Source organism: Mustela nivalis (genome assembly GCF_964662115.1).
Source record: "Mustela nivalis genome assembly, chromosome: 11".
Lineage (NCBI taxonomy): Eukaryota > Metazoa > Chordata > Mammalia > Carnivora > Mustelidae > Mustela > Mustela nivalis.
In genome coordinates this window covers 53,457,470-53,529,558 of record NC_139030.1, presented here as the reverse complement: position 1 = coordinate 53,529,558, position 72,089 = coordinate 53,457,470, and the positions used below count along the sequence as shown (strand labels likewise).

At 36.6% G+C, this 72,089-nt stretch overlaps 1 protein-coding gene across 4 annotated transcripts; it reads right to left on the bottom strand.

Moving 5' to 3' along the window:
• Window positions 1-16,365: 16,365 nt before the first annotated feature.
• Window positions 16,366-67,421, bottom strand: SLC38A11 (solute carrier family 38 member 11). 4 transcript variants are annotated; one of them, XM_082691204.1, is made up of 12 exons: window positions 67,267-67,412; window positions 66,660-66,777; window positions 64,356-64,430; window positions 59,524-59,658; window positions 58,338-58,403; window positions 54,238-54,344; window positions 52,203-52,282; window positions 32,149-32,219; window positions 30,917-31,078; window positions 27,752-27,864; window positions 25,162-25,293; window positions 16,366-17,024 (listed from the first exon to the last, which is right to left on the bottom strand). In XM_082691204.1, the coding sequence occupies exons 1-12, from the start codon at window positions 67,303-67,305 to the stop codon at window positions 16,731-16,733; spliced, it is 1,392 nt and encodes a 463-aa protein (XP_082547330.1). In that variant the 5' UTR covers window positions 67,306-67,412; the 3' UTR covers window positions 16,366-16,730. The 4 variants fall into 4 exon arrangements, with proteins under 4 accessions (XP_082547330.1, XP_082547332.1, XP_082547331.1 ...); XM_082691206.1 differs by lacking the exon at window positions 30,917-31,078 and having other exon boundaries at window positions 67,267-67,421; XM_082691205.1 differs by lacking the exon at window positions 25,162-25,293.
• Window positions 67,422-72,089: the final 4,668 nt, after the last annotated feature.

The window sequence follows — 72,089 nt, the reverse complement described above, 5'->3', positions numbered from 1 at the left end:
GATAAGTTCTTTATATATTTTGGATACTACCCCTTTATCAGATGTCATTCACAAACATCTTCTCCCATTCCATAGGTTGTCTTTTAGTTTTGTTGACTGTTTCTTTCACTGTGTAGAAGCTTTTTTATTTTGATATAGACTCAATAGTTTATTTTTGCTTTTGTTTCCCTTGCCTTGAGAGACATATCTTAAAAGATGTTGCTATGGCTGATGTCAAAGAAGTTACTCCCTATGTTCTCCTCTAGGATAATTATGGTTTCTGGTCTCACCTTTAGGTCTTTAATCTGTTTGAATTTTTTTTTCGTGTATGATGTAAGAAAGTGATCCAGTTTCACTCTTGTACGTGTTGCTGTCCAGTTTTTCAACACTATTTGTGGAAGAGACTGTCTTTTTCCTGTTGGATGTTCGTTCCTCTTATGTTGAAGACTAATTGACTATATAATTTTGGGTTTATTTCTGAATTTTCTATTCTGTTCCATCGATCTCTGTGTCTATTTTTGTGCCAGTACCATAGTGTTTTTTTTTTTTTTAAAGATTTTTATTTATTTGACAGACAGATCAGAAGTAGGCAGAGAGGCAGGCAGAGAGAGAGAGAAGGAGGAGGCAGGCTCCCTGCTGAGCAGAGAGCCCGATGTGAGGCTCGAGCCCAGGACCCTGGGATCATGACCTGAGCTGAAGGCAGCGGCTTAACCCACTGAGCCACCCAGGTGCCCCAACCATAGTGTTTTGATAATTACAGCTTTGTAATAAAATTTGAAGTCTGGAATTGTGATACTTCCAGCTTTGCTTTTCTTTTTTAATGTATCTTTGGCTATTTGGGGTCCTTTGTGGTTCCATATAAATTTTAGTATTGTTTGTTTTAGTTCTGTGAAAAATGATGTTGGTATATGATAGGGATTGTACTAAATATGTAGACTGCTTTAGGTAGTATAGACATTTTAACAATATTTGTTCTTCCAATCCATGAGCATGGAATGTCTCTCTGTTTCTTTGTGTCATCTTGAATTTCTTTTATTAGTGTTCTATTGCTTTTAGAGTATAGGTCTTTTGCTACTTTGGCTAGGTTTGTTCTTATATATCTTATTATTTTGGGTGAATTTTACATGAGATTGTTTTTGTAATTTTTCTTTCTGCTGTTTCATTATTAGTGTATACATATGCAGCAGATTTCTATACATTGATTTTATATCCTGTGGCTTTACTGAATTTGCTTATCAGTTCTAGCAAATGTTTGCTCATTTGTTTTTTGTTTTTGGCGGAGTCTTTAGGGTTTTCTATATACAGTATCATGTCACCTGCAAATAGTGAAAACTTCCTTCTTTCTTACCTATTTGGATTCCTTTTATTTCTTTTTGTTATCTGACTGCTGTGGCTAGGAGTTCTGGTACTATGTTGAATAAAAGTGGTGAGAGTGGACATCCTTGTCTTGTTCCTGACCTTACGGGAAAAGCTCTCAGTTTTTTCCCATTAAACATGATGTTAGCTGTGGGTTTTTCATAGATGGCCTTTATTATGTTGAGGTACGTTCCCTCTAATCTATTTTGTTGAGTGTTCTTATCATTAATGGATGTTGTATACTTTGTGAAATGCTTTTTCTGCATCTATTGAAAGGATCATATGGTGCTTATCCTTTCTCCTATTGATGTGATGTTATCATATTGATTGATTTGTGAATATTAAACCACATTTGCAACCCAGGAATAAATTCCACTTGATTGTGGTGAATGATTTTTTAAAATGTATTGTTGAATTTGGTTTCCTAGTATTTTGTTGAGATTTTTTTTGGCATCTGTGTTTATCAGGGATATTGGCCTATAGTTCTCCTTTTTTGTGGTGTCTTTATCTGGCTTTGGTATCTGGGCAATGTTGTCCTCATAGAATAAATTTGGAAGCTTTCCTTCCTTTTCTATTTTTTGGAGTAGTTTAAGAAGAATAAGTATTAACTCTTCTTTAAATGTTTGGTAGAATTTGCCTGTGAATCCCTCTGGTTCTGGACTTTTGTTGGTTGGAATTTACTGGCTCCATTTCTTTGCTGGTTATCAGTCTATTCAAATTTTCTATTTCTTCCTGTTTGTTTTGGTAGTTTACCTTTCTAGGAATTTACCCATTTCTTCTAGGTTGTCCAATTTGTTGGCCTATAGTTTTTCATAGTAGTCTCTTCCGACTGTTTGTATTCTGTGGTGTTGGTTGTCATTTCTCCTCTTATTTGTTATTTTATTTGAGTCTTTTCTCTTTTTTTCTTGATAAATCTGGCTAGAGGTTTATCAGTTTTATTGATTTTTTTCAAAGAACCAGTTTCTGGTTCCATTGATCTGTTCTGTTGTTTTCTTTGTTTATTTTTTTAGTTTCCATTTTTTTTTTAAGATTTTATTTCTTTATTTGACAGAGAGAGAGCAATAAGCAGGGGGAGCGACAGGCAGAGAGAGAGGGAGAAGCAGGCTCTCTGCTGAGCAAGAAACGCAGTGTAGGGCTCCATCCCAGGACCCTGGGATCATGACCTGAGCTGAAGGCAGACACTTAACTGACTGATCCAGCCAGGCACCCCAAGGTTTTTTAGTTTCTATATCATTTATTTCTGCTCTAATCTTTATTGTTTCCTTCCTTCTGCTAGTTTTAGGTTGTGGTCGTTGTTCTTTTCTAATTCCTTTAAGTGCAAGATTAGGTTGCTTATTTGAGATTTTTCTTGCTTTTTGAGATAGGCCTGTATTGCTATAGACTTCCCTTTTAGAATTGCTTTTACTGTGATGCCTCATTTTTGTTGCTAAGAATTAACCCATTCTTGCTTTGGTTTTACTCTTGGAAGACAGACGAGCTGGACCAAAAATATGCTATTACTGAGTGAAAATTCAAGGGGAGCTTCAGTGATATTTTGCTATTACAGATGTTTTAGTGCTTTTTTGAATGTTGATATAAAGATGTCACATATTTAATCTATTTGAAAAAAATGTAAGGGAAGAATAATTGTGAAACCTCTCCTGCAAATGACTGAGATTCTTACATCAACACTAACCCATTTTTTAATCTAGTGTTGATATGAGAACACAACTCTTTTCCAGTAAAAGTACTCAATTTCTTAAATTAGCTCCATAAGGCTCTACGTTGTTTCCAGTGGATTAAGGCAAGTTCACATTTGAAGTACGAGGATCCTGAAACTGAGGTCAAATGTGCTCAATAGTCAATAAAACATTTTCTAAACTAAAGGCTTTCTTTAGAACTGTGATATTAAAAGCAGTGACTGTGAAATGATAGCAAGATTATGACAATAAATGTAAACCTCAAATTATTTCCACATTAATGTTTGCATTTAGGGGATCAAATATGAAACTCTTATACTGTATTTCTGTTTCATATTCAATATGCTCATGTGAGTAGATGTTCCTTTTTTAATTAGGGGTTTTTACATGTGAATATGAATTTTGGATTTCAATACATAATGTAAGCCTGTTGTTACTCATTGTGAAATATCTTGCCTAATCAGTTGATGAACACAAGGTTGAATAAAAGTTACTTTTAACCATAAGGCATCATTTATTTATCAAATATGAACTGTGTTCCAGTATCAGGCCATCTACTAGGTGGAGGAAGCATCGCTTGTGATTTTTAATATAAACAACCATCCTCTAAAATTTTCTTTATGGGCTATAGTAGATGTTTTGGGAAATCAATAAAACGTATGTGAGCTTTCATATTTATATATAATATATAATATTTACATATATATAATATAAATAATATATAATATATATATTATATATTATATGTTATATTATATTATCTGCTTTATATTTAAAATTTATTTTAAGGACACCTGGGTGGCTCTGTTGATTAAGTGTCTGCCTACAGCTCAGGTCATGATTCCAAGGTCCTCGGATAAGTTTGGCATTAGGCTCCCTGCTCAGCAGGGAGTCTGCTTCTCCCTCTCGGCCCCTGCCTCTCCTCATGCATTCTCTTTCTCTTCCCCAAATAAAATAAATATATCTTTAAAACAATGTTTTTATGACATGTTTGAGTGATCTCTTAGGTTGAATTCTCCCAAAGGTGACCCTGAGATAAGAATTCATATATAAATGTTGGATTTATAATGGAAGTGCTCCCTGGAGAAGCAAGTAAGGGAGTAGAGGAAGCCGGTCTGAAAAGGGGGAAGGAAATGAGCAAGAGACAAATTTCAAGTTATTTCACAGCCTCAGACTGATTCTATGGGTACTCTGGAACATAAATTACATTTATTCATTCATTAGAGGTCATAAATGGTGAAATTTTAATTATATTCTCCTCTTTTTCATTTATTATTTGGAATACTTTAATAAAGAGAAATTTTCTCCCACGGATTCTTTGGTTACCCAGTGATATAGCTTGTAAAGGAAAGACTACCCAAATACTTGATTTCTTCCTTGCTTATTAGTTTCAGATAATACACTCATTCTTTCCAGTCCTCCAAAGATGATAAATGAGTTATTTGTTGCTGTAATTGTTGTTTTTATAAACACATACAGGATTTAGTTTAACCCACTGCTATTATCCTAGTTGGTGCTCATGCTGTCTCATCTTTGACCAATGGAAAAAGCCCTTCAAGTTGACTTCCAAGTTCTTTTGATGGCTTTGCTTGCTTGTTTTCTGTTGTCAAATGATGCTCTATTCTTACCTTGCACATTCCTGTTCCACTTATGCATTGAGGCATTTTTCAAGGAGCCCTTGTTCGTTTTAGTGGGAAAGGTTTTTGGAGACCACAGTTAGACATTGCTGTGCTAAATATGTTATGTATGGGTACTTACTTCTAGGCCTTTGCCATGGACAAAGCCAGGAAATAAGTTTTTAATTCTTTTAAGATAAAATACTTTCAAACTGAAGCATATATTAATATATACACCTCAACTTAATATATATAATACCCTCTTCAGATTATATAACTTACTAGAACAACTCACAGATCTCAAGAAATTTTGCTCGTTCTGACTGGCTTATAATGAAGGGTACAACTTAGGAACAGCTGAATGAAAGTGATGCATAGGCAAAGTATTGGGGGTGGTGGACGATATAGAGCTTCCATACCCTCTCCAGGCATACCAACTTCTCAGCACCTCCACGTGTTAACCAACCAGGAAGCACTTCAAATCCTGTTGTTTGGAGTTTTATGGAAGTTCTTTTTTTTTTTTTAATTTTATTTATTTGACAGAAATCACAAGTAGGCAGAGAGGCAGACAGAGAGAGAGAGGCAGAAGCAGGCTCCCCACGGAGCAGAGAGCCCGATGTAGGGCTCGATTCCAGGATCCTGGGATCATGACCTGAGCCGAAGGCAGAGGCCTTAACCCACTGAGCCACCAAGGTGCCCCTGGAAGTTCTATAACTTAGGAATAATTGATTAAATCATTAGCCATTGGTGATTAAGTTCACCCTGTTTCCCCTCCCCAGAGGTTGAAAGTAAGGATGATAGTTCAACCTTCTAGTCATGTCTTTTTGGTGAACAATCCCCAACGTGAAGCTATCTAGGAGCCCCTAGCCACCAGTCATCTCATTAGCATACAAGAAGACACTCTTATGACCCCAGAAATTCCAAGGGTCTAAAAACTCCTATGTCAGGAATCTGGGTCAAAGACCAAATATTAGAAGAGAAGATGCTCTTAGCATCTCTATCACTTAAAAAAATATTATGAGGGTTTTAGGAACTCTGTGTCAGAAATTGGAAACAGAGACCAAATATGTATTTCTCATTATCGCATAATAGTATTATCCTAATTTTGGACAAAATCTACATAGAAAAATGACTAAAAGGAAATAAATCAAAATATTAACCATAATATGGCAAAATATTAGCAAAACCAAAATATTTTATTTATAATGTGCAGTTTATAATTTTATAATAAAAGTACTTTAAAAGACATGAATAAATTATAATTAATTAAAATCTAGATTATTTGTGTAAAGTATTATCTTCCCTTAAGCTGAAGGATGACTTTTATGAATATAATTGAAAAATCTTAAAAATAATTTATTTGGCTGGGGTGCCTGGGTGGCTCAGTGGGTAAAGCCTCTGCCCTTGGCTTGGGTCATGATCTCAGGGTCCTGGGATCAAGCACCACATTGGGCTTTCTGCTTGGCCGGGAGCCTGCTTCCCTCTCTTTCTCTGCCTGCCTCTCTGTCTACTTGTGATCTCTCTCTCTGTCAAATAAATAAATAAAATCTTTTTTAAAAATAATACATTTGGCTATGTAAAATTAGAAACTTGTTAGGTAAAATAATGATTAACAAAATTAAAGGTAAATATTAAATTTTAAAAATTATTTCATGTGCTATTCATAAAGACATGATATCATTTCATCCAAAAAAAGCAAAAACCGGGCGCCTGGGTGGCTCAGTGGGTTAAGCCGCTGCCTTCGGCTCAGGTCATGATCTCAGGGTCCTGGGATCGAGTCCCGCATCGGGCTCCCTGCTCAGCAGAGAGCCTGCTTCCTCCTCTCTCTCTCTGCCTGCCTCTCTGCCTACTTGTGATCTCTCTCTGTCAAATAAATAAATAAGATCTTAAAAAAAATTAAAAAAAAAAAAAAGCAAAAACCACAATGAGAGAAAATAAATAAATGTAATATATATACAGTAATTCACGTTATCAATAAACATGAAAAAACTCTCATAGATACCTAGTATATAATAATTTCTTCATTTTATGGATGAAAGAAATAAAGATCAAAAAGGTTAAATCACTTGCTTACATGAATAAGGACAAAGTTGAGATTCACTCTTCCAACTTTGGACTCAGACCTCATGACCTCTCACACTGATGACTGAGGAAATCTGAGTGGCTATCATCTAGATAGGAATTTTTTGTGGCTCCCCCTCATAGTCATAGTTCTTGAAGTTAGAATGAGGAAAGTTCTCCATTTTCTGAATACCAGACCCTAACTAAATTTAAATTACATTATATTATTCAGTTATTTTTTGCTTCAAAATAAAGCATTTTTTCCATTAAACTTTTAATGTTAGCAAAATGATTACATGTTCATCTTTATTTTAAAAAAATGTATTTTAAGCTGTTCTTCAATTGGAGAACATATCTTATGATAGTATTTGCTTTAATCAACTGCTTAATCTAGAAACAACATAAAGAGTATTTTTGGTGACTTTCATACATTTACATATTAAGTTATCTTCTCCATGCATTATAGCAAATATAAATGATATGTTCAGGTTTTAAATATTTAATGCAGTAGTAATCCATGCCACTCTCCACTCCCCAGATATGATCATAAATTCAAAGCATATTTCCATGCTAAAAACTTTCTGACTTATTCAGTAGGGCTTTTTACATACAAACTAGAAGTCAATAGGATGTCTTAAAATTTTTCCTTTGTAGCATTGTTAAAAAGAAATTGCCATTTTGATCTAAAGAAAAGGTATGACTGGTTTGTTTCAATTTTAGACAATGTTGGGAAAAATACCTCATTTTTGATTGCATGATTATACTGGAAAAAAACACAATAAACAGAAATGGGCTTCAGTGTTATAGCCACAGGTCAATGATTTACAATCATTTCCCCCCTCAAATCCTCAGAAATATGTTATCACAATTCTTATCAGTAACAGAAGCACTAGTGTGGGCATACTAGACTCTCCAGGAGGTGCTTTTTCTTTAACCAATTTTCCTAGCTGATTCTGATAAGCTCCCTACCGAAAGGGAAGGCCCTGTACGCTAGTGCTTTTCCATCTTGAACAGGAACCACCTTGGGCTGTTACAGTGCAGATTCTGGTTCAGTCCGTTTGAAGTCGAGTCTGAAATTTTGTCAGTTCTAAAGAGCTCCCAGGCACTGCCAATGCTGGTGATCCACAAACCATTCTTTTCAGCACAAGACAGTATAATCACCTCCAAGCTTTCAATCACCAGTAGATGCTGCCCATCTGTGAACCTAACTAAGGACTTGATGCACTTGTCTTTATCTTGTCTGTGATTGGGTTCTAGTCTGCTTTTGTGGAATTTCCTCCAATCAAATGGGGACAATTAAAGAATTTATGGATATATTTGCCATAATTATTAAACACTTCGTTTAGTGTTTCTTGCGAGCATCTTTTGCATATGTAGAAAATCAGGAATGATGACAAGGAGGAAGAGAATGAGAACTGCTTTTGCATGCTGGTTAGGAGTGGCAGCAATAATTTCTGCATGGACCTAGCAGTAGAATAATTAAAGTTGTTGAAGGATTGCCCTGTGAGCTCGCATCCTTCAGTAGGGCCTGATCCCTAGAATGGTCATGTTGTGGTGCTGCCCCGTATCTGCTTTACGGTATCTAGGTTGTCCTCCCTTCCATTTCTTCACCTCCCTTCAAAACCAGTTCTTGTGATTCAATTCATAAATTTTTTTTGTACCAGGTGGTCGGAGTACTGAAAGGGAATGAAGAGATTGCTGGTTCTGAGCTGTTTCATATTTATTTAGAAAAAAATTAAAAGACATGCAAAAATAATGAAGCAGTTGCAGAACAGTGCTATATTTTATTTCATCAGAGGACACAAGGCAGCAACTAGAAACTCAGCATCAGGGGAGACCTTGAAGATCATCAAGTTCAGTTTTTATTCAGCAATAAACTGCTTCTGCCACATTGTGGACAACCGTCTTTCCGACTTCTAAGTTGTTTCAGACACAGAAGGCTCACTGATTCCCAGGGTAGCCCATGCCAGTATTAGGGAACTCTAATTGTTAGAAAGTTTTTATTTACACTGGGTTGTTCCTTCTATTAACCATCAGATTATACCCAGTCTTGCAGAAGAAGAAAAGCTACGGTCTGCTGGAAAAGGCTGGGAAGACGTTTCAGAGGAGGAGGAATTTGGGCAAAATTCGAAGTTCTGCTGGAATTTAGGGAGGTGGAGAGGAGCGGGGAGGGCAGCATTCTCATGAGCCACTGCTTGAGCTTAGAATTTAGAGCTACTCTTCCTAATTGTTAATCTGGATCCTCTGATTTATGTCCCAGTGTTAAGGGATGTCTGTGTTCTGAAAGGCAATCAACAATATGTCAGACACCTTGGTATCATTCCATAGAAGATACTTGAGAAAATGAGCAGAGAAACTTTTCAGATTTTCCTTACTTATTAAGCAGAGAATTATCCACCCACTACTGCTAGGCCTGCTCTAATGGAATTCTGAGAGGCCGGTTTTATCCAGAGTGCAAAGGAAGTGGGCAGACACACAGCTGTTGTTTGGAGAATAGTACTGGTGTTGAAGTGAAAAATTACAATGGCTGAAGACACAAAGTAGAGGCCTTCAGGGGGAACAGCTTTTTTTTTTTTTTTTTAAAGATTTATTTATTTGACAGACAGAGATCACAACTAGGCAGAGAGGCAGACAGAGAGAGAGGAGGAAGCAGGCTCCCTGCTGAGCAGAGAGCCCGATGCGGGGCTCGATCCCAGGACCCTGGGATCATGACCTGAGCCTAAAGCAGAGGCTTTAACCCACTGAGCCACCCAGGTGCCCCCAGGGGGAACAGCTTTAAGCAGTGTGGGTTGGCTGCACTGGGAAACCACAGTGGTCACCCTTCTGTCACCCATTCAGACGGAGCAGCTCCTAGTTAAAGCCAGGAGTCCACATTTTAATTTTATGAGAGCAGACATCTTCTGGGCTTCTCTTTTTGTGGAGAGCACAGTCACCAGAAATACAATTCAGAATATAAATCACAGGGTGCATATACATAAGGAAATGGAAAAATATGGGTATATTGACAGTTTCCATCTGGATTTTTCTTAGGAAGAGAATGCCAGTTGTATTAGGAAAATTCAATCACAAGGTACACGATAAAGTGGGAGAGAGGTCTTCTAGAGGCTGGAAGATGCTGTGACCCCAGTGAGGAAGTGTGAGTTCCCTCAGTTGCCTGTTCATCTGGAGAAGGAGATGAAAAATGAGAGGAGTGAAGGAGCCACTTAGACGGTAAAGCCCAAGGATTGTCGAAGGCCATGCTGCAGAATGTGACCACTCTCAATCTTCAAAAGATGCAACAGCAGTAAAAACTTTAAACAATGCATGATATGAGTGGGTTTTTATGGAAACAGATGAAGAGATTGGGTTTTCCATCTATAGTATCATCAGATTTTACAGATAAAGAGCAAAAGAACACTGGTTTATGGCGGCCTAGAGAAGCATGAGAAAGTAAGCTAGAAGGATTTGCTGAAATTATGAAGTAGGCCTCTGACTACAGAATGAGGTTTAAGATCAAGTTTAACCAGATCATTTGGAGGCAAGGAACACTCGGGAGCCATTTAGGTTACACATATAAAACCATTTACTCCAAGGAAATTTTCCACCTGAAGCTGTTGTTTTTAGTTTCTTATTCTTTCAATTAAAAGGTCTACTTTAAAAGGTCAGAGTGTCTTCTAGAATAGGGAACCCCTCCCACTGTGCTTATGCCGTCAAGCAGCCCCTTCTGTAAGCCCCTTCCTAAGCCCTGTTTTTCCAAATGTTTAAAGTTAATTTCCTTCCCTTGTCTATTCTTATAGCTTTTTAAATAAATCTAAGTTCATTTTGAAATGCTGTGAGACAGAGCACATAAAACCCAAGGTCATTTTACTCAACTTCCAGCTTATCTACATTCTGTACATGGAGGAACAATAGTTAAAAAAGTTTTAACTTAGAAATTCTTTTTAAGACTTTACAAGAATGCAAACTTATGCAAGAGAAGTCACCCAAATGGTGACTTTTTTGGTGGATGTTTTACTATTTTTCTCTCTCAGAACATAAAGATTAAAGAACAATGTTGTTTCGCAATGGGACCTGACTCTTAAGAAGGCTGGGCTGGATTTGTTTTTCTGGAACTGGCCTTGTCCTCTGGCAAAACAAAATTTAAAAATGATAAATACATAGCTGCCACTGTATTGTGGATATAAACATTTCCAAAGCCTTTCAAATTTAAAACTGCAAACTGATATGTTGCCTGAAGTGTTGTTCTTAAATTTTGCCTGTGCGTTCCTAAATCACCTCTTCTTTTCAGTGCTCTATGAAATTACTGAGCTGTCTGCTGAGATTAGGCAAGTAGATAATTGTACCTAAATCATAAACACATTTGGCTTTGGTGCTTCATTTTTTTAAGGGATCATCTTAAATAAAGTGTTTCATGTGAGTTTTCTTGGTGGGTTATAAATTTGAGTTAAATATATATAAATTACATAAAGTCAAGTCATTCAATGTTTACCAAGCATTATGAATAAGATATGAGCATACACTGGCAAAAAAGAAAGCTAAACATGACATGGTCTTAGGTCTCAGGGAGCTTATAATTGAGAAAGATACAAGCAACTGTTTATATAGCAGTCAAAACAAGTGAAAAAGATACCTGCTGATTGGTATTTACTCCAAGAGTCCTTTTACGAATACCCCAAATAATTTCTCTGAAGGTTCAGTGCAAAATAAAGCAAAATAAGAAACCCAACTTAATTATCTAAACCAGCTTGTTGGATGATTGACTACACCACATTAAAATGCTATTATACTTTATAATGACAATCATTATAGCTAAAAAAAAATCCAATAAAATAATGTGTATGGTACTGGTACTATTAACCATTTTCCCTTTTACACCATCAGTCTCCCTTCAAATACTTAAGTGTTTACTACAAGGCTGCTTGCCGTGAGATGTGAATAAAAAGCAGCAGCACACTGTTGGTCCTCAAGGAACTTTCAGTCTGGTTAGACAGGATTTCTTCATGTAACATAACTACAAGAATTAACAGAATTCCAAAGGGGGAAAAACTGACTTGCATGGAGTTTGTTGTCAGGTATGGGACAGGGAGAAGATTAAAGAACTGATAGAATTTTGATGGAAGGGAGGGGCTGGATATTCAAACAAGAGAATGCCAAGAATTTAGGGGCAAAGTCAAAAGCAGCACAGAGCGGGGTCAGTGTAAAGGAATGCTTTCATTATGTTAGACTTGAGAGTCCATTCCTGGAGTCACGGGAGATAAGGCCAGAATGCCATGTTGAGGCCATATTACGAAAGTTTCGAATACAGGCTACAGTTTGGAGTTTGAACTTTATTTTATAAGCATAAGAGTTTCATGGGAAGCTTTTGAACAAGGATGTGGTGTTATCAAACATCAGGTTAAAAATGTCAGTTTAATAAGGTGATTCTCAGAATGATGCACAAACAAATCCCTTGAAGGAAGAAGAGACTAGAGGCAGAGTACTTGGGTAAGAGGTTGTGACATTAGTCTAGGAGTGAGTTGGTAAGGGCCAGAAACAGGTGGAAGTTAGAGCTGGACAGACTCAATCTGCGTGTGTGTGTTTTATTTTTATTCTTTAAAAGATTTTATTTATTTGAAAGAGATCACAAGTAGGCAGGGAGGCAGGCAGAGAGAGAGAGGAAGAGAAGCAGGCCTGCTGCTGAGCAGAGAGCCCGATGCGGGGCTCAATCATAGGACTCTGGGATTGTGACCCGAGCTGAAGGCAGAGGCTTAACCCACTGAGCCACCCAGGTGCCCCTGCTTGTGTGTGTTTTAAAAGAGCACTTAGCATATTAATATAAATGAATAATATAATAAAAACTCCAAAGCTAAATTTATTGATACTCTTCATTGTGTTTAAGCAAACATTAGTGGAATACTTGTTCAGGTGTCCTATATGAGACTGCTACAGGAATTCCTTATCTGCATGATATTATTATGAATCCAGCCCAGTGATTCTCATGTTCCCCATGTAATTTTCCAAGGAAGACTTTCCATTGAGACTTTAGTCCTAGGAAAACTTGGTGTACTTTTGGAGAACTGGAATATTTCCTTTCTTCTTTTCTTCCTATGAAGCTCAGGCAATCTTCCCTGAATGCCCGTAGGCTCCAAACCAGGCTTTCCATTTAACCACGGCAGCTGTGTTGACTTTAGACTGTAATCTCTGTTTTCTTCTTTGTTGTTAACTCTCCTCCCCTCCCCCTCCTGTGTCAGTACTTTTCACTAATCTTACAATCTTGGTTTCACCTCTTCCCTCTGTAAGCTTCTCCAAATGATTTTTCAAAAGAGACAAAGGATAAGGACATTGAATTTGTGCCAACAGCTCTCCCTCTTCTGTCCCTAATCTCCATCTTCTTCCTGAGCTCCAGCATGGTGTTTCTACATCTTCCTGGTGTTTTGCCCAGCCTCTAAACCGGTGGCACCATCTAGCAACTCTCTTCTGTCCAACTTCCAGCCTTATTCATATGTGATCTTGGAACCAATGGCAGCCGTGCCGCCTAGGAACTTTTCAGAAATGCAAGTGTTCAGGCCTCACTCCAGAGTCCTGAACCAGAAACTGTGGAGAGGGCTGCCCAGCAATCTGTCCTTCCAGGGATTCAGACACATGCTGAAGTTTAAGTTTGAGAACCTCTGCTCCAGAGAATGTGCTCTTTCCTCTCTCTCCCAGTCTAGCTCATGGTATTTCTCATCCATTCTGTGTGTTTGCTCTGTTATTAGGGTAAATTCTTTATATAATTTTCAGAATTATTATACATTCTTAAAGGACCTTATCTGACTGCTGCAGCTTATTATTACCCCCACCGCAGTTATGACTGCCCTACCTCATGGTCACTGGCTGGCCCATGCTTGAGCCACTTTTGGAATACCTTGCAACACCAGATCCTGTCAGTAGCCAGGTCTCCCAAACAACAACACAACAACAGCAAAACAAAGACTAATACTGCTTTCCTGAGAAGATGGCAGAAGATAGATCAAAAAGAGGCCTACTCCTATCCAATATGTTTATCTTTAATTAAATTGATGTGTGTCATGTGCCTTCAGCAGAGGACTAGCGGGGATTTTCTTAGTTGGATAACCTGGACTTCAGAGTTCTTAGAGAAAAGACAAGAGGCAACCATTACTGCTTGACACCATTGGAAACAGGGAGAGGCAAGAAGATCCACGGGCTCTGATATTTGAAGATAGTTCAAGTTAGGGTTGAAATGAAAGATCCTATCTTAAATTGTTACACAGACAAGGATCCAATTCACAAGTTACACAGGTGTCATCCCATCTGTATGTTTAATGGAAATGTATTGCCAGATGTTTACATTCATGTGTAAAGATATTGTTCCCCTCCTTTCTTTTTTAAATTAAGAAGTGCTTTATAAATCCAAATGTAGTGGCAACCTCAGAAATTGGTTTTAAATCCTCAAGTTTCTATGTTAAGGGCAAGAAGTGTCAGGGAGGGAATGAGTTTCGTAGAAATCTCTTATTAAATTGAGGCAGAAAATAGATATGGGGTGGTTCTTGAAGTTTTGCATGGTGGCATAATAAAGAGAAGACAAATATTCTTGCAAAAAAGATGTAAGTTTCTAAGATTTATTCTATCATAATTTGAAAGATGTTGGTAATTCATGTAAGGCAGTTTTGCTCTACAGTGGATTAGGATTAAAAAAAAAACACCCAAATATTTATTAGGCAATAATATAATCCTCAGTTCCTACCAGGAGTTGTTTTGTTTTGTTTTTTTTTTAACCTACTTGAAGAGTCAAGGTTAATTTAACTTTTGGTAGCTGAAGCAATACCCAAACTACAAGATAATAGATGGTTATCCTTGATGTGCTTCTCTTTGTACATTCTTGGAACTCTCATCTCTTGTGATTTTATCTAATAACTATGTAGGTCAATGTTTCTCAGTTTTGAGTAATGTAGGGATAGACGGCTGCAAAAATTTCTTACATTCCCTCAGTATGGAATGAAAGTATTTTTATTATTATTTTACAAGAACATGTGCCAATCTAAAAATAGGCACAAACTACTTAACCTTACGATTCCTAAACTATAAAAAAACAAATCTACAAAGTAAATACAGAAAAGTTATACAGCCCATAGAATTTAAACTAATTGAGTCACGTGGATGTTTTATTGAAGCAAAAAAAAATCACACTCTGAGCCTGAGCATGGTTCTGCCTAACGTGCAGCTTTCTGTGCTTTCTACAGGTCTTTCTCACTATGACTCCCATGATGACTCACCTCTTACCACTTCTTTACTCAAACCACTGTGAAACTACCCTTTATACATTTCCTGTGGGTTTTCTTTTCTTTTGCTGTGATTTGTACAAACACATCATGTGTGTATTAACTCTGCTTGTGACATTTTCTGTTCGGCAATAATTAATACAGTGCAATCGGTTGTCAACTTGAACTACAAATGAAAAGGTGAGAAATTTGGGGTGATTTGGTATAAGGTAGCTGTCCACATGGTCCCAAATGTTCTTATTATTTTTGGAAGAGTGTCAGATGTGAAATCCTCACGAAAAGGTGTTTTAAAAATCCTCACTAAAAACGGAGGGCCACTGTGGTGGAGGCAGCTGTGCCTGCCAGTTGCCCTGTAAGGAAGCACGCGGTGCCCCAGCCACTAGAAGACGCATCCAGTTCTCAGTTCCTTTAGGGTTTGTTCAGCTGCAAAGAGCTGCCAGGGTTTGCCCTCCACAAGTACCCACATTCAAGGACAGATGGAGGCAGTGGTATTAAAACTTGGCTATTTCACCTGAACAGGGACAACTCTTGATGTGGGCCACATATGTTCCAGTTTCCCGTGGACCTGACTAATGCTTTGTTGGCCTGCCTTGCAGTTCCATCTTGCCCTCCCAGTCCTGGTTTCCGCCTCTCTCCCATTAGTGATGATCCTTAATAAACACCCTGCACGCCAGACTCCATCTCATTGTCTGCTTCTGGAGAATCCAGCCAACAAGCCCTCAAGAATCTCTCGGAGGATCCCAGAGGAGTGAGAATTCCTCTTCTGAGGTCCTGACTCTTCTTGCAAGCGTCTCGTCTCTAAGTTCAGCTTCCGGTTGTATACTCCCATCAGTACTTGAAATTCAGCAGGTCCAAAGTGGACACATAACCGATCTCTTGGGCTTGTGCCTGAGAACTTGTGGTTTTTCCCTCTGCTTTATAATTTATTTAATGGCAATGCTGTTGTATTCCCACAGGATCAAAACTCGAGAGGTAATTTTGATTTCTCACTTATCTTGCTCTGTATAGTCTATTATTCTTGCTTCTTACCATGGGAAGAACTTGACTCACTTCTCCAGGGATTCACTCCCCTCTAAATAAGGTATCTCCTAAAACTGTAATGGAGACTTTCACTTTGCTCTTGGGATATCTGTTCCCTTTAATAGTTTTCAGTTTCCCTTCTCTCCCGTTCCATAAACTTTAAAAGAAACAAATTTTTTTTTTCTCATAAAGGATAAATACATAAAATTCCAACCCACAATCACCTACTTATTTTGGAGTGCAATATGTTGGCTCACCTATTGAATAAAAGAGTAATGCTTTGAGAGGATGGCAGCAAGGGCCACGGGCTTCACTTTTCCTCCTGCAATTGAGATTAAGGCAGCATAGTCATTAAAACATGAACTTTGTTTAAAATAAAGCAATAAAACAAAAAAAATCTTCCATTTTCTTTCCCTCTTTATCTTTTAAACATATATATTTTTAAAGATTTTATTTATTTTATTTGACAGAGAGATCACAAGTAGGCAGAGAGGCAGGCAGAGAGAAAGGAGGAAGCAGGCTCTCTGCTGAGCAGAGAGCCTGATGCTGAGCTAGATCCCAGGACTTTGGGATCATCACCTGAGCTGAAGGCAGAGGCTGTAACCCACTGAGACACCCAGGTACCCCAATCCTCTTTATCTTTTATAATGGACTAAAGAGTAAAGAAAACCAAGTCTTGATAAATGCCAAAATAATAATTTTATAATATACAGACTAAAATGTGTGAATGTGATGAGGTTTAGAAGTCTTTGAAAACATATATACTTTTGAAAGCAGTCAACTCATTGAAAGATACTGCTGTTTAAAACTGAAAGTTGTGTTGTCAGTTGAAGATGAGAAACTGAGATGTTTGTGAGGGAGAGATTGTCAGGAAAGCAGTAGAACATTTCCTGCCCATGGGTGCAGTCTTGAGGATTTGTGACGGCCATGAGGAGTCCAGTAACCATCACCATAACACCGACAGGAAGCATGACACAGGACATAATCTTATCTGAGTGTGTCCTCGGTTCTTCAGACAGTTTCAGATAGCATGCTGATGGAATGATAAAAATTAGTGGAGCGGCACAGAGCACACCCTGCATATTGAAAACAAGAAATAACAACATGTTACCAAATGAGCATTGTTTGGACAGTTTTTGAAATACATTTATAAAATGTGTTTATCTTTGTACATGCTAAAAGTTTAATAGGTTGAATCAACCAAGGGAAAGAAGAATAACCCAAGACTTAGGAATAGGCTTTCCCCTTTCTGATGATATATTTACAAATGAGAATATCAGACCTAAGGAAAAAAATGATAAAAAAATAATAATTTAGAAAATAAAGCAGAAGGTAAGACCAACTTCTGGCAAACTCTTGAAATTTCCCATATTTTCAGCACACCACATTTTCCTATATTCTTATTTCAAATTGCTGAGTATCTACTATGCTATTCAAATATGAGTGGTCTATTTGTCATTTATGTACAAGAGGAGACTGACTACTGGGAGGTGTGTAGAGGATATCATCTTTCCTCTTTCTTGAGTTGGTGTAAAAGTAGGTTCCTCTCTGTATGAGAAAAGAAAACTATCACCCCTGGGACACTTAACATGAAATAGCTTTTCTAAATCCTCTTTCAAGTAAAACTAAACATGTTAATTACCTTAGAAAATTGACAGCAGAACTAAATGACTATGACTCATTCACCATCCCCCTACATTAGCTTATGGATAAGTCCAACCCAAGGGGGCATGTCAGATTGAAAATTATGGGGAGTAGTGTTGTCTATTATAAAAATTCCAGGAGGGGTGCCTGGTGGCTCAGTTAAGCCTCCACTCTTGATTTAAGCACAGGTTGTGATCTCATAGTCATAAGATGGTGCCCCATGGCAGTCTCTGCACTCAGAGGGAAGAGCGCCTGAGATTCTCCCTTTCCCTCTCTCTCTGCCCCTCCCCCACTCACACCGTGTTGTGTTTGTGCTCTCACTCTCTCTTGCAAACAAATAAATAAATATTTTTTAAAAAATATTGAGAGTTATTGACTTCAAGAAAAGATACTTTCCCTTTGAAGAGGCTAAATTTGAGTTACACATTTGGCAAATGAAATAATGTTAAAATTTAATGCATTTTAGGTGATATAGTTTTAAAAGTATATTAAATGTTAATTATACATTAAACAAAATATAACATACTATTAAATATATTAAATATAATTGTATAACAAATGACATTCTCTTAGGCCATAAAACAAGTTTTTAAAAACAGACAATAGCAAATGTGATATCGGTTTAACATTAAAAGCAAGCATTCCATAAAATACATGTTTTGCTATATTTGAAAAAGTTATTATGGAAATATGTAAATATACAGAAAAGTAGAAAGAATAGTATAATGAAACCCTATATACCTATCCCCTAAGATTTAAAAGCTTTCTGACACATGAGTTGGTAGATTTCCCCAAGGAAAAATCACAGAAAACTGATTTTGAAGCTGGAGGATGTAAAAAACAGATTATAACTTGAAATAGTTTTAAAATAAATATTTTCTCAATAGCATCATTTACTAAAATTACTGCGTTATACTCAGTACCATTCTCATACCAGAAATATTACAACTATGATTCCAAAAATACCACTTTTGTAGCTTTTTGTAGCTTTTACAAAAATAGCAGAAGTCCAGCTGTAAATCACAGCTGATTGGAATACATTAGGAAATGACTATTGAGGCACTATCTAAAAACTTGGGGAAGAATAAGAGGGACCACACTTCATGGAAAATATATGCCTACAGCTAGAGATAAGAATGGGAAAAGAGGTGCCTAACTGTATTCTAATTTAAAATATATGGAAAATGTAATTTTGCTATTTCTAATACCTGCATACAAATGAATAACTACAAAGGTGCACAGATATAAAGCATTAGTTTTCATATGGCAAGAACTGAATGAATTATGGACTCCTTCAGCTGTCCTGAAATACTCGAAACTGACAATGTTCTTTTAGGAAAAATACTGTAGAACTCCCTCTGTGTTTATAATAATTATTATCTTCTGGTTTCTTTGAAAAAATTTGAAAACAATGAAAAAATGGTTAAGATATAAATATACGTATGTGGGTGTGGTGGTGTGTATATGTATAGAGTCTCTTCTCTTCACAGGAACAAATATGTGAGACTAATGCATCTCAACTTCAGAGTGCTGAAAATGCTATCAGGATGAAAACCGCCACCAGCTGCTGTTAAGAAGCTGTCATCAGTCAGCATTTTGGGACACTTCCAAACCTAACTCGCTGGGCAGTCCAAAGCAATGGGTGTTCTGTTTATGCTATAATTCTTAAGAGTTGAGAAAGTAGTAATTAGTGGGAAAACTATATAGCTGATGTTTGTACTGGAAGAAGTCCAGCTGAGTATCTTGTCTAGATAGTGGTTACTTTCTTAATATTTGAAAGCCCAGTTCTGCTAGAGGCTGTTGTTGGGACCCAAGATCATCCGTAGAATGACACAGCAGCTCCATCTGCTCTTTTTCCTATAAATTCGTCCTGCTTATTTGATCTATTTAATATAGCCTTGTGTGAGACTACACCACTGGCTTTGGAATAATTTTTTGGAATTGCTAGGTAGTATGTAAACATCCCAACTTTCATTAAAGGGACAATAAGATATAGCCTTATTTTAAAGGCAAGCCAGCATAGTCTTTTGATAATAACACTACTGATGCCAGGGCATTCTGCAATTTGCTGTAAGCAGTAGGTGTTGAGAATTTTTACTGGCAATACAAATTGGGAACTTACCTTAATTCTCTTACCAGAATAGAAAACTCTCTAAGGGTACAAGGCAGCTGAAAACTAAACAAAAGAATGCTTATACCTCTTCTAGGTTTCTACTTGGTAATCAGTTTGGATTCTTATACCTTGAAGAGAAACTCGGGCTCACTCAGGAGGTCTTTGGCAGCTTGGACTATGCCTTGCTTACCCTGATGGCTGTATCTCTCTATGTGGGCTCACGCTGGATAATTGGCTTGCTTGCTTCCTCCTACTTTAAGCTGTACACAATGCTCATTGGGCTGGTTACTCTGGCCACAGGCCCCAGCTGCTTCGTCTTTTCTCTTTGTACTGCGAGTAAAAAACCCACCGGGCCCAATTACTGTAGATGCCTTTTTTCTCTAATAGCAACATCAGTGCCCAGATACTGGATTCTTAATACCAAGAATGGGACTTCTATTTATTTTATTTGCTTCTAAAATGAATCCTTTAAAATTGAGAGTGCATTTCCTTTGGAAAATATGTCATTGTTGTCTACTATTATAAAAACAATGAAATAATAAGGAAGCTACACTCTAAATGGGGTTTTGCTTTTTACTAAGTAACTAATGTAACTCCAAATATTTATCCTATACTATTCTAGTCACAGTAAGTAACAGCATTTCCCCAACTTTGCAAATTGAGAGTCTGATTCTACTACACATCTCGCAAGTGAAGATCATTATTCTACTTAGTGATGATTCAGACACCACAGTAGAAAAGAATTCTTAGAGTACAACAATTGTTAACTAAGATAAAACTATTAGCTAAAAACTAATTTAGATGAAAAACTTTCAGTTCCATGTTATTTCATCTCCTGGTATTGATTTTAACTCATTATTAAAGTCTAACCATATATATTATAGATTACTCTTAACCTCACTTATAGGTAAGTTTAATACATAGGCTTTTAACTTAAAAATTGGATAGAGAAATGAACCTACTTATTTTGCATAATTTAAAGCCTTCTCTTTAGGAAACTTTAGGCTACCACAATAATTAAAAATATGGTCTATAGGGGCTGAAAGCTTATGTTCAAATCTTGATTCTGCCACTTACAGGTAATGTGAATTATTTAGTCACTCTATTTAATCACTCCGTGCCTCAGTTTCTTCATCTGTAAAACCAATACAGATTAAGGAAGGTAACACATGCAAAACACTTGGCACAGAGTCATCAATACATGTTAGCTCACACTGTCATTCCGAAGTGGAACACAGCATGCTTTAGATCTGGCCAACATTCGTTATTGAGAGAAATGATGCCTCATCTGGCTCTATTAAATGTGACAAATGTCTACATGAAGGGAGCTGAGTAAAGACCTGAATATGTTGTTGTGCATGCCAAGAGACTTTTGTTGATTGGAAAAACATAAGCTCAGGTGATCTGTAAAAGAATGGAGATCCTATACCACATTCTCACAAAATGCCTTCAGTGATTCAGCATTTCCATGCAACAACTGGTGCTTATCACAAGTGCCTCCTTAATCCCCACCACCTGTATAACTCATCCCCCCATCCACCCCCCCTCTGGTAATCACCAGTTCTTTCTTCTTCTTTTTTTTTTTTTTTAGTTTGTTCTCTCAATCAAGAGTCTGTTTCTTGGCTTGCTTCCCTCTTTTTTTCCCCTTTGCTTGTTTATTTCCTGAACTCCACAAATGAATGAAATCATATGGTATTTGTCCTTCTCTGACTCATTTCACTTAGCATAATACTCTCTGGCTCCATCCACGTTGTTGCAAATGGCAGGATTTCATTCTTTTTTACAACTGAGTAATAGTCCATTGTATATGTATGCCACATCTTCTTATCCATTCATTACTCGATGGACATTTGGACTTTTCCCCTAGTTTAGTTATTATAGATAATTCTGCTATAAACATTAGGGTGCATGTATCCCTTTGAATTAGGGTTTTTGTATTCTTTGGGTAAACACCTAGTAGTGCAATTGCTGGGTTGTAAGGTAATTCTATTTTTAACTTTTTGAGGAACCTCCCTACTGTTCCCCGGAATGACTGCACCAGTTTGCATTCTTACCAATACTGTAAGAGAGTTCCCCTTTCTCCACATTCTTGCCAACATCTATTGTTTCTTGTGTTGTTAATTTAAGCCATTCTGACGGTTGTGAGGTGACATCTCATTGTAATTTTTTTTTCATTGTAATTTTTATCTGTATTTCCCTGATGATGAGTGATGCTTAGTATCTTTTCACGTGCCTGTTGGTCATCTGTATGTCTTCTTCCCATTTTTAAATTGGATTATTCATTTTGGGATTGTCGAGTTTTATAAGGTTTTTATATATTTTGGATACCGACTGCTTACAGGTGCCACTTGCACTCTTCTCTCATTCCACAGGCTGCCCTTTTGTGTTGTTGACTGTTTCCCTCTATGCAGCTTTTTACTTTGATGTAATCCCAATAGGTTATTTTTACTTTTGTTTCCTTGTCTCAGGAGACATATGTAGCAGGAAGTTGCTATGGCTGATGTCAAATGGGTTACTACTGCCTGTGTTCTCCTGTAGGATTTTTACAGTTTCAAGTCTCACATTTAGGTCTGTAATCCATTTTGAATTTATTTTTGTGTCGGTGTAAGAAAGTGGTCGAGTTTTATTCTTTTGCATGTTGCTATCCAGTTTTCCCAACACCGTTTGTTGAAGAGACTGTCTTTTCCCGTTTAATATTCTTCCCTGCTTTGCCAGTGTTTAATTGAACATATAGTTAATGGGCTCACTTCTTTAAACCAATGTAATTGGGTTATTAGGTCATAAAAGACAACTTAACACTCTTATTTGTCTTTTTATGAGTATCTATATAACCAGGTTTTAAAAAAAATCTAAGAATCTTGAATCATGTTTAAAATTTTTAAAAATAGTCTTCCACAACCAGCTCAGATCTTGACTTTGTAATAGACATTCATCCAATATTCTGCCCTTATTATTCTATAATACCAGAATTCTGTCTTAAACACAAAAAAATTTCAACATAAGTACAACAGGGAATATTTAATGTAATTAAGTGCTTACAATTTTGTTGTCAGAGAGATAAGCAATTAGCAGAAAGTTACTGTAATATTTACAAAAATATATCATTACTAAAAAATTAGAAATATGTATGAGGTTGCTTAACTTAAAGGGAATAAAAAATTGTTAGGCGATCAACATGTGGTGAGCTCTCAGGTAGTTGATAAACATATTTTTTTAATACCAGAATCCTACAATACTAAAAGAACACACAACCAAAGATGAACTCAAATGAGACATTTACCAAAGTAAGAAATAACAGATCTGGGAATCATTATGTTGATCACACCTCAGCACAGATGAAAGATTACTATCATTGTCAATGCCATTAATTTTTGGTAACACTTAATATACCAGTGCTACTCTAAAGGATGTCTTTTATGTCCAGAAACATTTGTAGAAATAGTTCCTGGTCTGTGGTCCCAAGAGGCAATTGCCCATGCAGTAATTTGAGCACTGTGTTCTTAGCACTATGCCATAGACTGTGGAGGATGGAAGAGGCAGCTAAATATCATTCTTGTCTTCAAAGAACTTACTCTCTGGTAGGGAAGGCAAGCTTATGGACAGTCCAAACAGTACATGATAACAATACATAAATCAAGTTAGTGCACTGAGGTCACAGCCATCCACTTACAAAGATCAAGGCTGGAATGTGAAATGATTTTGTATGAACTGTCTAGCCTTTGGCCTATGCAAAACTGAGAAGTAGGTGAAAGTTACCTTTGATATTCATGCATCTTTCTATGAGATTTCTTTCTATTGCTGGTGGAATAGATGTTTCTCCAGGGTCCTGTGGAAGGGACCTACTCCCTACTCTTCGTATAACCTTCTACGAGAACATCCTCAAGAGTCTATTACTGACTGAATCTGTTTTGTCTGTAACTTCAAATTCAGATGGTTATCTTGAGGGAATAGTGTCTTGGGCACAGACAATAATACCTTCACCTATCCCTCAACTCTCAATGGAGTGAGGAAATAATGACATGGGATCTCATCTGTAAAAGTCTGCCCTCCCTTTGGTGCACAATTAATAAATGCTGAGTGGTGGAATTCTGAGTAGAAATTCCATAAGGATTGTAGAAGAGGAAAATTAATGACTCTAAAATGGTAGATCCATTTCTATTCATTTCTCACCAGATGGCATCATTGTCCCAGCTCCACAAAGTAGAACGGAGGAGTCATTCCTGATGTATCCCTCTAGCCCCCTCTGTCACCAAATCCTGTTAATCTTTTCTTATATGTGTCTTTTGGGAATCCATCTCTTTCCTTTCTCTTCTTCTTGATTTATATAGCAGTTGAACTTTTCATGTTTATTTGTGAGATTGTAAGCTCCATGAAAGCATGGATCTTTTCTGATTTCCTCCCATCATTGTATCTCAATTATATAAAAATAATATATATTTGATCAACAAATAAATGAGTTAGAAGTTGCACTAGACCTTAAATCTTTGTATATTTGGACAAAAAAAAAAGAAAGGAAAATAGTAATTATAAAAGAATAAACATAAGCCAAAGGATAAAAGAAAGAACTAATATGGCTTACTCATAGGCCCCAAATAAGATTGATTAGAGCTAAAGGTGGATTTGGGAAAGTAAATGGTAAATAACCTTCTATAGAAGGCACAGGGTCAGATTACAGAGGCAACAGAGTTTATGCTTGCTCTCGTAGGAAAGTGGAGATTTTCAAACATTGTCAAGATAAACTGGAAGGAGAACTTAAATACGTGCTAGTTGAAACGCAAAGCCAGTTTTAATTCAGATGTGATATGACGGGGACTTAGACTTGGGAGAGAGAAGTAGAGATTATGAGGGAAAGGTCTAGAAAAGGAAACAAAATATTTTAAAGAAAAAGAACTTGGGCTGTGGTAAGTGAATGTGGGGTATAGATATAAGTTTCTTCATTCACAATTTTTTAATGAATCCCTCTAGACCTATTTTTATGCAGCAACTTCCAGATCTACTTAATATATAGTTATATTTAGTAATATTTATGTGTATTATAGAAAATAAAATAGGAAAAAGTGCTCCAAACCAGGGTGTCTCAACCTTAGCACTACTGATGTTTTAGATTGGATAATTCTTTATAATGGGGGCTGTCCTGTGCATTCTGGGGACTTTAGCAGCATCCCTGGCCTTTCCCAATAGATGCAGAAGCACCCACCTATCTACCTGCGACAGCCGAAAATGTTCCCTGGTAAGGAGGAGCAAAATCTCCCCATTAGAGAATCACTGCTCTAAAAGTATATAGTTTTAGAAAGTACACAATATCATCATTGTAATATTTATTATCACATAACAAACACATTTTCATCTCATTTCAGAAACTGATACCTTTGTTAGGGAAAATCCTTTGTTAAATGTAAACATTATTTTTGAAGAGATTTTTAGAATGGAAGGTGTAAATTTTTAAATGTACTTACATTGAGTTCTAAAACTTTTCCAAGACAATCAATCAGCAATGATATAAGCATGGCTACAGTAATGATAACCACTGTAACAATAATGTGGAAGACCAATGAAAGATTCCCACCAAAAAACACATTGGTAATTACCTGCCAAATAAACACATTATTTAGAGAGGGAGTCTCAGAGGCATGCAGGACTTATCAAGAAAGTATATCATATTACAGCACTTAGGACTGTATAAAAAACTACCAGTAAGATAGTCAGTCAAATCTTAAGCCATATGAATGTCCTCTCTTTTCCGAAGTACTTACACATAGACAAACACACACTTCAATAACAAGTATTCTTTGTTGAATTATTAGACAGGCCATAGATTATATTAAAGACCCAAAACATGGTATATAATGTGTGAAAAAACACATTTCTCAAGTGTTAGAAAGATCTTGGGAAGTTACTTATAAGGTATTTGAACCCAACAAGAAACAATGATACTATTTAGATTATTTGAGTGAGAGGAGATTGAAGAGAATCAACCAATCTAAGAAAACAAATAGTGATCAATTTGTGACTGGATAAAAAAGGTCAAATAGAATTTAGAACTAGAAGGAGCTTTAGTTACCTAGATCTAACTTTCCTTAATCAGTTTTATAGCAATCCTGAAAGGTCCTTGTCCTACTTTGGCTTGAGGTAAGGTTTGAAACATGGGTAGGATTTAGAGCAGAATTAGAGACTGAAGTAACAGTGTGAAAAGAGCAAAAGAGGAAAGAAGAACAGGAAAGATACCTATGAAAGACAAAAAGGAGACAATCTGAATAGGGTTGACTCTGTGCAAGAGAACCCTGAGACAAGAGTTGGAAATGGTAGAAGGTCAGATGCTGGGGACCTTAATGAAACCAACTCTGCAAGCTGTTACTTACCTAACATTCCTCACAGACTGCACACTGCCATCACCCTGCTAACAATGACCATGAATGGTAATAAATTTTACTCATTTATGGTTTTGCAATGGGTGATATTTTTTCAGGTATTTAAAATTCATTCTTATAGAAGTCTCTAATATATGATTATAATAATAGAAAATCACTGAGTGTGGCAGACTAGTGAGAGATACTCATTAGTGGTATGGGCAGGCTTTTTCGTGTCCTTGTATGTGGCTGGCTACTTTACCTACAAGTAGAAATGGCTTTGACTGTGTTTATGCTAAGTGTGTGTGTGTATGTGTATGGGGGGGGGATAGAAAAGAGAGAAAAAGGAAGTGAATGAGTAAAGTATATTTGAGGTTCCTCTGCCTAGTATTTGCTACCAAGGAAGAGATCCTGATTTAGTTCTATCTTCCCATCACGGCAGCTGGAGAAGAAACAAGTTCCAAGGTGGAGTGACTCAGATGGTCACCAGAAACCACATGAGAAGGTACCATCTGTTAACCGCTGATCTACAGATCAGATCTGAACCCAAAGTACTAGGCAGAAGCTAAAATAAAACCATTTCCTGCATCCAACAAGAGCAATAAAATTTCAAGGTTCTTAGATTTGAAAAGTCTTCATAAAGTTTAGTCTACTTCTCCCTTATACTCAAGGTGGAGAACTGGACTGTGAGTTAGACATTTGTAAGTGAGGACAAGTGCTAATTGTAAAAGGATATACATAGTGCTGAACATTTCCTTATTCCATTTCCCTGAGCAGTTCCTTACCCCCAGAACTGGCATAAGGTTAAGTACTGGTCTTTCTCTAGAAGCCCTATGGTTAGTTAGCGTATTTAAAGCTCTGTAGGCGTTTCACTTCACACATTAGAACCATTCACAGGGTGCACTGTGTAAATAGCCTCTAGGAATAGATCCTAAAACTAAGCCCTTTTCAGTGTGATTGCTGAAAGAACCACTGTGAAGCAGGATCATGCTTTTTCTGCTGACTGGTACAGTGGATTTTTCGCTGACTGTATAAGGGATTCCCGACAAGCCATGTTCTCCAGCTTTACACAAAAAGAATGAGTTCTTTTTCACCTAATCTTCTTTCAAAAATCCATACATATAGTACAGATACATCACAAATACATATATATGAAATATACGGTCTATTATTTTACATGGTATAAAAATATAAATATATTTGTATAAATATATAAATGAAATATATCTGTAAAACTAGTGGTTTAAGTTGAATTTTGGTTTTCCATTGACAATAAGGCATTTTGGTTTTTTCAGAATAACAAAATTGATCAAAATCTGTTCAAAGGATGATTTTGTAAAAAATGTTTTTAATCTTAGTACTTAATTTCTTTGTAAGAATGTTTTTAAGAAAGAACAACTTAGTTTGGCTCTATTAAAGGCTGGCATTCTTTATGGAATGCAGTTGTATAAATATTTATACTTATGCTAATATAAACTAAACCACCAAACATCATCTTCAAATCCAACATTTGAAAAAAGTAATTTGTAAACATGTGAATATAAATTTATTTTTAAACTGGTTGAAAAAGAAATGTTTAACTTATATGACTTGTCATGCACTTGTAAATATGCAGAATTAAATTATTTACAAATCTTCCTAAATTAAATGTAGTAAGAGGGATTGACTAGGTAAAATGTTAGAAAGGAATTGTGCTTACCTCTCTAGTCACAAAGCATTCAATAGGGTACGTTAAAATGACAGTGACTGCATAACAGAACCTTCCGAATGTTACCAAATCATCATTTCTGCAATAGTTTTCAAATAAGTCTCCTAGAGAATAATATAAAATAGATGAATTTCAACAGAATATTTGAAATAAATATCTAACAAATCAGATATTGGATATTTATTATATAAGTGGAGCTCCATGAACTCCATTTAATTAATAGAAGAGACTGCCAACTCTAAATACACGTTTTTTGTTTTCAACAACTATACACACTGATAACACTTTCAATAACTTCTCAATATTTTCAATAACTATACATACTGATAATAATATCCTGATATTAAAACTACATATTCCACGTGAAGATGAATTAATCAGTGACAGTTTTTCTCTTATTCTCAGTTTGTTTTTAGTAAATCTGCCTTAAATTTGTATCAACTTCTGGAAAATACTTTCATCCATTGTCTTCTGACACCTGAATCAACTCCCTAAATTCTTGTGCATTAGCTTAATAAACTTGCTTCTGGTCTTTGTTTCTGGCAAATAAGTGACTTCGTTATTAAAAAAAAAAAAAAGTCTGTTAAAATAAACAAATTTCCTTTTGAAATGTTATTCTTAGATCAAGGGCAATCCTGAAAGGAAGAGTAGACCAGTACATCTGGGGAGCTGAATTTCCTGTAATCATGCTATCAGGTTTAATCCCAGACCCAGGGCCACAGCAAGGATTCACCTTTCATGGTATCTGACATGTACCCGAGTGCAAGTGCACTGATACAAAACTGTAAAAATATGTTTATTTCTGAGGAAAAGTATTATATTTAATTAGTTCCAAACTAAACAATGGACCATGTACACCTTGAATCAATTCTTTTTTTAGAGACTATATTTTCTCAGACATCTATGAAGAAATGGAGGGATCTGGTGAGGGCCCAAAAGTCATGTCAGCAAAAAGTTTCCCAATACTGAAACAAACACTATTTGGGCTTATTTATTTCCTAAATATAACACACTTACATTTTAAAATTTGGGTCAGATTTTCCAGTTAGATTGAAGAAAAAGTCAAATCAAAGTCACATAGTACTTCAATGTTTAAGAAGAAAACAAAACTATACTTCTGTTTTTTTTTTTTTTTCATTAAAAAGTTAAATGATGCCCTCTGCTAAGACTTACTTTAATGACTCTTCTCCCCTCCCCCTATAAATTGGAGCCAATGTACATTACTTTCTAGGGTCCCTTTGGGGCAGAAAGGGATTAAACCACAAAGCAGTCCTGACAGAGACCTGCTTCAAGGTCGACTGAAAAGATTCTACCACTCAGAGAAGAGGACAGAAGGTTTCTGATCACCAACCTTCACTAAAAAAATGGATCCTACACCTTTTCCAAAGGGGCTGAGAATGTCAAGAATACCCTCGACTTCTTTACTGCCTAACAAGCTAAAAGGGAAAAGAAAAAAAGCATGCAGTTTGCACAGGTAAGACCAGATTTGCCCAAAATGGAATGGCCTGAAGAAACAATGTCAAGTTTATTCCAGCTTGCGTCTAAGGATATCTTTGGGAATTATAGCTAAGTTAAAAAACTCAAAAAACCAAAATAAAATAAAATAAACAAAAAGTCCAAACCAAAACCAACCTGTCAGCTTGGTTAAATAAAGATTTAATTGTATCTACACAATTACCACCGATAATATCACCAGGAAGGTATGAGTAAGAAAGAGGGTTTATGTCTTACAGGGAAGGCATTTAAAAACCAAGGTTTTGTACAGACTGGCCCCTACAGGCCATTCACCTTGGCAAATGATGTAGCAATAGTGATACAAGGCAGTATTTTGAAACATAATTTTTACCAAGACTTTCACAGTCACTTCATTGCTGCACTCAAATGGCACATATACAGATTAAATTTTTGATGGCATTGGAATTATGTTAAACACTTTGTTTTGAAGCCGTTTTTACTTTTTTCTTTATTTCTTGAGAAATCTCTGCCTATAATCATAGTCATCTGCAACTATTTGAAACAATATACCCAAGAGTACCTCGTATTATATGAAAACTAAGTGAAGAGGAGCTTGAGGGTAAGAGACAGCTTTTCATGGGTTGCACTTGACCAAAGTAGGTTAGACAGCAAGAGAGAGTGGAACCAAAAATTGAACTGGAAGTCAGGAGACTTGTTTTCTACTTTGTCACCAGCCAGCCTGGGCAAGTTTCTTCACCTCTTTGTGTTTTAAGCAGGGGGTAAAACTAGTTATTCCACTTACCTTCATAGGGTTGTTTCAAGGTCAAATGAGATAATAGACCGGCAAAAGCTGTGACATGTCTGAATCACAGCATTTAGTGGGCTGTCAGATTACCCTGGGTATTATACTACACAGAGAAGTGAGTGCACAGGTCAAAGGAAGCAGAAGAGATAGCCACTCCGCTGTTGGGCCTGGGTGAACAGGGGAAAGAGAAATAAATTCAGTGTGGGGTGGTGTGTTGGAGGAGAGGGGGAGGGGTGGGGCTGGTTTTGTGGGAAAGATGATGTTTTGTGCTTAAAGCAAGAATGGGATCACTCAGTAGGAATGTCCTGCAGGCAAGAGGCTAGAGATGAAAAGAAAGGTCTGGACTAGAGTTTAAAACAATGACAATCTCCAGAGGATTTGTTGAGAGAAAAGAAGACAACAAGTCTGAGCCAGTTAATGGAAGGTGGGGGAAGAAGAAGAGAGAAGGTAGGAGAAAGAAAATATTAACAGAGTGAAAGATGATATGGCAGTGCTCCTTCTCCTATAGGAGGAAAGACAGGACGTTCAGAACTGTCATGTGATTCACAGAGATGCATGAGAATCAGAACCAACTTTAGAGAGTGAGAGGACGCTGGCGTTTCTGAAATTGAAGCTGCAGTAGAGCAGTGGAGAGGGAAGCCAGATTTCAAGTGCTTTTAAGTGAAAGAATGGAATAAGAGAGGGAAGGAACTACAGAACCAAGTTTAGCAGCTGAAAAGGGAGAAAGCCAGGAAAACAGAAACAGCACAGGTGGGAAGGTAGAGGAGAGAATGGATAAAAGAGATTAGTGAGACGTTGAAGTAGAAAACTGGGTATAACTGTGCCCTAAATGAGAAGTGACAGGACCACTCCATGTGAGTAACAAAATATGATGACAACTGAATCTCTCATTTTACCTTGGGTGAAGCCAGTAAAGGTCAAGTATCCACAGGTAGCAAAGAGAGTACTGATGAGTACAGAAGCCAAAGTGGACATGTGGATGATGCGGGACCACTTAGCGACTGTGGGGTCTTCCAAAGAACCATAAACTAAGAAGCAGTTATGGTGACAAATGAATGCTGCAATACAAAAAAGAAGAAAAAAAGCACCATTAAAGCAAGTGTTACTGGATTTCCTTCTCCTTTGGGGCCCACGGTGTCACAGGGCTTCGAAGAAAGAAGAGGTAGATCAGAGTGGTGGGCAGCAGCAAAGGGAGGTTTATTGAGCAACAGCAATGTGAGAGTACAAAGCTCTGAGGACTGCAGGACCCAAGAGGATTGCCATTAGAGTTTCTAAAGCTATAGGGGTTTTTATGGGCTTGTTGGAGGGCTGTTTTATCTGATTAGCCCTCCCAGCACCTGTCATCCAAGCACATTTTTGTCATCTACCTATCACATGGGAAAGGCTGGAGGGCTCCCTCCAGCATGGTGTAAAATCCTTTTAAGGGTGGTTTCCTCTTAGAGCAGGGGCCCCTGTCCCTGTTTGCCTGCCTTCCAACTGTCCGTCAACACAAGCACTAAGATTCTCTTTTTTCCTCCAAAAATTCAGAGATGTATGGGACTTTGGAATGCTACTGAACTGAAGTTCAAATACATAAATTTATTTAGCTCTGTCAGAAAATAACTTTTTTAACAACTGTAGGAATGAGAAATTTCACTCATGTTAGACTTATGTGGTCTCTTCCTGTCACTCTTGATACAAACCAGTCCTATCCAACTTTCTCTCCCATTTTCCATTTCCTGGTGGCCTTCCAATCTTAAGGGAAATCTAAACAACACTATATTTTCCGTCCACGGCTTCCTTTCCAATCTGGGATATAGCAAAGTAGCATTAGACATCTGGCCAATTTGTAATACCTTGTGTGCAAGGTTTTGAATAAGCAAATAACACTTGCTAGATTTTCAAGTTAAAAAACAAGATGACCATAATGAGTTTTCTGCATGAGAAAGAGACTTGTCCAAATTAAATCAAATTTTAGTGATGAGTGAGAAAAGTTTGAGCCTAATTTTATGTTGGCACAAACTAGATCATATGCTGTTAATAGGAAGTATAAAGCTTTGGACATCTGCTCTCCAGACACAAATATGAAACTTTTTCATTATACCGAAGATTCCATATTGAGACAGGGCCTGTGAAATCATACACTCACCGAATGACATCACGCCAAGAGCCTGAATGGCACTGGGTTTTGCAAATACCCAAGCATCTTCTGTTTTTGGTCTAGAAGATAAATCAGGTAATTTAACAAATGAGCAAACAAATGCAAGCCTAAGCATGTCAGAGAACAAGAAATGGTGTCACAATAAAAACTGAGTATCTTTAAGTCAGAATTAATAAGGGTCCCCCATTAATTTTCTTTAATTATAAATAATTTCCCAGGAACATGCATGTTATGGTTCCCTCCTGTCCTCTAAAATGCATGCCAAGTACTTGGGAAGACTTTATTCTTAGATACTTAAAATATCCACTGACTACTTAATTTTATGACTTTTTTACTCACCGATTTAACAACAAACATTTGTTATACACTCATCACTGAAGATACTGATTGAGGGAGATACAAAAATTAATAATGCAATGTTCCTCCTCAGCTAATCAATACATCCTTCATTCCCCTTTAACTCATTCTCCAGGCTCATCCTACCTCAGGGAAATTCATAGTTGCCACCACAGTTTACTGAAGAGGGTAGACATGAACTAATATTAACTGAGGATATACTTAACTATATTCTGGGAATTATCCTATGATTTTTCAATCTTCACAGTAACACTCAAGTATTATTGTCACTATTTAATACATTAGGAAAGTTAAGCTCTGGGTTGTGATAAAACTTGTCAAGCTTCCACAGATAATAAGTGAAGCTGAGATTTGCTGTCCGTCCCAGTATCTCTTTCACAGTGAACTTTCAGTGACTTCAAATTCCCACCTGTGGAAATAGTTCTCAAAGACATTTTGGAAATATATAAACTTTAAATTATCTTAACATTCTATTTCTTAGTGGAATTTAAATACTTGCCAACCTGTCTACTGGCAGAGATTGGTCTCCCTGGTTAATGTATCCCTGAATAACGGCGAAGAGTCTAGGTTCTGAGATCAGACGGCCTGTGTTAGTTTTCTGGCCCCTTCCACCTATTAGCTGTATGATCTTAGGCAAGTTATGAAACTTTCTGTGCTTCAGTTTTGATATCTATAAAATGAGGGTAATAATAGTAGTACCTAATCCATTGAGTTATTGCGTGAATTAAATGAAATAGAATATGTAAGATTTCTGAAAGAGAGACTTACATATTATAGTCAGTGTTTAATAACTGGACACTAATATTATTAGCTAATTATTATTATTATTAATTGTCATTTAATAAAAGTAGACAAAATGGCTAAAATATGTCCAGCTTCCATGAAAAGGAAAGGCTTGAGTGAAACCCAAAAGAATTAAGATAGAAGAGGGGAAAAGGGGAAGAAGGGTCACAGAAAGCATAAAGCAATAGGTGTAAACCCACCTATTTCATAAGTTAGTCATTCTCCAAGTAAAATAGACACACAAAAAAGTCTCATTTGCTTTGTCAAAATTAGTGGGATTTATGCATTGTCTTATTTCCCCTCCCTTCCCCACACCCCCATATTTGAAATGCGCAGTTACAGGCACAAAAGAACTAGCTCGCCTGGGAGGGAGGCCTCAGGCTGCTCTAAGACTTGTGATTCCTGGTTTTTTGACTGGGAGCTGCTGCCACCTGCTGCCTCCACTATTCTTACTGCAGTGAACATGAACCGATAAGAGCACACCTGCCAAATTCCAAGGTTATTATGGAAAACCACAGACTTTGTTCACGATCTTAAAAAAAAAAAAAAAAAGATTCAGAAAAGCAAGCAGCACTAAAAACTACAGAAACCTGGAAGATTGTAAGCTTTTTAATATGTTTTAAAATACCTACTTTCTCTGTTAGGATATCTGCACATGATTAATACTCATTTTTCCCTTAAGTACAGATTATAGTGGTGTCTTACTTTTTAACTCACTTATTAGTAATGAAAATGTAGGAGTTTGATTTTTTTTTTTCTTCCTCCATTCAAGTTTTTAAACTCTTTCCTGCCCATATGTTGCACTGGATATATTCCAAGATGGAGTATGAACTGTTACATAGAGACAATTTTGAATTTTTTGCGTTTGCCTTAATGATGCTGATTTTATGATTTATTTGTTTATTCATTTATTTTTGAGAGAGAGAGAGAGAGAGAGAGAGCAAGTGACGTGGGGCGGGGGCAAGGGACAGAAGGAGAGGGAGAGAAAATCTTAAGCAGGTTCAACACCCAGAACAGAGCTGTGCATCCAAATCTAGGGCAAGGGACATTGAATATGGCTTTCTGATATTTTATAAAATAGCCTGAAATTAGAATTAGTTGCAGAATCAACTAGCTACACACACACATACACACACACGCACATGTGTGAAAAAGAATGAGAGAGAGAAGAGAGTGTGTGTGTGTAAGTTTCTTGACATATTTAGAGATTTCTGGAAACTTGATACCCACAATGATTGAGAAAATGAAGTTATATACTGCTCTGATTTTAGACTATAGATGCTGAAACACAAAATGAAATATCAAATACAACAAGCAGTGTGTAAGAGAAAGTCATAACTAGACAGAATTTTTCAAGTAAATACGAAGGTTGTTCAATAACAGAAAAATCTATTAATGTAATTCATCTCATCAACAGATTAACTGAGAAAAAATGCTTATGTGCTTTCAAAATATGTAGAAGAACCTACAACCTAGTATTTACTTTGAAAAACATGCTAAGCAAGCTATTAATAAAATAGAACTTCTTTAATCTGATAGGAATATCTCCAAAATCTATAGCAAATGAGACATTTAAATGAAAATTTAATGTGCTATGGTGAGTGCTGTGAAGTGTGTAAACCTGGTGATTAACAGACCTGTACCCCTGGGGCTAATAATACATTATATGTTTATAAATAATTAAAAAAATTAATGAATAAAAAAAAGTAAAATAAAAAAGTGAAAATTTAGAAATATTACAATTAAAGGTGGAAATCAGATAAGGATGTTTACTATCACTGCTTCCAGACTATATTACAGGAATTCCTAGTTAATGCAATAGAATAAGAAGTTCTAAGATACATAAATCATTGGAAATGGATAAATAATTTGAACACAACAGAATTGTGTACACAGAAAATTCAGGGGAATTTACTGACAAGCTACTGGAATTAATAAGAGTATTTAGCAAGGTTATAGGATATATGAAATATATATATTTGATACATGAAAATCAATATGGTTGAGGTACATAAATAATAACCAATTAAAATGTTTTTTAAATGGCAGTGGTAATAAAAACACTACATATTTTAAAAGATATGCATAATTGTAATGGCATGATATAATTGTATAGAAAGACATGTATAAATGAAAAGATATACCATATCCATATTTATGAATAGGAAGACTCAATATCATGTAGATGTCCATTCTCCACCAAATTAATATTTAAATTCAAAGAATAAAATATGATATTCAAAGAGAAAATATATGCTTTTTAAAAACCCATAAAAGCAACATAAAAGTAAGGATTGATAAATCTGATAATGTTTGTATAATAAAATAATCCATATATAAAGTTAAAACATAAAGATAAGCTAAAGACTTGGAAATGAAATTTGTCATGCATAGAAGATACTCCAATAAGCAATGAACAAGAGACAACTGATAGAAAAGGAAATGAGAATGGTCAATAATTATGCTATAAGTTGCTCACTTTCCTTTATAATCAGGGAAACTCAAATGAAATCCATAAAGACATTTCACAGTTAATTCAACAATAGCAAAGTTGATAAATTGCTGGGAAAGGACAACTTGCAATTATTATGGAGGGAAGTATAAATTGTAAAACACTTAGGAGAAAGGTTTGATAGTATCTAGTAACGCTGAAGGTACTCAAAGTTTGCAAGCAAACAATTACGATTCTACATACATATTCTAGGCTAGGAAAGCACACATGTGCACCCAAAGATATGGATAAGCATGTTCACTAGTGCATCATTTTTATTAGCCAAACTTTGGAAACTACCTCAACTTCAAGCAATAGAATTGATAAATCAATCCATAAGTAAAACATGATATAATCATAAAATTGTGTCTTATGTGCAGTTAAAAAGACAGTGCTAACTGTATCAACATGGAAATATATGGCATATATAAAGGAAAAATGATGAGTCATAGAAGAGAATGTGCATTTTTTTTGCCAGAGTGGTTATTTATGTATATTTCACAAACATACTAATCAATACTAGATATTGTTGTCAATACATAATGCATAGTACAAGTATAAGAGCATAAACAGAAATGATTTAAACCAATTTAAGAATAATAATTACCTCTAGGGAAAGAGAAATGGATTGACTTTTAAATATGATAATCTATTACTAATAAATATTGAAGTAAATACAGAAAATTATTTCAAAAAGACCTAGCCCAATTTCCACTTCCTGAACTTTATATGATTACACAATATTTTCTACATAAAACCTTTCTGGATCTGAACCTAATTTTTAGCCTTAAACTTCCATAAATACTCTACAACTGATACTACATTCTTCCTGTTTTCCAATCTCTTGTTCAATTCATTCAATATTCAACAAATATTTGTTGACCACTACCAATGTAGCAATCACTCTTATAAATCACTGAGGCTACTGCAGAAAAAAAAGACAAAAGAAAGAAATCAACTATCTTGGAGTATATTCTATATCATAATCTAGAATAGCACCGTATAATAGTGCTTTCTGTGATGATGGAAATGTTCTATACCTTTGCCATCCCATATGGTTGCTACTAACCACATGTGGCTCTTGAGCCTTGCCTTTGAAATAATGGCTAGTGTGACTGAGGGATTAATTTTTTTTTTTAAGATTTTATTTATTTATTTGAGAGAGAGAGAGAACGAGCAGTGGGGAGGGGCAAAGGAAGGGGAAGAGAAAAAGAGAGAGAGAAGGAAGCAGACTTCCTGCTGAGAAGGAAGCTGGATGTGGGGCTGGATTCCAGGACTCTGAGATCATGACCTGGGCTGAAGGCAGATGCTTAACTGACTGAGCCACTTGGGCACCTCTATGGAATTCACTTTTAATTTTATTTAATTTTATGTAATTTAAATACTCACATGTGACTAGTTACTACTATACTGGGCAATACAGAGCTAGAAGGAATCATATAGATAACTTTTGTTGAGAAACCTAATTCTTTTCTTTTTTTTTTTCTAAATTTTATTTATTTATTTGACAGAGAAAGAGTGAGCAAAAGAGAGAACATGAGTGGGAGGGGAGGGGAAGAGGGAGAGGGAGAGGAGAAACAGATCCCCTACCAACCACGGGCTCAATACCAGGACCCCTGGATCATGACCTGGGCCAAAGGCAGCCACTTAACTTACTGAGTCTCCCAGTCACCCTGGGAAACCTAATTATTTTCTAATGGTCTGAAAGAATTAAAGAAATTACCTAAACAGGTTTAATTTTTTCCATTGTGTAGAGGTACGTGGGTGGTTCAGTTGGCTCAGGTCATGATCCTGGGGTCCTGGGACCAAGCCCCATTTGGTGGGCTCCCTCTTCAGTGGAGGGCCTGTTTCTCCCTCTATCCCTCCCCCACCACTGTTGTGCTCTCTCACTCTGTCAAATAAATTAATTAAAGCTTAAAAAACCTTTTTTCCTATAGTATAGCTTATGCTATATATTTCAGTATTGTTTACCACTTGAATTTTCTGAAGGCAAATAGAAGAATAGTGGAGTTGAGTATAACGATAAAGAGAAAAAATACTTTGTTAACTTATAAAGAACCATGGATATCAGAGCTTCTTCAAAATTAAAAAAAAAAAAAAAAGCAAAACAACAATAACAACAACAAAAACCCCAACAAACTGGGAGAAACAAACTGAAATTGTTATTATGAATAGAGACCTGGCAGAAAAGACATAGTACATAATAGTCATAACCGAAATACCATAAAATATGAATCAAATAAATGAAATTTAATTTGTATTAAATAATCAGATTATAGGATGGGTGCTTTTTTACTTATTTTTTTTTAAATTTTTTTTTTAAAGATTTCATTTATTTATTTGACAGAGAGAGATCAAGTAGGCAGAGAAGCAGGCAGAGAGAGAGAGAGGAGGAAGCAGGCTCCCTGCTGAGCAGAGAGCCCGATGCGGAACTCGATCTCAGGACCCTGAGATCATGACCTGAGCCGAAGGCAGCGGCTTAACCCACTGAGCCACCCAGGCACCCCATGAGTGCTTTTTTAAAACAAAGTATAATTCACATTAAATTATCCATTAACAGGGAATGGCTTTCAAATGATCATTCAAATTCAAACATACTAATTAACATACAACTCTTCTGGAGTATTTATTTTGTACAAAGTGAGGCAAGTTTTCTTCTGAAAAAAATCCCCAAATAAGAACTACTCTCCAATTTTTCTTTGTTTTAGATTCTTCTACTGCTACTGTTGAAGTTTATTTCCCTGAGGAACTGAAACCAACTGCATTCACTGGTGTGTGTCTAGAGTTTGCAATGGAAGCCAATAATTCTGAAATTAGTCCTCTGAGGTCAACAGAATCTCTTCAGCAAGTGTTAATGTTACCTGCTGATGAATGGACTAGCTTTTTACCTCTACGTGGTTTCTACCTGCTTCTTTTATTTACTGTGATTATTTGCTGACCACAGACAGACTGTGGTTAATATCGGTAAAGGACAACGAAAACAATAATAAACTTAATTTCCTCTGTGAAGGACAACCTTTCTCACAACTAAGAAAAACCAAATGGGAAACAGAAAGCTGTAATGGAAAAAACAAAAACACACATACAAAAAAAAAAAAAAAAAAAAAACAGGCTTTGAGGTCAGACAGACTTGGATTTAAATCTTAGCATTATGCCTTACTAGCAGAGTACCTTGGGGCAGCTTACTTAATGACACTGGTCTCAATTTTCTCTGTTAAATAGAGACAATATTATTCATTCTATTTACATATCTGACATAAGGTTAAATGAGAAAATGAATGAAAGAGTGTATTATATAGTGTACAATCAGTGTTGGAGGTGACTTCCTTCTATTCTTTATCCCTTTCCTTATGTTATCATTAAAGTAACAATACATGTTTTAGTCTAGCTGTAGTACCTGCAAGTACACAAAATGCAGACTTCTTCATGGTATTTATATTCCTTTGGAGAATGAAGGGACCTTGAGGAAGATGAGCTGTTTTACTTAAATGAATGATTAATCTTGAAAATAGACAGACATGCTACCCAATGGGCAATCATTTGGTTGATAATAATGAAAAGGATGAAATGATTCATTTATTCTTTGGATATTCACAGTAAATATTCAGTATTCTGTCCAACAGACCAATTTTCTGCACAAGTGGGTCTGTTGAATTGGTGCAAACTCCAGCCTCATAAAGCCATTTTCGACAATCTCAGGGTATGGGGAGCTGCTCACCTCATTCCAGGGCTTATACCTTAGCTCAGCCCTCAGTCTCCCCAAAACTGTAGCTCTGTGTTGGTAAGATCTGCTAGGTGGTGTGGAGACTACCGCCAAGGGAAGATAATTAAATGTTTCAGTAAAAGAGGGCACTCATTAAACCTGAAGATATTTGACATCTTGCTAGGTGATTTAATCACCAGATAATATCTTAGACTAATCACTTAAAAGAAAAAAAGTTTAAAATTACATTTTTACATAAAATTTTACGTAAAATTTTACATTTTAAAGCTTCTATCTATACATACACGCAAGCAGGATCACGTACACAAATCAGGGGATCTTATTGTTTTTTGTTATATCAATTTTAAATTATAGAAAAGGTTTTATTCTGTCAATCTTGCTCAGATAAAAGTTAGTTTTGTATTTTACCACAGAGAAAATTATGAAAGAATATATTTTATCATTGGCATTGATAAAATATAAGTACAGTGACATTTAATTTCATTTCTTAAACACTTAGCACTACCTTCTTAGAGATAGCCAGAGGCTACCAACCTCATCAGAAAACTCAAGAGTTTCACTTTCATCAATTACTTGGAAGTTCTGTATTTTGTTTTAATAAGGTGTAAGAGCCAAACACATATAACATCTTGAGGCAAGCATGTGTGCGTGCATATGTGTATTTAATAGTCTTTGGAAGCAATAGGAAATATTTTCTCATGATTTTTGCAATATAGAAGACACAGTAACTTTTGCTGAATGCATAAAGGACAGGCAGAAATAATCAATTCCCCATTTTGGGTGCTGAATAAAGAAATACCCATCAAAAAAAGATAAAGTCTTAGGTTAGTCATTGTTTTTCATAGCTATCTCTTCATGAAGTTTTAAATCAAGTGCCAATACAGATGGTAGTTATTTTTTCTTTTCTTTCCTAATCTCTCAATCCAGTAATAGCATAATAACAGCTATAAATTAAGAACTAGAGAAGGGGATTGCATAATCCAGTAACTGGATAAATTTTGAGACAGAATTTTCTAATTGTACTCCACCGGCGTACATGTATAGTAGATCTACTTCCTTCATGTCATAGTTGCAAGCTCCACACACACATACACAAATAAATAATAATAATAATAATAATAATAACAACAACAACTACTTCTCTAAAAAGAAGAACATATTTTCAAAAAAATGTCTGAATTTGTACTTAAATCCTCAGGCAAATTAATCCATCAAAAGTTAAATTTGGACATCTAAAGAACATGGTGGATGGGCCACATACATTTACTATCCTTCCTCCTCAGACCTTACTAAAATGATTTTAAAGGAATTTAAAATGGAGATACATCCATGGAGGAGGGGATAATGGAAAAGAGCCATCGGTGGAAAAGACCTTTGGGAACAGGAAAGCAGATGCTTACATGGTAACTGCAGAGAATGGAAGAAGTAACAAGCACATAAAGGGAGCTCATGACGAAAAAGCTGAGACTCTCGTGTGTGCAAGACTCACAGACAACAAAAAGCTATGTCAGAGAGCTGGGGAAAATGGAGAAAATAAAGAAAAATTAAAGACATGAGATCCAAGGATAAGGCATCTAACACAAAAAAGAGGTAAAAAGGAAGCCTAGAATGACATTGGGGCAGGAAATGGAAATCAATCCATTCAGAAAGGAACAAGGAGGTGGAAGGCTCTGGGAGGGAGGTCTCCAGGAGAAATAATAAAATCTGTAGATTACCTTACATGTTGGAGCATTTGGGGAAGGAATAACAAAAATGATCAAAATCAAAAGCTAAACTAGGAGAAAATATTTGCAAAAGACACATCTCATGAAACACTCTTATCTAAAATGTACAAGGAACACTTAAAACTCAACAATAAGAACACAAACAATCCACATAAAAATGGGCCACAGACTTTAAAGACACCTCACCAAAGAATATATGAAAAGATGAACCATATCATATGTCATCAAGGAAATGCAAATTAAAACAATAATGACATACCACTACATACTTATTAGAATGGTCAAAATCCAGAACACTAACTACACCAAATGTTGATCATGATGGGGAGTAAAAGAGACTCATTCATTACTAGAGTGAATGCAAAATCACACAGCCACTTGGGAAGACAGTTTGGTGATTTCTTAAAAAACGAACACCCTCTAACCATACAATCCAGCACTTGCATTACTTGTTATTTACCAAAGGATTTGAAAACTTCTGTTCAGGCGAAAAGGTGCACACGATGTTTATAGCAGCTTTATTTAGTGGCCCCATCTTGGAAGCAACCAAGATGTCCTTCAGTAGGTGAGTATAGAGACTGTGGTACATCCAATCAAAGGAATATTATTTGGTGCTAAAAAAAAGTACTTTTAAGCCATGAAAAGACATGAAGAAATCTTAAATGCATATTGCTAATTGAAAGAAGCCACTCTGAAAAGGCTACATGCACACTGTATGATTCCAACTATATTTCATTTTGGAAAGGCAAAACCATGGGGACAGAAAATAGATCAGTAGTTGCTTAGGCTTGGAGGTTGGAAAAAGGGTGTGGATAGAGCACAGAGGATTTTTAGGGCAGTGAAGAAAATAGTCTGCTTGATAATATAATGATGGATACATGACATTATACATTAGTATAAACCCACAGAATGTACAACACAAAAGTGAACTCTGCTATAAACTATAGACCTTGATGATTATGATATACTAATCTGGGTCCATCAATTGCAACCAGTGTACCACTCGGGGCGGGGGTGATCTGGAAAGGGAGAGGCTATGCATGTGTGTGGATAGTGAGTATATAGAAAATCTCTGTGCCTTCCTCTTAAATTTGCTGTGAACCTAAAACTTCTTCAAAAAACCCTCAAAGTCTTTGAAAAAAAAAAAAAAAAAGAAAGAAAAAGAAAAAGCTAAACTGGACATCCAGGTAAACATGGTTAAAAACAGAATCAAAGGGGCACCTGGGTGGCTCAGTTGGTTAAGTATCTGCCTTCAGCTCAGGTCATGATCCCAAGGTCTTGCTTCTCCCTCTCCCTCTGCTGCTCCGCCTGCTTGTGCTCTCCCTTCTCTCTCTCTCTCTCAAATACAAAGATAAAATCTTAAAAAAAAAAAAAAAAACCAAAACACTACAATCAAAAGCAAGTATTTATTCTAGGAGAAAAAAAAAGTGTTCCAAAAGAGAAATATATAACTACTTTTGAATATGGTATTTATCTCCACATATTAGGGTATGGTCAAAAGGAAAGATAATTTTTTTTTATTTATTATTTTTTTTTTGGTACACAAAAGAGAATTAAGATTAGTTAGCCACAGCTGTGGACATTCTGTCATTCTGTACTCATCTTTTCTTTGGATATATATATTTTTTAAATGTTCTGTATTATTTATTTATTTAGTTAGTTTAGTTTTTTTTAAAATTTAAATTCAATTAATTAACATATAATGTATTACTTGCATCCTGGGTACAAGTCTGTGATTCATCAGTCTTATATAATACCCACTGCTCACTACAACACATACCATCCCCAATGTCCATCACTCAGTTACCTCACCCCCCTACCCACCTCCCCTCTAGCAATCAGTTTGTTTCCTAAGATTAAGAGTCTCTTATGGTTTGTCTCCCTCTCTGGTTTCGTCTTGTTTCATTTTTAAAAGGCAAGATAATTTAGGAGAGAGAAATCTTCATCTAGTATATAAGAAAAGCATGAGAATCCAGAAGTAACAGTTGACAAGCATATTATGCAGAAGTGAAGATGTAAATGTCAAAAGACACACTTGAAATAGAAAAGGATTTGGTATGAGGAGTCTCTATTTCATTAAAAGTCATTTATAATATTTGATTTTATAAAAATATGTGAATGTATTCTTTTGGGAAAAAATAAATCCAAATAAAGCACTACCAGGAAGAAGTAGGATCCTATAAAATCTCTTACAAAATTTCATATAGATCACAGCCACATAACAGAGGTTTACTATAAGGTTTAAATCATTTAAGGCACAATGCTTCAAGTGTTTTAGTGTATTTTACTATTAACAAAAATAGAGATTGGCTTATAGTGCTTTGCATCCTTGTATGGTAAATTATTTTCAAAAGAATGACTGCTTCCCTTACTCCAGAAAATCCAGTCAGATGCTTAGTTAAATTCTTTTCAGAAACCTTTTGTGGATATGGAGGTGGATGGGAGTGGGGAGATTTAGGGGAGATAAATTTACTTTGCAAAAGTATTTTAGTTTGGATTCTTGGATTCACATTTCATCCTATATTGAAAGGCAAACTCCACCTTATCTCCACAACAGCTGAGTAGTAATAAGGCAAAACAGCAGAAAGCAGGTCCCATCAAATAGATCTCCAGTCTTCACATACTTATGAAAACAAGCTTCAGGGGGATTGCTTCTGATCCCTAGAACGTCAGACCTCTGATCAGGAGGATCAAACATCCACTTCTGTGTAGTACCTGCCCAAACTCTTTTGGGCTACACGTAGGCACCTCCTGGATCATATGATCTCAGCAGAGCCTACATTTTTGCTAAGAGATTTACATATTAACCTCTTCAACCATACACATCCAGGGGTTAAGTGGTCTGGCTGGTCCACAAAGGCTCCCATTTCCTGTCACACCAGGAATTATACACAAGCTATTAATACATATGTAGGTCTGTCCACTTCCCCAGCTGGGGCATCAGCTGACAGCTCTCTGCCACCTCTTTGTTTCCAGTTCGGTTTCTTCTGACTCTCTTCTATAAACAATCGTGGTTTATGTCAACATATAAAGCTGTTCAAGAAAGTTCTTCTTGGGAATCACTCGAAAGTCAAAGCTGATTCTTTTTTTAAAAAAACAAATTTTATGTAAAGCTAATCTTGAATTAAAATTTACATAAAACATTATGCTGATTTTGGGGGGGGGCAAAATGTAATTTTGTTTTTTTATATGAATCCTACAAAAAGTTTGCACAACTTGGCACCATAAACATGACAAAGACTTCCTGTTTTCCATTTGGGACACCAATCACTTTTAATTCTTATTCTTTTATCTACTTTTTCCTTTTTTCCCACTATTGGCTCTAATTCCACTGTGAACTATTTAAAAGTTGGTGTTAACTGTTTCTGTGAGTTGGGGTTAAAAGGCAGAGATGTGAGGGGGCACGCTTCACTTTTTAATGGAATGAAAATTTGTTAGAATTACGAGTTGTTTTTGGTTCTCTAGTATGTTTATCACAAAATGTTATTAAATTAAAATACAATGTGAATTTCGGATCTGAGTTCCAGATAATTCTTTTTCAGTGGGTTCTCCTTGGGTTACACCATTCTTCACCTTACACATTGTTCCTGTACAATCTTCCAGACTCTCCTTAAACTCAACTTGCATTTCCAAAACACTGAATGACTTCTCCTTTGTTTTCTTCCCCATTCCAAGAGTTATTCAAAATTAAGATACTAAAACATTAAACGTTTATCATCCCAGACCTGCTTCCTCTCCTAGTTAGCAACTAGGAGTTGTTAAAAGAAGCTAGGGTCCTTCCTTCCTCTATGTTTCTATAGCGCCATGCTCTTAATTCTATTAAACAGTTTATTGAGGTTACCTTTTATGTGTTTATCTGCCCTACCTCACCCCCAATGAGTTATAAGGGATCCACAGACAGGGACTGTGTTATATTGGTCTTCATAGCCCCGGATCCTTAAAAAGGTGGCTGACCCAGTAAGTAAATGCTAATTGCCTAAACAGACTCTCCCATTTTCTCCCTTTGATGGTGAGTTTTGGACCATTTAACAGTCTGGTTGTTCAAGCGGGACACCTGGGCATCACCTTTCTCTTCTTCTTCTTCATTTCTACCAGCCTTGTGCTTATACTGTTCAGTTTTCTTTTGCTGGATGCTTGCTATAGATAGCTTCCTTCCAAGTCTTTGCACTTCTAATCTATCCTCACCTCTGTTGTAAGATGCATCCATTGATATAGAGACTTGCTCCAGTTGCTCTCCTGCTGAAGAAATAATGCCCCATCGGCTAAGGAACAAATTCAAATTTCCTAGCACTACACATGAAGTTTTCCTTCCTGTTGGTCTCTGCCAACCTGTCTACGATCATTTCTTTGCACAGTCTTGCCAAACTTTCAGCTCAGAATCACCAGTCTAGTTAGTTCTTAAACACAGAAGCCACAGAGGTGGTGGTGATGAGAGAATGGGCGTCAGTGGATCAGGAAATTACCAGCTTCAGTAGTTTTTCAAATGAGGCAACATGGGGATACGACTATCGTTAAAACTGTGATAAAATATATATTTGAGGAGTAATGTAAGCAAAATAGAGTTTTTGAGAAAATTCTCAAGGGCGGCACTTTATTTTCATTTGATAGTTCCTCAGCCAATGGCAGTAGCCCTCCTCTCCAAGTCCCTCCCAGTGTTAAAACCTTGAACTGCTTCTCCCAATATACACATCACATGTCTGGGTCTCACACTTCTGCCAGCAATAGATTTCAACCTCTCTCCACTTTCCTTTTTGATCCAACTAACACTCGTACATTTTTTCAAGCAGCAGATGACATATTCGCTTATGTTGAAATATTATTACCTGCCTACCCAGGTTGAACTAAGGGCCCTTTCTCTGTTTCCAAGGAACTTTCCCGTAAGTCCATGAATTATTATATTGAAATTCTCTTCCAAATGTCTATTTTCCCCATCCATAAACTATAGGTATCTAAGGTCAGGGACTGTGTTTTCTTCATCTTCATAGCCTGAATACCTAGGTAAGTGACTGGCATCAGCTAGATATTTCCTAAATGCTTGCTGACTGAAACAACAGACTGTTCTATTTTTGCTTTTTGGTTATGAATCTATATATCACAGACCAGTCTGACTTCTTCCTGGAAATAACAGACAGGTGGCAAAACTCACTATGGTAGCCATTAATAAAAATAATTGATGATGAGTGGAATAAGTTTGTAGCATGGAGTAGCCTAGACTATTCCTCCAGCTCCACTAGCATAGTGACTGGACTAATCTTCTCTGAGAATATATCGTCTTGCAGTTGTTTTTTCCTATTTGCTTGTAGGCTTAAGCCAAATGATGGTTCTATTTGTTGCTTCATGTATGCAATCTGTCTGGTTAAATATACCACTAATTCTAACAGTGTTGATGAAGCTTGGAGTTGAATGGTATTTTAGCAAATGAGTTAGCTGATTTTGCTAGCGTGGAAGTAGGGTTAGGAAAAATTTTTTTGACAGGGAATGCTTTTGCATGAAATTTTTATCATCCTAGGATAATCTTTATTGTCTCATTACTTCAAAAGTATGGTTAGTTAATTTCCAAGTTGAATCAACCAAAAACAGAAGGCTCAAGGGCCCCTTGGTTTATTCAAGGGATCATTTGACAATTTTTTTTGCTGCAATTCTACTTCTGTGTTAGGCACTGTGCTGAATAATGGATATATGATGCAGAAAAAGCAAATGTGACCTTGTTCTCATGGAGCTTACAATTGTCTGAAAGACATAAAATATGCAAGATAATTTAACATATAGTATGATTATTTTATTCCATTGTGTAGATCCCTTCTCACTTCCTGTGGTGAAACCTCCAAATATAACCAACTAAAATATTCAGGTTCTGAACATACCTCTGTCCACCACCCTCTGAGATAAAAACCTCATCTCTAAAAAACAGAGCCTACTGGCCATGTATATTCAAATGCCTTTCACTGGTCTTCAGAATGTAACCATATTTTACTCTCTATATTTGATCTTATTATTTCAAGAGGAAGAAGAAGCATCCCAATTCTTCTTTAAGGATTGCTCTTTATTATAAATTCCAACTTTTCAAGATCTCCTGGTGGACATGGGTTCCATCTTTTGGCTTGGCTTATAACAAGTAACAAGTTCAATATCTACCATGGTTAAAAAAAGAAAAAGTATTTGTTGGAGACCTTACTGTCTCAAGCCACTATTTTGTCATGTTATTTTCATTCCTTGATCCTCTTAAAAAACAAAAGGAGATGGGTATTTTTCCAATTCACTTCCCTATCATTCACTTGCATCTTAATTCTTTCTAACCTGATGTCTACCCATATCATTTGATTGCTACTCCTAAAGGTTACCAATAACCTCCTGTTAGCTGAAGTGGACATCTATAGCTTGTACTATGTTGGTGGCTACTTCCTCTTCTCCTGGCATCATTGCCTTGACTTTGGGACCACCTTTTCCTCTACTCTCAGTCCATGTGCTTTAAGGGGTGGGGGGCTGACCATATCCTTAGCATCAAGGGTAGGCATATAACATAAACCCGAGCAAGTCAGCGTAGGCCATGATGTTAGGGTTTGGGATCATAATGGGTCCTCACTGGAGGTAATCAGAACTAACACTGGAAGTAAGGTTGGAGGTAACATAAAGGGAAAGCTCATTGTCTTTTTAAGGACTTGGACTTGACTAGATGGATGAAATGGTTGTGCCACTGCCATCTCATCACAATGAGGGGAGAACCTTTCAGAAACTGGTGACAAAACAGGAATCAAAGCCAAGAAGTGAAAAAAAAAAGAAACCATGTCTGATTTCATTGATTAAACTCTTAAACGCAACCAAATCTAATAACAGGAATATTCATGTACTTTAAAGTTATAAGAGATAATAGATTTTCTTTTTTAAGCAGTTAGTTGCTGTCTTTTGTAACAAAAGGGCAATAACTTAATCATAAAAAATCAATGGCTAGTGTATGACAGAACTAATCATTTCCTTTTTCAAATATGCACCATTCCCCTATCTTTACCAATTTTTTTTTCTGATCCTTTTTTTAAATCTTCTCTAGATCCTCTTATGAGAGCATCAAACTGTAGAACTTCATGGCTAGAATGGATAAGGGGTAAAGAAACTAACATGCCTCAAGATCCTTGGAGATGGCACATTTTATGTGCATAAATGCCTGCTGAAAGTACGGACACACTTTTTGGAATTATATTTGGAATACCACATTAAGGATTAAAATGCTGTAAAAGAGATGTTAGATGAAGAGAAAATAATTGTAAATTTGGACTGCATGCTATCATTTCCATTCTGAATGTAAAGAATGGAATACTAATGAGGCACAGAATGAAGGTTTTCATAGTAATAATGCCCCCAATTGTAGTTTGAAAAAAAAGAAAGAACTGTCATTGCATTTTGATACTAGCACACTTTCTAGAAAGCAATTAAATTGCCTTGCCACCTCAGTTTTTAAGAAAGCAAAAGGTTAGAAAATACAATAAAAATGAACATTATTTCCAAAGAGAACTGAAAGTCATTGGACTAGAAGATATTTGAAATCATATCAAAAAGCAGAATTTATAGTCTTATGAGTTATAGAAAAGGAAATTGAATTGTGTTTTATTTTTAAAACACAACTACTAAAAAGATGTTTCCATAGTAACAAGGTCAACACCAGTAGCCATTACAGACCTTCCTCTTTTCTGATAGCGGGTTTAAAGATCTTTACCAAATACCATTTAAAAAGCCCTATGAAAAAGTACAGCTTTTCTGATCATTCTTCTGAACCAAAAATGAGGAAAAACACACATGGAGTATTGAATTTCTCATGTTTTATGGATTATAAGCATTCATGGTTGTCATATTTCAGAAAGAAGCCTGCCTGACTAGCTATTATGCCAACCCTTGAACATGGGATTTGATTAGCCTGATTGTAAATCTGGACAAACAGAAGTTGTTTGCAGTAGTATTCAAACAGAAATAAAAGGCAGCACATATTAAACACACACACACACACACACACACACACACACACACACACACGTCTTTAACATCTAAATATTGAAAGAGTTAAGTAAATAATCCCTGTTATTAGAAAAATTTCAAAGGCTCAGATGAAGTCTGATATCACTGCTCAAGGAAGGTTAGAAGATACAGACCACATTTTGTTTACAACAGAAATAAATAGCTCTTTGGCCATAAAATCAATTCATTTAGTACCAACAGGAAGCAGCCTCTCCTTCCTCTTTCCTTTGTATCAAGATATGCTAGGCTAAAGGATAGTCATTTGTGCTGCCTTATCTTCCCCACTAAACGGTGAGCCCCCCAGAGCAGAGATATTTTTTCTTTATATTCACAATAGTATCTCAAGCACATGTTGTATAAAAACAGTAAGTGGAGAATGAATCCTGAAAACTAATGGCACAACAGTGCCTAAAATAACACAAAATCTATAGACTATTTTTAGAAATGATATGTCAGTTCAAATGTGTACTCATGATTTTAATCTCTTGAAACCAAGAGGCTCTAGATGCGGGCTCACAAACTCACAGCTGCTTAATAATGAGTTGGTTCTTAGACCAAGTCCCTCAGAATCTCTGCAGGTGGGCCCTGGTATCAGTATTTTTTAGGTAATTCTAATGTGACGTTAGAGTTGAAAAATCATTGTTTTAAACTGCCCCCTTGGGGCTCAGTTAATGATTAATTTATTTATCTCCAACTTTTATCTACTTGGGTTTTTCTCCTCAATATTGCCTCACAGTACTGTATTTGCCAAATCTATAAGACCTTTTATTATAACCTAATAATTTATTCTCTAGAATCACTTTTCATAATAAAAGTTCCAATTAAAAAAGTTCTGTTTCGTGTGCCTGGGTGGCTTAGTCTGCCACTTGTCTGCCTTTAGTTCATGTCATGATCCCGGGGTTCTGGGATCCAGCGGTGCACTGGACTCTCTGCTCTGCGGGGAGCCTGCTTCTCCCTCTCCCTCTGCAGCTTCCCCTGCTCGTGCTCTCTTGCTCTCTGTCAAATGAATAAATAAAATCTAAAAATAAAAGTTCTGTCTTACACAATTAAAAACATTAACCAACAATTATTGTATTGTATTCTGTTCAATATACTTATTGGCTTTTTTTTTTTTTTTAAGAGAGAGGAGGAGAAGGAGGCAGGCTCCCTGCTGAGGACCCTGGGATCATGACCTGAGCCGAAGGCAGAGGCTTTAACCACTGAGCCACTCAGGCGCCCCACTCATTGGCTTTTTGTTGCATAACTTCAGCTTCTGAAAATCAGAGATGAATACCGTACCATTATAGGAGATACTAAATAAATGTCAATAGAATTTAACATAAGCTTTTGGGCTTTTATGCTTATCTTTCCTGGGCCTGGAATGCCTTTTACACTTTTATCTATCTGAAACAATTCAGATTCATCTTTCAAAACACCCAGATCTTTTTTTTTCCTCCAAGAAGCTCTTTCTGATCCAGACAAACTATTCAGCACTCTCTTCTTTGGTGCTGTTCCTGCTCCTAATGCTTCTATTTTGCACTTCTACTGCACTGCTGTTTCTTTTTTCTTCTTTTTTGTTTTTAAAATCTCTACTTGATTATGAACAACTTGCAACAGGTGCTGACTTTTGTCTCTGCTCTTTCTCTCACCATGCAGCAAAATAGCTAGACACAACAGGTATTCAGTATGCATTCACTAAATGAGAGAATAAATGGCCACAGCGAAGGGAACTAGGAGCGTTTCAAAACTGCTATTGCAGAGGACTGAATTTTGTCCCCTCCAAAAATTCATATATTGAAGCCCCAGCCCCTTTGTGCTGGTATCTGGAGATAATTAGGTTTAGAAGAGGTCTTGAGGACAGGGCATTCTTGATGGGATTAGTGTCCTTCTAAGTAGAGATACCAGAGAGCTTGCCCCCTCTCAAGGGATTTGCCCCGAGAAGATACAGCAGGAAGGCAGCTTTCTGCAGCTAGGCAGATAACCTCTCACCAAAACCTGACCATGCTGGCAGCCTCCAGGACTATGAGAAAATAAATTTCTGTTGTTTAAGATCCCTATAGTATTTTCTTCTGGGAGCCTGAGCTAAAACAACCATGAACTAGGATTCAGTTATTTGAAACATTAATATAAACAGGATAGATATTTATGCTTTTCTCTTTTATTTCAATCCTTTAAAAAATAGGTGTTTTTTTTCTAAGGAAAGATTATAGCAAATCCAATTAGACTATATGTTTCATAATTTCTTCCAAATAAATTTGAGGCACAATTTTTGGAACCTTCCTGGGAGACAAAGAAACCAGACATAAGCACATGAAGTTGCAAATGAAGTGATCTTGCAGGACAGTTAATCAATGGGAAAAAGAAGTTACCTTGGGAACCACATTATCACGGGTAGTTATTCAACAGGTTTCCTTTTCTTTCCCCCTCACAGGCAACATTCACAAGCTATCCCCATCAGTTCACAAATGACAAAAGCATTTTAACACAAAATAATCAAAGAATATAACCTCAGTAGAGAATAAAGTGTGGTTTGCCAAGTGATTACGTTTCCTCTAATGGAGAAAACTTCCACTATATTCTTTATTCTTCTCACTTCAGCCTATATTGGTGAAACTTTGTTAAGAACAAATCCATCACTGGGATAGATATAAAAATTTCTGCCACTTACCATTTTCCCTCCCAAGTGCTCTACTTCATTTCTATGTCTCATTATTCGAAATCTCTTCCTTATTCTAATTCTTAGGACCGGTCATTTACATACAAAGTAAACTCAGTTTAATTTCATCAGCCTTAGAGGGGCCAAATGGAAAATGCCTGTCTGCATAGATGTAATTATCTTCTCTCATTTTGTCCAACACTAAAGATAAATGGTGCTTCTGGTACCATAATTACTTTATACTTCAGCATTTACCATATGTCATATAAATATCTATGTGAAGGCTATAAATTAAAGACTAACCAATATAGCAACAAAACTTACATATATGGACCCAATGAGACTACCCTTGCCATTACAATTCCAAGAATCAGCGTTGTTAAAACTGTAGAAAGAAAAGAGATCTGCAAAAGAAAATGTAAAGGTATTATCAGTTTGGAAGAGAGATTATTGTATTGAAAATATTAGATGTTTCTCTTTTTACTTGAGTAAACATATATACAGCTTTTGTTTAGACAATCCTGTAGTAGTTTTTTCTTATAGACCATTGTTGATAATCTCAGGCATGTAACTTTTTATTGGAAGTGGTATTATTTTTTTCCCCAAATAGGGAGACAAGTATCATATATGACTAATCTTGCAACATGGCTTTAAATGTTTTTAGTGGCCTACTGAATAGAAAACAAAACTGGTGGTTTTAGTTTATAAAAGTCAAATGAAATTTGTTTCTTTCTCGGTCCTATTTAGGTGTTGACTTGTGCTTTTTTTCCTATCTATACTTGCTTCCTCTGCTTTTGTCTTTACCTTACCTTCCCCTATCAAGACACACCCTCCCCCAACACACACCCACTCACACACACTTTTGGGGTGCCTCTCTTTTTCCCTTCTGTTCTCTAGTTCTTTTAGTCTAGTTTTCCTATTTGATTCTGCCCTTTGGTCTGTGTTTCTAAAGTCTTTGCTTTTTCCTTTCTATTCTGTCACTATTTCAACTGGTTAAAATATAAACTGGTCTGGGTGTATATGTGTTCTGTGCACTCGTTATTATATCTGTGTTTCTGCCCTTAATTTTTTTTAATAAATGAGCACATTTTTTACTTCTTTCTCTAATAAGAAAAACATAATGTAAATTTGCTTTTATTTCATTTGGTTATCATTAGCCTTGTTTCCTGGGTTGTTGGTTTTTAACTAGAAAGAATGTTCTGTAATGAGTCCTCTGATCTAATGAGGAAAGGATTTTAAGTAACATTTCCAAGGTCACACAGAATGTGGCAGAAGAATTCAGATGCAAGCACCTGGACTCCAGATCAGGGCTCCTAGCTGCTCTGGGTTTACTCACTGGGAGATTTACTTCAATATTCCAAGTTGACACTTTTAAGGGACACCTTGGGAAAGATGTTCAGGTATTAGTAATATGATAGAATATTAGCTTTCTTTTCATGAATGCCTGGCCTTCTGCTCTCAGAAGATAGCATCTGTGCCTACAACATGGGAAATGGAAAATTGTTGATCATTTTAAATAATTCACAAAAAAGCTGCTTTTGATGAACTCTTGTTTATTTCTTGAAGTCCATTAGGGAACCAAGGTAGAGTGGTCAGAATACTTTGGAGTATCTCTTCACTCTCCGCTTTACCTGGAAGGACCATGGGTAACAGGACCAATAATAAGATCCTTAAGGAAGGATCTATAACTGTGGATACACATGAAACATCACAGTGAAAAGTAAAACTCACTTAACTTTTCAAATTAGAACATAAAAATATATAAAGAACCCTTTTTAAAAACTTCTCATCAGGATGCTTGGCATAATGTAGATATAATGCCAACAATATTCTGCATAAAATACAAACACTCCTTTAGAGTAAGGAAATAAAAATATGGATAGATAAAGGCTAATGATGCCTTATGGTAGTTAAAGAATTATTTTGTTGGTTTCATTAGAAATGCATCATCATTTTTCTTTAGCAATAAGATTTGTATACACTGATCAAATTCTCGTGAATTGAGCCAGGACATATTGATATTTAAAATACACCGTAGTTTACAAAAAAATTTTGAGTCAGTGAAGTGACTCATCCTTACTTCTTATACCTAGTCTAACTTTAAATTGTTTAAACCACTATCTATAAAAAAATGATAGAACATTTTTTCAGTAAATTAGACTTGGTATAAGTATAGTTCTTTTTATTTTCTAAATTGGAAGTATGGTGTCTGACATCAGAGTATCTGCCTTAGAAAGAAAGGTAAGAAAGAAACCAAGATAAATACTATAATTAAGAACTTGGCCACATAGACAGTAGTTTGACAAAATCAGTGCAGGTAACAAAGTGCATTTCTGAGCCTTTTTAAGATATAAGTTACCTTTCCAAGCTTCGCTATATCTCGATACAAGGACAAAGGCAGAGCAAAGGCAGCCGTGGAAAGCACAATAATGAAGTGGCGACCAATAAGCAAGTTTTCAGGGTCAACTAAAACACAATAAATATTATAAAGTCTTTATAGGTATGAGTTAACACACCAGCCATACAAGGAAACAGCCAAATATTTAAGGGCAAAAAGGACTTAAATAACTTTCAATGTTATCTAAATGACAAAGATTTTGAGTAAATAAATCCCACAAAACCATGTAAAAATTGAAATGACTCACAAAAATGTAAATATAATATAACTTAAGCGGGAACCTATAGTTCAAATAATCTTATAATATTTTTCATTCAAATTATTTTGAGCCTCCTAATCAGTCTTCCTCCTTCTACCCTTCCCGTGTCCCCTTAGAATATACTTTTAACCTAGAAGGTACAGAGATCTAAAAACACGATGTCACCCTTGGTCTAAAACCCTCTAATGGCAAATTCCTTTTCTTGGAAGTAAGCTACATGAGAGGAGGGCATGTTCTGAGGCTCTTTTTTTTTTTAATTTAAATTCTGTATCCTAGAGAAACTGAAACAGTAGGGCTTGAAACTTCAAGACTGGAGCCTTGGATAAAAATATCCTATTTCTGGGGCGCCTGGGTGGCTCAGTGGGTTAAGCCACTGCCTTCGGCTCGGGTCATGATCTCAGGGTCCTGGGATCGAGTCCCGCATCGGGCTCTCTGCTCAGCAGGGAGCCTGCTTCCTCCTCTCTCTCTCTCTGCCTGCCTCTCTGCCTACTTGTGATCTCTCTCTGTCAAATAAATAAATAAATCTTAAAAAAAAAAAATCCTATTTCTATACTTTTATTGAGAAAGAAGTGGTTTCCCTGAAGAAAAGTAGACAGAAGCAAAATAGGTAAGCCATCGGGAAGATCTGCTGAAACCAGTATACACTGCAGAGTCTTGGCTGTCACAATGAGTACATAATTGTGTATTGTTGGGGAGGCGGCTTGTATGTGCACATGCACTTATCATAAAATACAAGCAAAAATTGTAAACATAAAATAAGACAAACTTCCAAGGATTTATATATTTTTAAGGCTGTGCTAATCACAGTGTTAAGTATATATGGCTAAATAGCTATTTCAAGGAAGATACCATTGCTTACATTTTTTAGCTCCTATTGAATTCCTTCAAAGAAGGAATATCATTATGTTTTGGAAATGTCCCCAGTGGTACCAAGTCTTTGTTCATTTATTTCTGCAAAGTCTAAATTCTACAGAATAAGCAAGTGAATGTGGTTAAGAAAAAAAAAAAAAAGAAAGAAAGAAAAGAGGGGCACCTGGGTGGCTCAGTGTGTTAAAGCCTCTGCCTTCGGCTCAGGTCATGATCCCAGGGTCCTGGGATCAAGCCCCACATCGGGCTCTCTGCTCAGCAGGGAGCCTGCTTCCCCCCCCCTCTCTGCCTGCCTCTCTGCCTACTTGTGATCTCTGTCTGTTAAATAAATAATAAATAAAATCTTTTTTAAAAAAAAAGATAAAAAAGAAAGAAACATATTACTGGGAAAAGTAAGTGAGACTAAATTTTCTCATATGGTTAATAACCTCACTTATAGGGACGTTTCCAGATACAATTTCAAAGTGGTGTAAATGTGACATGCTTATATATATACTGTAATAAAATAATCATGAATATTTGCTTAACTCAGATATAACTAAACAATCATCATAAAGTTGTGAATCAAAACACTAAAACAGGAAGTTCAAGTTCCAGAAACCTTGAACTCAACTATTTACATATTTCTGGTGAGCATAATTTGAATTAAATTACTTGTCTATTTGTTTCTGTTTACCCTTTCAAATCATTTGCTTTACCAATATGTTTGGTAGAAAATATAGATTTCCTTCACTAAGAAAATTCTAAGTCCTAGAAAAGTACTGAAATAGAATGCTATGAATAGTAGAGAGGAGCCTAGTAACAGAGGATTTCTATTACCATAAAGGACATTTTTAAATAAGGATCTAATGGTGAGATCTATTATTTATCCTGATCTTCTGACAAAAAATACACCTTAATAAGCATTTAAAATGAAGATAAAGTGATAACAAGATTTTTCTAAATTAATATATGCTCCTTTGAAAGACCAAGACGACAAAGGAAACAAAAATCTCATGAATGCTGTAATTAAAAGATAATCACAGTTTACATGTGAATATATTTTTTTCTTGTTTTTTCCTTAGTTGGTTATGAAAATAGAAAATTTACATAATTAGGTCAAATTTTATATATGACAGTATATTCTATGCATTTTTCCTTAGTATTCTATCCACTCTCATGATCTCAGTTTATGAAAGCATGATTCGTAGTTGGTGGCTAGAATGGAAGATGTTGCTAAGAGCTAAGAGCATTGGGACAGCCTGCTACATGCCAAGCGCTGTCTGTATTACCTCTGTTGTTTCACACAATAATTCTATGAAGTAGGTGATACTCCACTATTCAGAGATGAAGAAACTAAAACTCGGAGAGGGCACTGACCTTCTTAAGGTCACACAGCAAGCAAGCAGTGGCTCTGTGACTGGATGCTCAAGTTTCCCTGATTTCTGTTTCCACTAAACTCTATGAAAGGAATAAGTCCAATTTCTAGTTTTAGGTTTTGTTTTATTTTGGTTTGTTTTTCTCAAGAAGGAGTGATTCAGCACTAAGAGGAAAGGTGTTTTTACATCATTTTCAACTATGATAACAGCTATAGAGTAGGTCACTATGAAATGAGGAATGTGTAGTATGGTGAGAAGCCCTTCAAAACAAAAAGGCTCTTGGAATTATTCAAATTTCCATGATATGGTGAAAGGCTAAAGAGGGAATGGGGCTGTGCCACATGTTGAAATGGTCTGCTTGAAATGTTCAAAATGGTTTTTCAGAATCATACCAAACGAAACAACCCAAATGTCCCTCCACTGGGGGACAGACAAACTGTTGTACATTCATATGATGGAATACTTCTCAGCAATTTAAAAAAAAAAAAAAGAGCAAACTTCTGATACAATGCAGAACTTGGATTAATCTCAAATGCAATATACTAAGTGAAGGACACCAGACGTGAAAGGCTACGTGCTATATGATGCCATTTATTTGTCATTCTGGGAAAAGCAAAACTAGGGAGAGGAATCAGATCAGTGGTTGCCAGGAGCTGTAGATGAGAGAGGGTTTGTACACAGGCAAATAAGGAAAATTTTGGAGGGTGGGTAAAGGAATTGTTCTGTATTTTGATTATAGTTGTGGATATGTGACTATAAGCATTTGTTAAACTATATGTTACAGAACTAAACATTAAAAAGGGCTAATTTGGGGGCACCTGGGTGGTTCAGTGGGTTAAGCCTATGCCTTCAGCTCAGGTCATGATCTCAGGGTCCTGGGATCGAGCCCCTCATTGGGCTCTCTGCTCAGCAAGGAGCCTGCTTCCTCCTCTCTCTCTCTGCCTGCCTCTCTGCCTACTTGGGATCTTTCTCTGTCAAATAAACAAATAAAATCTTTTAAAAAAAAATAAAAAGGGTTAATTTTACTATATTAAATTATATCTTAATACAAATGATGGAGAAAAAAGTCAGCTTGCTTATTTTAGAAGTGGCATAGTAAAAACAGTACATGAAAAATGTTACTACATAGAGTTGGTGATATGTAGCATAACACGAATTGTAATGATACCCTTTAAACAGCTAAATAAGAACTAAAATATCTATAAAAATAAATTAATGCTGAGGGATGCCTGGGTGGCTCAGTTGGTTAAGCCACTGCCTTCGGCTCAGGTCATGATCCTAGGGTCCTGGGATCAAGTCCCACATCAGGCTCCTTGCTCAGTGGGGAGCCTGCTTCTCTCTCTGCCTCTGCCTGCTACCCTGCCTGCTTGTGTTCTCCCTCTCTCTCTCTGACAAATACATAAGTAATTAAAATCTTAAAAAAAAAAAAAAGATTAATGCTTTACGATCAGAATGGATCATGGATATTGCCAGATACTTGAAGTTATCCAACCCTTCCACTTGTAAGTATTTTGGTTGTAAATTATTATGAACCATATTAACTATGAATAACACATAAAATAAGTACATGGACTTACCTCCTGGAATTCTTTGGAAGACTTTGCTCAAAGTATCTCCAGTTATTATGTTGTAACTTATCATAGCTAAAAACAATTAAAACAATAGTTGCCAAGAAGCCAGCATATATTTCATCATGAATATTTTGATTTTTTTTGCATTTAACACTTTATTTTTTTCCCCAAGTTTTAATTTAAATTCCAGTTAGTTAACATACAGTGTAATATTAGTTTCAGGTGTAGAATTTAGTGATTCATCACTTACATACAACACCTGGTGCCCATCACCCGTGCCCTCCTTAATACCCTTAAGCTATTTTGAAAGTAATCAGTTATTCCCAAATATTGGCATAACCCCACCTCTTTCAAATATATATTGTGACTATAAATATGTATAATTTCAAAAATAACTAGTCAACAAATATGCGGGAGAATATCAATTTATGTTACAAAAACATCTTCACTTCATGAATTCTTTCCAGAACAACTTTAAGTAACAGTGTGTTTCCGTAGTCATTTAAAATGTGATTTTTTTTCAAAGATTTTATTTATTTATTTGACAGAGATCACAAGTAGGCAGAGAGGCAGGCAGAGAGAGAGGAGGAAGCAGGCTCCCCGCTGAGCAGAGAGCCATATGCAGGGCTTGATCCCAGAACTCTGGGACCCTGACCTGAGCCGAAGGCAGAGGTTTTAACCCACTGAGCCACCCAGGCACCCCTTAAAATGTGATTTTTGTTATTAAAGTTCAGTTTCCACATATGTTTTCAGGAATACAAGCATTGCTCTAAGTGAGGAACAATAATAGAAAATTGTGAAGGCTCCCAAATATTCACTCATTTGAAAAAGTCAGATTTGGGGGAAATACATTCTTAGCCTTCCATGGAGACATAAGGAGCTAATGGTTTGACCAATAGCTTCTGTATTACTGATTTTAAAAAATGATGTCGATTTGGTTGTTGGTGAATGTTAACATTTTATGTAAGAAGTGCTAGGGGACATGTTCACATTATAGTGCAGATTTAAACTACAAGTTGGCCTTGTACATGCCTTCCACAAACCCTTAGATTTTCAAAACAACATATTTCAGCTTCAGAAGAAATCTGTAATTTCACCCATTCATTTTTATTCTCCTATTAAAACTACCTTCTTCAGAAATAGTTATATGTTTATGAAAGAGTTACACTTTCCATTTTCATGTTCAACTTACCAATGAAAGGATAAAAAAACTGAAGAACAGAGAGGAGGATATATCCTGGAAAGCCGAAGGTTTTATTGACCAAAGATTGGTAAGTGTCTGTTCCAGAGAGGGCCCCTCCTTTTATCAGTAAAATAAGGGAAAAGTCTGTGGCAAAAAGAGCCATTAAAGAAATGTCAGACATTTAATACAAAAGTTTTTTGTGTTTTGACTTAAAGAAAGGATCTTTGAAGAGTTCAGTTTAATGCTACAGTCAGTTGGCTTGGCAAGGCTTACTTTCCTTTCATAAAACATTACCTTTCATGAAACAGTAGTGTTTCCAGTTATATATTTTTCAGTTGAGTTGCAAATACACTTAACATATCTGTGCAATGACCTGGACAGAAGAGGGTACACAGACTAGAGTCAAAGCATCAGGTTTTACTTTCCCAACCCAGCTAGTGTAACGACTATTAACAGGCTGCACCTCAACTGTCCAAACAGCAGAATGTAGGTAATTAAATATATCATAAACGTTCAATGTGTGAAAACCAAGAATGAAAAATGATGTAAGCATTCAGAAAAAAAATAGATTGAGGAGAATCAGATCATTTGTTTTATAATGAAATACTACTAGTAGCTCCCTTTTATAGCTATGGTTAAGAGAATGACACTTGAGTTGTACTGGGTACACAGCTATGCACAGGGTGTGGTTCTTGTTTTTTCTTTTTTCTTGCTCATGCTTCCATCACAGTTGATTTTTTTTTTTATCCTTTAAATAATTTGGAAATCCATTAAAATACAAAGAAGAAAACAGAAATCATTGCAATGTGTTTTCCACCTTGATTCCCTCCCAAATCATTGAACTGTCTTTCAACAAATTCACCAATGAGCTCCAAGTTGATAAATCAAATTGACACCTCCTAAATCTTAATCTAATTTGCTACCTCAGTAGCACTTTTTTTTTTTCTGTTTATTATTCTCCTTTTTCAATCACCTTCCCTTGGCCTTTGTGACATCACTTTCTTTTGGATCTTCTCCCACATTTTCTAACAATCATATAGTTTTTCATCAGTTTCTTTTACTCTGTTTAAAGCCTGGATTCTTGGACTTTTTTCTCACTCTTCAAAATGTCCTACTATGATCTTATTCATGCCTCAGCTTTAATTTTCACACAGATGTTATTAATTCCTAAAACTTCATCTTCAACCCAGACTCCTCCTAAACTCCAAATTTCTCTATCTAGCTATCTAACAAACATTTATCTTGGAGATCTCATAGATATCGCAAATTCAAATGTCCGAATTCAAATTTATATATTTGTTCTGGAACCTGCTTCTCCATCTTATTTCTCCAAACTGTGAACAGAACCAACAGAAATTTGAGTATCACCCTAGACTTCTCATTACCCATCACCAGCTACCTTCTTTTGGTCACCAAATCCATTAACAATTGCATCATAGATTATTCAATGATATCCCCTCATTTCTAATCTCTACTCTATTTTAGGGTTTTTATCATTTCTCATCTAGATTACTGTGAAAACGTCTATTCTCTCATCCTCCAATGTGGCCTCCCTTCAAAACACTTCTAACATTCCCACCCTACCAAGATTTTCTTGACATCCCTCTTCTACCAGATGCATCTGACCACACCATAGATCTGACCTTGTCTTCTGCTTAAAATCCTCCAGGGAAATCCTCTAATACTTTCAGATAAAATAATCCTTTTCATGGGGCAGAGAAAATTATTTATTAGTTATGTGATCTTGGGTGAAAAACTTGACTTTCTTTAGTCTCTTCTGTAAAGTAAAACCATACAGTGAAACTTGAAAAGTCTGTGAAGATTATGATGTATCTGTCTACCACAATGCCTGGCAAGTTATGGAGGCTAAATGAATGAGAACTGGTGTTACTTTTGGCTATTTTCTATAGGCTGCATCTGGTGGTGGAGAAAGCACTGTATCTGGAGTCTGATAATAATAACGATGAGAGGAACCACAAAAATACTAGCAAATACTTTTACAACACTTTTTGCATGCCAAGCTTTTTTCTAAATGCTTTATACATATTAACTTGTTTAAGCTTCACAACAACTCTAAGTAGGTGCAATTATTAGCTCCCATTCCCCCCTTTAATAAATGGGAAAAGAGGCACAGAAGGCTAAGCAAATTGCTGAACTTCACAGGGCTAGAAATGAAGAGTTAGGACTCAGATCCTGGTAGTCTGGCTCCAAAATCCATGCACTTAATAAAAGTTTCAACTCTGTTGCTAGTAACTGGTGACTCTGGGGAGTCATTTTAACCTGCTAAAGTCTCAGTTTCCTTCTCCACGAAAGTAGAACACGAACACCTAGTTCATAAAGTCAGAAGGATTAGATACAGCGGCTGCATTATGCTCAGCATCAAGCTAGTCCTCAGGAAGTGGTAATGATTATCATTCCATGGGAGCCTTCATAAACGCCTCTGCAAACCTCTAACTTCCTCCCTCTCCACTCACAAACATCAACCCTATGCTTAAGCAGATGGAATCACTCACACAGTTCTTTTACGCATCTCCACATTTCCATCTCCTCAGAGTGCCCTTCCATTTTCTTTACTCAGTAATAAACAGTCAGTGGAGGTGCCTCCTTGTCCCCAGAACATATTTGCTTTTTTGAGACTGGGTTAAATGCCAATAGCGCTATCATTTTGCACCTATCAGTATGTATATTTGGACAATAAAAATTATTACACTCTAACCAACAAATAGGAAAATCATAAATTAACAGAAACATTTGTTGTAAATAATTGGTTCTTATTCTACAACATTTCACAAACATGAAAATAGGTCTTAGAAAAATTAACTGCTGAGCTGGACATATCTCATTAGAGACTTAAAAAGACAAAATAATAATTATAGAGAAAAACCATTGTTTTTTAAAGTGTCAATTTAAAGAAAGATTTAGTATTATACCTTACTTGTAGATTTTCCTCTTAAAAGCATAATTAAGAAATAAAATGAATCATAGTCTATGCATTTTATTGCTTCTGTGTGGTCATCCTTTATTCATCAAAATCATTTAAAGATTTTGATCATGCAACTGAACTAACAAGAGTAACTAATTTCTACTGATTAATAAACTTGCGATATATAACTTTTCAAAGGGCTGCTCACAGTCATTGCTGCAAGTATATGAATAGCATAAGTTGAGAAAGTTATTCACATTATGACTTATTTGTGTATAATGTGACTTAATTCACCTCAAGTATTTAATTCTTAGGTGATACACATTTAACATTTTTTTTCCTACAGTTTACAGTGTGCGCAAATGTTTACTATGTACTTAAATAAGCCAGGGTTATTATGCCCGGGTGGAAATTAATTATTTGTCAGTGCTGACTGGGAAACAGGAAATTAAAAATGACAAGGGTAATCCTTGAGTGGGATTTTTTAGTGTGGTGAATGCTCTCGTGAATGGAGTGTAGTTTTTAAACACCAACAACTAAGCAGTGTTAGGGGTCCCAAGTTTCTACATTATGGATGGTAAGTGACAAAGTAAGAGCTGTACAGGCTCAAAGTAGTTTAGGTTTGGGAAGAACAGGAGGTGGGAAGAAAAGAGGGAGGAAGGCAGTCCAGTGCTTTGGCAACTCAGACTGTGGTATCTATAGCATGCTTTATTCCCTCTTCCTCAGCCTGAGGGGGAAAAAATGGCAGAGTTACAGGCTGGCCTTCAAAACCCGAGATTTTATGAGGACATGGCATCTCCATCAGGGTCTCCGGAAGCAGAGCTGAGTCAGAGATTTTGGGATGCGGGACTTTGAGGAGAGCTCTTCAAGAGAATGGGAGTGACAGGTTAGGGCTGGAGAAACAGTTTGGCATGGAGGTTGTCTCTGGGGGAGAGTAGCTGCACCTGCAACACGCATTGGTCTCTCCGGGTGCAGGTGTGCCTGTGTGTGAGCACGCACGCACAGCTTTTGTGTTCCTAATAGGCAGTCATTGGCTGAAGGCTGTGGGGAAATGGTGGCTGGGGATCATAACTTCACAGGAAGGTGGTGCCATCGAGAGCCAGGTCAACACTGAAAAAACAAGGCTGGGGTGTTTTGCATTCCCCGGTAAAAGGGCAACTAAGTGACCACACATAGTGGCCACCGTAAAAAGAACCACTGCAGGTGGTATCTGTTTGTGATCACTGCCTTTTCTAGTGATTCTAAGGTAGAGGAAGGACCCTGTGGTTGTCATGAGGTGCACTGGTGGCATGACAGGGCAGGGATGAGAAGAGCAGAAAGAGGAGGTGACTACGAGTTGTACAGCCTGCACTCAGATGGAGGAATGGCAAAACATGAGTGTGAACGGACAGGTTACATGGAAAGAAGGAAGCAGAAGTGATACAGAAGCACCTTATTGCTTAAACATAGTGGCAGGCAGGGAGCCTGGGCAGGTACAGGAGAGGTGGGGAGTGGGTGGTGAATCCACTGGCTGAACACCAGGCCTTTCAGTTGCACCTGCACCAAAATAGCTAGAAAATGTTGCTCATTCGTGTACACCTGCCTAAGGTTTTTGTGGGAAAGGAAGGCCTGGTTGTCTACAATTTCAAAGCAGTCTCTTTCAGCATTAATCAGCCTTTAAAATGGCTCCCCCATCTACACTCTATGCATAAAGTGAAAAAGGCACATGAAAAGGGTTTAGGCTTGGTAATATATAATGCTTTTCTAATCTGTTCAGAGGATTAGCAGGAAAAGTAAATCTCAGACGTAAATGTCTGAATTCTTTAGAGTTATTTGATGCACTTCTAAATTAGGAAGTTCAATTATTGTGTGTGTGTGTGTGTGTAATCATCATTGCATAATTTAATTTGCAGGAAAAAGCAATTATGTAGTATTTTACCTGTAACATATGAAACCCCGAATAAAAGTAGTATTCCCAGAGGAAAGCCAGCTTGCTTCATTGAATAAGGCAACCCTGGAAAAATATAAAACGCCCCACCCATCACATTAATAAAACATATAGAAATATAGAAACTTCCCCCCCAATTCCTGTGTATACAGGCTAAGTAAACTGACATTTTATAGGGCATGGTTGTAAACAGTGCATATAGCTACTCAAATTAAATGTTAGCACATTAATGTTATTTCCAGAATAAAATGCAAGCTAAGGACAGGTCAAGAGAGCAAGTTCTTAAGGTGATGGAATAAGAATAAGAAAGCAAATGAAAAACAGATGCCAGTTCACACAAATAATGTTCACTTCAGGGTCAGGAGGGAATATGACCTTGAATATACTAAAGTAATGAACTAAAGCTTTCCTACACACTAGCTGGGAAAGCAGAGACAGTAATAAGAACACGAAAGGATTATGGGATGTAAGGAAAGACTGACTCCAGAATCAAAGTGAAGAGAAAAACGAGAAGACAAAAGTATTTTTTATTATTTAATAATTTTTAATTTTTTTTTTACTATTTATGTATTTTTTAAAAAAGATTTATTTATTCATTTGAGAGAGAAAGAGAGAGCAAGAACAGGAGCAGGGGTAAGATCAGAGGGAGAGGGAGAAGCAGACTCCCCCCTGAGCAGGGTGCCCCATTCTGGGCTCCATCCCAGGACCCTGGGAGCAAGACCTGAGCCGAAGGAGATGTTTAACAGACTGAGCCACCTGGGCACAGCAAAAGTGTTTTTAATAAATCTGAAGGGGTATAAGAAGGTATTTCTTATGAATTTCTTTTGGAAATGGTCAATTTTAGATTATGGGCAATAACGTATTTAACATAAAACACATTTAAAATATATCCACCCAGAACTTTTATTCTCTAGAAAATTTTCCCTTAAAAATCTGCTGAACATAATTAAGAGATACTTTTTAATGTTGCTGGCATGAATCAGCTTAAACTTCAAGAATTAACTCTGGAAGTCTGCCAGGTGGAGCTGTCTACAACTCCCTAGTCCATAGGGGTAGAATTTCAAACAAATCTTTGCCCCTACTTGATTACTTTGCCTAATGTACCTCTATTTTCTGTGCCATTAAAAAGAACATTTGTATATGGAAGCAGGTAGCATCAAGAAACATATTAGCTTGCAAAAAGTGAAAAAAGTAACTCAATTCAGATAAATGTTCAGTGATGACTGTAATTAAAATGTTAAAACTTTACAGGAAAAAGTAGTGTTCTTAATGCATATTGCAGGATTTTGTTTTGTCCTTGCTTTTTCTTAAATTGGATGTTTTCAAATAAAAGAAAGAATAATTAGGGATGCTTGGGTGGCTGAGTTGGTTAAGTGTTTGCCTTCAGCTCAGGTCATGATCTAGGGGTCCTGGGATGGAGCCCTGCAGCAGGCTCCCTGATCAGAGTGCAGCCTGCTTCTCCCATTCCTGCTGCCCCCACCACTTGTGCACACTCTCTTTCTTTCAAATAAATAAATAAAATCTCAAAAGAAAGAAAAATCAGCACTGAAAAAATAATTGCCTTAATTACTATAATGCAACACACTTTATTTTGTCAGAACTTTCCTCTTGGTTCAAACTGGGAAAATATGAGCTGCTCATTTCTTTCATGCTCATTGTCTACCATGAATAATCTATTGATTATTTGCTCCTTTGTTAAAAAAAAATCTATGCATTTTCATTTAACCAATATCTACTTATTGATTAAATGATACTTAAAATTAATAGATCATTATAAGTTTGTACTTTAAAATTAAAACTGTATAGATAGGTAAGGAAATACTGTTTTGTATTTAATTTTTCACAAGATTGTTGTTTTCACATTAAACTTATGTACCTTCAACACTTCCAAATATCTGGAGATTTACACTCTAGAAGGTCACAGAAAGGTGGTTTAAGTAATGGTAGATATTTCAGGAAAAGGGAAAAAGTATATTAGGTAGTATTATCAATTGACCATATAGCCCATAAAAATAAATTTGGCATATCCCATATGCAGTTCCTTAATCTACCACATACGAAGGATGCTCTCAAATGAGGAAAAAGTCTGAATCACAGACCCATCTTCAGCATAAAAGACGTTGGTATGATTCACATAGTTACATTGGAAAAAAGGGAAGGTTTTTATGGGAAAAATTACCAATTTTATTAAGATTTTTTTCCTTAACAATAATCAATGCTAGTAACATGGTAAGCATTTTAAATTTCATCTTTTCACTTAAAATTCAAAACAAAACAAAACAAAACAACACTTACCTATTATACCAGATCCTATAATCGAGTTGACAACGTTAAAAACAGCTGTGAACTGGTGATAAGTTTTCCCTTTGTGCTTCTGTTCAGAAACGAGGGTTTCTCTGTCATCTAGATTGCTCTATTTTAATATATAAGATGGCAATTAAATATTCACTAGGTCAAAAACTTAGAAAAGTGTCAGACACATATGCAACGCAGGACACCCCCACGACGTTAGTAGTAATAATTAGTAATGTCAGTAACTATAAGAACATAATGACTAAGAGTAACAGGTAGTTCAACAGAGCCTCGTAGACAAACTCCGTTCTAAAATGTCCCAATTACAGCTGCGCCAAGTTCAAGGACTGCGGCACGGAATCCCAGAACACAGGATCTGTTAGGGAGTCAATGATGCGATTTTGTGAGATTAAAGGGGTTATATTGAAAAGTGCCTGTCAAGAAGAAAAAAAAAAAAAAAAAAAAGTCAGATGGAGGCAAAACTTTTTCTCCTGGAGAACTTTCCGCGGTGCTAAACCAAGACCCCGGTGAAGTCCGCGGCTCTCTATTGCAGGCTGAGTGAAACTGGAAAGGACCTGGCTTCAGAAGCTGCCCCACGTCGCGGTTTTACCTGCGGCGGGATGACGGGCCCCTGTGCCTGGTAGCCCATGGCCGCTACAGAGTCCTCAGCACGTGGAAGGCTTGAGGGCCTCGGGAGCCTAGTCAAGCCTGCCCAGCCTCCTCGGCGACCTCCCCCAGCTGGAGTTCGCGCGCACGCGCGCACGCGACGGGAGAGGGGAGCGAGCCGTCCCGCCGTCGCCCCTGGCCCCACCTCCTCGGCTCCCGCGGCGCGCGCGGGCTGCAGCCCAGAGCTCCCTCGGCGCCCGGGGCGCTTTCCTCCGGGAGCTTGCCCGGCCAATGCACCTTCCTTCTGCGAGGGCATGCTGCAGGATGTTTCTGATGTGGGCGGCTCTCTTTCCCTGCACCCTCCTTTCCCACCCTACCTCCAGTTGGGAAGTACAGTGTGTTCCGCCCCACGCCGCCTTGTCCAGATTGGGAAGAGTTACGGTGCCTTCATTTGAGTCCATTCCACAGTGAGCAGCTTTTTGGCTGGAGACTGACGTCCAGGTAAGACCGCAGTAGTACCTCTGCTCCAGTGGAGCATCGTCTCTTACTTAATACCACCTCCTCCTACTCCCTGCACATCTTCTGCATCACAGATGCTACAGGAACATGTAGGGCTTTTATTTTAAGTGTTAAACAACCAACCAAACAAAAACTTTCCTAGAGTTTTAGCGAAGTCGATTACTAAGCACGCTTCGATTAAATGTTTCATGATGACTTTTCAGAAAAGGAGACTTAGAGTGGAAAAGGAGATGGATCGCTAATGGATTCAGATAGCGAATCTTAAAAGCAGGTAGGAGGGAAGTGTAAGGGGGATGGGAAAAGGAAAACAGAGTATCTGAGGTAGAAAGAATCTTCAGTGATCACCTGTACACCCTTATATGACAGATGAGAAAACTGGCCCAGGGAATATTCAATCACAAAGAGAATACACAGAGAAAGGTTTCAAGGACAGTAAGAGTGGTAATATAATACCCTACTTACCAAATACTTATTAAAGAAGTTCTTTTATTTTAAATTATGAAACATTTAAAAAAAATGAAAGAAGCTAAAGAGAATTATAAAATAAGCTCTATATCAAATTAACAAATGTTAACATTAAAAGAGAGATTTTATTTATTTCAGAGAGAACATGGGGGGGTACAGGTAGAAGCAGACTCCCCGCTGAGCACAGAGCCCCCTTCCTGGCTCCATCTTGACCCTGGGATCATGACCTGAGCCCAAGGCAGTCGATTAACCATCTGAGTCACACAGGTGCCCCACAGATGTTAACATTTTAAAACAGATTTATTTATTTATCTATCTATCTATCTATCTATCTATTTATTTATTTATGAGAGAGAGAGAGAGCTTGAGCAAGGGGAGAGAGAGGGAGAGAATCCCCAAGAGACTCCATGTTGAGCAGAGAACGCTTCCCCGGGTTGGATCCCAGGACCCTAAACTAATATCATGACCTGTTCTGAAATCAAGAGTCATAGCTCAACAGACTGAGCCACACAGACACCCCAACAAATGTTAACATTTTGTCATATTTTCTTCTACTGAAAAAATAAACATTTAATGTTCCAATGGAAACCCCTTTGTCCATCCCCATTCTTTTCTCTTCATCCCTGAAGTCATCTAATTTATGAAGTTGGTGTATATCTTTTCTATCCATGCTTTATATTTTAACTCATTCAATTGTAGCCATAAATAATATATGTACATGTTATTTTTGTACATATTGTACATGTTATTTTTCCCACTAGCATTAGTGTTTGCTTACCCAATATGTAGTTTTCAAGATGTATTATATAGATATAAGCAGGTTTATTCATTTTATCTCTCACAGTTCAGTTAGCCATCCTCCTACTGAAGGAAGGTTGTTAAGGTTCTAATTTTACACTCTGCTGGAGCATATTAAGTGACAGATTCTCTAGCAGTAGAATTGTTAGGAAATAAGTCATGCATATTTAAACTTCACAAAATATTCCCAAATTGCTCTTCAAATTGGTAGTACCAATAACACTTCCACCAGCAGTGATGGAATTCCTGGGTTTTACATTGTCTACAACACCAGAACTTCCTTTTTTTAAGTTTTGTTATTCTAATGGGTTTTTAAATGGTATAAATTTATTGTATAAATTTGTATTGTCCCAATCTATAGTGTGGTTGAGAATCTTTTTATACTATTTCATGAATATAATTAAATATTTAGGTTGTCTTCTTTGTCAGATAATAAGATTATTTTTGTAAAAAGATCAGAATAAAATATTAGAAGGGAAAATTTTAGAAGTAATAAGAGACTTTAGGGAGTTGCCTAGATACAAGAGTTACCTGCAAATATATTAATTTTTCTACAGCAACAACAAACAACTAGATATTATAACAAAAATAAACTAATTTATAATATTGTCAGAGAGAATGAAATATTCAGGAAGAAATTCAACCAAAGATATGCAGATATGCACAGTCTGTTTAGAAAGAATTACAATAATCAAGAGAAATTAAATAAGGTCTAAATAAATGGAAAGAAATAGCAAATTCATGGATAAGTAGGATAAATAAAGATATCGATTCTGTCATTTGACTTATTAAGTACAGCATTTCACTATATTGACCACAAATATCCCTGACTGTAAATTTGTAAAATTTGTAAACTTTTCCTTTTTTAGTTACTTTTTTTTTTAATTTTTTATTTTTTATAAACATATATTTTTATCCCCAGGGGTACAGGTCTGTGAATCACCAGGTTTACACACTTTACAGCACTCACCAAAGCACATACCTTCCCCAATGTCCATAATCCCACCCCCTTCTCCCAAACCCCCTCCCCCCAGCAACCCTCAGTTTGTTTTGTGAGATTAAGAGTCACTTATGGTTTGTCTCCCTCCCAATCCCATCTTGTTTCATTTATTCTTCTCCTACCCACTTAAGCTCCCATGTTGCATCACCACTTCCTCATATCAGGGAGATCATATGATAGTTGTCTTTCTCTGCTTGACTTATTTCGCTAAGCATGATACGCTCTAGTTCCATCCATGTTGTTGCAAATGGCAAGATTTCATTTCTTTTGATGGCTGCATAGTATTCCATTGTGTATATATACCACATCTTCTTGATCCATTCATCTGTTGATGGACATCTAGGTTCTTTCCATAGTTTGGCTATTGTGGACATTGCTGCTATAAACATTCGGGTGCACGTGCCCCTTTGGATCACTACGTTTGTATCTTTAGGGTAAATACCCAATAGTGCAATTGCTGGGTCATAGGGCAGTTCTATTTTCAACATTTTGAGGAACCTCCATGCTGTTTTCCAGAGTGGCTGCACCAGCTTAGCTTGCATTCCCACCAACAGTGTAGGAGGGTTCCCCTTTCTCCGCATCCTCGCCAGCATCTGTCATTTCCTGACTTGTTGATTTTAGCCATTCTGACTGGTGTGAGGTGATATCTCATTGTGGTTTTGATTTGTATTTCCCTATGCCGAGTGATATGGAGTACTTTTTCATGTGTCTGTTGGCCATCTGGATGTCTTCTTTGCAGAAATGTCTGCTCATGTCCTCTGCCCATTTCTTGATTGGATTATTTGTTCTCTGGGTGTTGAGTTTGCTAAGTTCTTTATAGATTCTGGACACTAGTCCTTTATCTGATATGTCGTTTGCAAATATCTTCTCCCATTCTGTCAGTTGTCTTTTGATTTTGTTAACTGTTTCCTTTGCTGTGCAAAAGCTTTTGATCTTGATGAAATCCCAATAGTTCATTTTTTCCCTTGCTTCCCTTGACTTTTGCGTTGTTCCTAGGAAGATGTTGCTGCGGCAGAGGTCGAAGAGGTTGCTGCCTGTGTTCTCCTCAAGAATTTTGATGGATTCCTTTCGCACATTGAAGTCCTTCATCCATTTTGAGTCTATTTTTGTGTGTGGTGTAAGGAAATGGTCCAATTTCATTTTTCTGCATGTGGCTGTCCAATTTTCCCAGCACCATTTATTGAAGAGGCTGTCTTTTTTCCATTGGACATTCTTTCCTGCTTTGTCGAAGATTAGTTGACCATAGAGTTGGGGGTCTATTTCTGGGCTCTCTATTCTGTTCCATTGATCTATGTGTCTGTTTTTGTGCCAGTACCATGCTGTCTTGATGATGACAGCTTTGTAATAGAGCTTGAAGTCCGGAATTGTGATGCCACCAACGTTGGCTTTCTTTTTCAATATCCCTTTGGCTATTCGAGGTCTTTTCTGGTTCCATATAAATTTTAGCATTATTTGTTCCATTTCTTTGAAAAAGATGGATGGTACTTTGATAGGAATTGCATTAAATGTGTAGATTGCTTTAGGTAGCATAGACATTTTCACAATATTTATTCTTCCAATCCAGGAGCATGGAACATTTTTCCATTTCTTTGTGTGACTTCCTCAATTTCTTTCATGAGTACTTTATAGTTTTCTGAATATAGATTCTGTGTCTCTTTGGTTAGGTTTATTCCTAGGTATCTTATGGTTTTGGATGCAATTGTAAATGGGATTGACTCCATAATTTCTCTTTCTTCTGTCTTGCTGTTGGTGTAGAGAAATGCAGCTGATTTCTGTGCATTGATTTTATATCCTGACACTTTACTGAATTCCTGTATAAGTTCTAGCAGTTTTGGAGTGGAGTCTTTTGGGTTTTCCACATATAGTATCATATCATCTGCGAAGAGTGATAATTTGACTTCTTCTTTGCCGATTTGGATGCCTTTAATTTCCTTTTGTTGTCTGATTGCTGAGGCTAGGACCTCTAGTACTATGTTGAATAGCAGTGGTGATAATGGACATCCCTGCCGTGTTCCTGACCTTAGCGGAAAAGCTTTCAGTTTTTC

Excerpts from the sequence above, each read along its gene's own strand:
- SLC38A11 (XM_082691204.1), bottom strand. The coding sequence starts at position 67,305 with ATGGGCTACCAGGCACAGGGGCCCGTCATCCCGCCGCAG. Across the intron at positions 64,431-66,659 it reads TATAGGATCTGGTATAATAG|GGTTGCCTTATTCAATGAAG; the intron begins GTAAGTGTTGTT and ends ATATTTTTCCAG. Across the intron at positions 59,659-64,355 it reads CGGGGTTTCATATGTTACAG|ACTTTTCCCTTATTTTACTG; the intron begins GTAAAATACTAC and ends TTTTTGCCACAG.